The 69,926-nt window shown below is 49.7% G+C and overlaps 2 protein-coding genes across 7 annotated transcripts; one reads left to right on the forward strand and one right to left on the reverse strand.

Moving 5' to 3' along the window:
• Positions 1-6,398: 6,398 nt before the first annotated feature.
• Positions 6,399-14,562, reverse strand: STOML1 (stomatin like 1). 5 transcript variants are annotated; one of them, XM_065871401.1, is made up of 7 exons: positions 14,426-14,562; positions 12,696-12,802; positions 11,482-11,631; positions 10,998-11,201; positions 7,795-7,990; positions 7,121-7,333; positions 6,399-6,592 (listed from the first exon to the last, which is right to left on the reverse strand). In XM_065871401.1, the coding sequence occupies exons 1-7, from the start codon at positions 14,556-14,558 to the stop codon at positions 6,399-6,401; spliced, it is 1,197 nt and encodes a 398-aa protein (XP_065727473.1). In that variant the 5' UTR covers positions 14,559-14,562. The 5 variants fall into 5 exon arrangements, with proteins under 5 accessions (XP_065727473.1, XP_065727474.1, XP_065727476.1 ...); XM_065871402.1 differs by having other exon boundaries at positions 7,121-7,330; positions 14,426-14,558; XM_065871404.1 differs by lacking the exon at positions 11,482-11,631 and having other exon boundaries at positions 7,121-7,330; positions 14,426-14,558.
• Positions 14,563-17,178: 2,616 nt separating this feature from the next.
• On the forward strand, positions 17,179-57,475 carry PML (PML nuclear body scaffold). 2 transcript variants are annotated; one of them, XM_065872859.1, is made up of 9 exons: positions 17,179-17,326; positions 19,054-19,520; positions 37,401-37,981; positions 39,508-39,578; positions 45,699-45,818; positions 46,222-46,480; positions 47,949-48,001; positions 55,305-55,455; positions 56,515-57,475. In XM_065872859.1, the coding sequence occupies exons 1-9, from the start codon at positions 17,198-17,200 to the stop codon at positions 57,267-57,269; spliced, it is 2,586 nt and encodes an 861-aa protein (XP_065728931.1). In that variant the 5' UTR covers positions 17,179-17,197; the 3' UTR covers positions 57,270-57,475. The 2 variants fall into 2 exon arrangements, with proteins under 2 accessions (XP_065728931.1, XP_065728932.1); XM_065872860.1 differs by having other exon boundaries at positions 17,270-17,332; positions 56,515-57,269.
• The last annotated feature ends 12,451 nt before the right edge of the window (positions 57,476-69,926 follow it).

The following is a 69,926-nucleotide window of genomic DNA, read 5'->3' on the forward strand; positions in this document are numbered from 1 at the left end:
GGCTGTGCGTGGGGGGAGGGGTGGGGTTTGCCCCCATCCTTATTTCCTCCCTTCTTTCTCCAGGGTTGAGGGAGGTGTCAGTCTTCGTCCACAAGCTAATCCCTCCATCAGGGGGCTCAGGATACCATTCCCGTCTCTTCCTCTAGAGTCTCCCTTTCTCTCTTCCTACTGGATCTTTCCCCTCAGCATAATACCCTCTCACTTCCACCTTAAAAATACCCACCTCTCTGCTAACCAATGCAATTACCAAGAGAAAGCATTTTAAAGCACTGAAATGAGGTGACGTTTGCAGGTGATTGTATACTGAAGATGAAGTACTATGAATAAAAATACAGCTAGTAAGGTAAGAATTAAGTTAGTACCGTACAGAATTCCTACAGAGCAGTAAATTGCATTCTGATCAGATAATATAATGAAAGGAGAGACCTTATTTATAGTAATAGTATCAGAAAAGGTAAAGTACCTGGGAATAAGCTTGATAAGAAATGTTCAAGACCAATATGAACACTGTAAAACTTCTGAAGAACATTTAAAAAAAGACATAAAAACATGCCAAGTTCACAGATAGGAAGAGTCAGTATCATAAAGATCGCAATTTTCTGAGTTACTTCACACATTTAACATGATCTCAATAAAGATATAAACAATTTATTTTAACTAGACTGGGTAATTCTAAAGTTTATTTTTAAAAAAACAAAAGAAGAACAGGCAGGAAAATTTCTTTTTTCTTTTTCTTCTCTTTTCTTTTTTAATTTGGCCGGGCTGCGCGGCTTGCAGGATCTTACTTCCCCTACCAGGGATTGAACCCACGCACTCTGCAGTGAAAGCGCGGAGTCCTAACCACTGGACCACCAGGGAATTCCCAGGAAGAATTTCTTAAGAAGCATTAAAAAGAATTAATCTTACAGATATTAAACATTTTATGAAGCCTCAATCATTAAAACCATGTGGCCCCAGTGCATGGACAAACATTAGTCCAGTGGAACACAACAGAAAACCCAGATATGGACCCCAAGAAAAACAGAAATACATGGCATTAAAAAAAAATGTGGTTCTATATTTTATGCTCATTTAAATCCTGAGTGGGTCAAACAGCTACATGTAAAAAATAAAATCATGGGAGTACATGGAATTCCTTTATGATCTCAGAATGGAAGTTTTTATGACTTTAAACCTAAAAGCCATAAAATAAAATATATGTCATTTCAAATACATTTGTCAAATTTCATGGAAAAGTATAAGCAAAGTCAAAATACAAACAACAAATTGGGTTAAAAAAATTTTACAACTCATATAAAAAACAGCTAATCTCCCTAGCATTTAAAGAGCTCCCAGGTGTCAAAACAAAACTAGCAACAACCAACACTAAAAAAATGGACAAAGTAGATGAAATAACAGTTCACAAAAAAAGAAACACAATGGCTCTTAAACATATTACAAAATATTCAACTTCACACAAAATAAGAGAAATGAAAAAATTTAAGTTTCAAGGTAATTCAATGGGGAAAATATATCTTTTCAACCAGAAGTGCTAGAATAATTGGATACCCATGGGGGGAGAGGGCGGGGTGGGGAACACCTCAGCCTTTTATCTCATACCATACACAAAAAGTAACTCAAAATGGATCACAAGCCTGAAAGTAATAGCTGAATCTATAAACTTTTAGACTTTAGAAGAAAACATAGGGGAAAATCTTCAAGACCGTGAGCAAAGATGAGCAAAGACATCCAGGAAATGACACAAAACCTCTAACCATTGAAAAGTTATAGGGCTTCCCTGGTGGTGCAGTGGTTAAGAATCCGCCTGCCAATGCAGGGGACACAGGTTCGAGCCCTGCTCCGGGAAGATCCCACATGCCGCAGAGCAACTAAGCCCGTGTGCCACAACTACTGAGCCTGCACTCTAAAGCCTGCAAGCCACAGCTACTGAAGCTTACGCACCTAGAGCCCCGTGCACTGCAACAAGAGAAGCCCCCACTCACCGCAACGAGAGAGAGCCCACGCGCACCAATGAAGACCCAACGCAGCCAAAAATAAATTAAATAAATAAATTTAGGGAAAAAAACTGGATAAAAAAAGTTATAGACTGGACTTTATCAAAATTAAAATCTACTGCTTTTCAAGATAAAGCACTAAGAAGTTAGAAAGGCAAGCTACAGACTGAGAGAAAATATTCCAAGTATGTGCTAAAAAACATGTATCCAGGATTTCCTAGGAAGTCTTAAAGCTAATACGAATCTATACTGATAAGATAAATAAGCCATTTTTTAAAGTGAGAAAAAATATTGGACAGACACTTCACAAAAGAAGACATATGCCCAATAAGCACAAAGGAGGCTCAAAGTCATCAGTCACACCCAGTGAAAAAGACTGACAGCACCAAGTGTTGGCACGACTATCTTGGAATTGGTTTGTTAGTTTCTTGACCCAGAAATTCTACTCCTGAGTATTTACCCAAATGAAAACACATATCCATACGAAGACTTGTACACAGACAGATGTTCAGAGGAGGTCTGATAATCAAAACTGAAGACTACTCAAATGTCCATGAACAGATGAATATATAAATTGTACACATCTATCCATACAACAGAATATCACTAAAAATAAAAAAGAACAAACTACAAATACACATGATAACACAGATGATTCAAAAACACTAAAGGGAAAGAAGCTAGACAGAGAAGGGTACACACGGTATAGTTTCACTTGTATGAAACTCTAGAAAAATGAAATTTAACCGAAGTTACACAAAGCAGACCAGTGGTGACCTGGACCTGGGAGAGCGGGGGCGGGGACAGTGAGGCTTGAATGGGAAGGGACACAAGGGAACTACGTGAGTTGATGGAAATGTTCTATATCTTGATTGCGGTGGCTGGTGGTTACACGGTGTTCACATTCGTCAAAACACATCAAGCACATTTAAAATGGGTGCATTTTTATCATATCATACTTTAAAAAGTAAATGCTGGAGAAAGACAGCAAAAACCCTTTGCTTTTGCTGGGACTGAAAATCCAAGTCTTAAAAAGCAATAAGCAAGGGCTTCCCTGGTGGCACAGTGGTTGAGAGTCTGCCTGCCGATGCTGGGGACATGGGTTCGTGCCCCGGTCTGGGAAGATCTGACATACCGCGGAGCGGCTGAGCCTGCGCGTCCGGAGCCTGTGCTCCGCTCCGCAACAGTGAGAGGCCCGCGTACCGCGAAAAAAAAAAAAAAAAAAAAGCAATAAGCAATAGAACAACTTTTAAAAATTATACTGAGATGCAATTTTTCACTTACTAGACTGTCAAAAAATCCAAAAGTTTAAAAACACATTGTGTTGGCATGGCTATGAGGAAAAACAGACCCTCACTCACTGATAATGGGAGTGTAAATTAGAATAACCCCCAGAGAAGGCATTTGGGCAATATTAAATTAGAAACGCTTTGACCTACCAATTTCCTTCCTAGGACTTTATCCCACAGATGAACTTCAACCACAGGTGAAATAGCGTACGTGAAAGATTATTACTGCAACATTGTTTGAAATAGCAAAACACACACAAAAAATCTGAATGTCCATCAATGCAAACCAGGTTAAATAAACTATGATACGCCCATTCAATGGAATCCTATGTAACTACAAAACTGAATAGGGAAAATCTAGGTGTGCTAATACGGAAAGATCCTCAACTGTAAGGTTAAGTGAACAAATCAACATCGTATTTGCTATGCTGCCATTTCTGTAAAAAAAACAAAAAACAAGCAACCCCCGTCCAGAGAATAATATATTTGGATTTTCTTGTAAATGTATTTTTTTTAAACTTCAACTTCTGGAAGAATAACCAAGAAACTAATACCATGGGATACCTGTTTGAAAATATGTGGATGGAATCAGGAGTGTGAGGGACAATTTTCATAGCATGCCTTTTTAAAATTCTCTATTCAAAATTAAATACTTATTTTAAAATAACATCAGAATAATACATTATATATCAATATAGCATAATAATATAACTCTTTATCACTATTCATCAGGTTATCTTGAGGAAAACAAATATAGGAAGTGCCTAGTGCAGTACAGGGGCGTACTTGGCACAGCGTCAGTTACTACTGTTATCCGCTCCCCCCAAAATCCCTGCATACATCCCCCTTCAGACTTTAGGTTCCAGTTTCCCAAATCGGAGGTGCCCACTACCTCTTCCTGTGCTCTCATAGGGACTTTCCCCTCTACCGAATGTCTTTCCCCCATTTCCTTTCTTCTCTCATCTCCCTGTAGCTGTGAGTCTCAAGCATCATCTCCTCGGGAAGCCTTCTTTGATGGACACCCTTCTCCCTCCCTCCCCACACCCTGGCCCCATTAGGTGCCCCTCGTCCCCCACTGGGGACTACAAAGTCTGCTGGGTCCTCCAAAACTCAGAGGCCTTGAACCTGTGGGCTCCCTTTCCTGGAGTGCTGGCCTCCCCAAGGAATGAGTTCCCCTGGACAGGAGGGTATTAACCACTGGCAGCAGGCTTTGTTCTCCACCCACACAGACATCTAGAAGTTTGCTTCCCCCGTGATGCTGATCCTCCAACAGCCACAAAGAAGATCTGAGTTTTGGTTTCCCTTAAGCTTTCATGAGGAAGACGCGTGGGGTTTCCCCTCTTCCCCCTGGGGCACTGTGTGCAGTAGCAATGGAGGGAACAGCGATGGATGGCTCGGGCATGTAGCTCATGGTCCAGCGATGGCTCGGGCATGTAGCTCATGGTCCAGCAGGGAGGGCAGGCACTTACCCAAGAACAGTGACAGACACAGTGGGGAATAGGCACAACGACAGCGCCAAAGTAGAGGGGGAGCCCAGGCCAAGCAGAGATCATGCCCCACCAGGGCTCACGGGCAGCGGGAGTGTGGCCGGTGGGGATTGGAGGGAAGGCTTTTGAACAGGCAGCCCTGGCTGGGTGGCCTCCAGGAGTGGAGAGAGGGACAGAGCAGGGGCAGCAACCTGGGGCTCTGGTCCTCCAGGAAGGGGCCCTGGGGCTGAAACCTGAACCCAATGGTGGTTTGGTCTACGCTGGGAGGACCTACAGGAGGCCAAGGCGGGCACTGGCAGGAACAAAAGGGCAAACTGGATGGAGCCTGGTGCCAAGGCAGCTGGAGAGGGCCCTGAGGGGGAAGGCCTGGTGCCAGATCACAGCCAGAGGCTGCTCCTCAAAGAGGAGCCTCACATTTCTGTGGTTTTTTTGCTTTTTTTAACAAGTCTCTCCAGGATGTGAGATTCATCATTTCTCAGAACCCGAGATGTCTAAGGCCCCCCTTCTCTGGGGTCCCTGAGGTTTGGGCCAGAACAGTAGGGAAACAGTGACCAGGGGTATAACAGGAGGGGCAGCTGATAGCAGCTCCTACCCCTCTCTTGAATGTGATACGAGCCCCCAGCCCTGCCTTCATTAGGTTAATGTTTGCCAGACCAGCTCTGTCACACCCACACCCCCTCTTTCCTGCCAAACCTCTACCCTGACTATAAAGGGAAACAGAGTGCCCTGCTGCTGCCTGCTTTGAGACCTTTGGCAGGAAGTGGAACTGTGGGTGATTGAAGAGCACTGTTAGGGCTTGTGTCACCCTTCAGGGCCTGGGCCCCGGTCCGGCAGCAGGGGCATCACCTCAGAGACCCTCCGACCCACCTCCATTACCCCTATTTCTCTCCAAATACATTGTAAACATCACATTTATTTGAGGTTTTCAAACCTCCGGAAAGCACAGGAACAGCAGGGCTCTCCTTCATGCTGCCCCGGGCTCCAGTCTGTCAGGCATGCAAGGCCGAGCTGGGAGATGAGTCAAGACAGACGTCTTCAAGAGCAGAGCCGGGGAGCAGCCAGCCCCACTCTTCCCTGTCCCCATCCCCCCAGCCTGGGCCTGGACTGCAATCAGCAGGGCAGATCCAGCCGACCCCCAGATCCCTCCCACTGCAGGGACCTCTTCTGGGTGGCCGCCTTCCCTCTCCCTCCTCCAGCCTCTCTGAGCCCGCTTCTGGAGCTTGGAGCCTGAGCTGCATGCATTGCTCCCTCACACTGGGACCAAGCCAGCTGCTGTCGGGCTGTTTCTGTCAGCCCTGGCTCTCCAGTCAGGTAGGCAGCGGAGCACAGCAGGCCTGGCTCTCCCGTCATCGCGCTGTGTACCCAGCTCAGACCGGGTACTCGGCAGGGGACCAGGATCAGCAAAGGCTTGTCCAGAGAACCACTGTGGGTGAGAAGGGCAGGGCCGCCTGACTCGGCCTTTCCCGGTCTCCAGGGTCTCCCAGCCTCCACTCATTGGCTCTTGCTGGGCCTGAAACTTCTCAGGGCCTCAACAATCCAAGGTGCAGTGTCAATGACTCCTCCTCCAAGATGCCCCCCTGGCTTGGTGCCAGGCTCGGGGCTGGGCTATGGACAGTCAGCCAAACCTGCTACTTCAAGGCCCTGAGGACAGCCTCCAGCTTCATGGCCACGGCCAGGTCGCCCTTCACCTTCAGCCGCCCGCTCATGTAGGCTCCCAGGGGCCGCAGCTCCCTGCACAACAGGGCCTGCAGGTCCTCCTCGGCCATCTCCACCACCACATCAGGGATGGCATCAGGCTCCCCATGCCCCACCCTCCCTTGCCCTGTGGGGAGAAAGAAAACTGAGCGTTAGTAGGGGGACGACTATGCTGCAGGGGGTAGGAGAGGTTAGCATGTCCCACTGGGAGGGGTGGAAATAGTGGTTAAGCGTTCAAATTCTAATACCCTGGGTTCAAGTTCCATTGGCTATGTGACCGCTCAGAGCCTCAGTTTCCAAACTGGTGAAATGGGGATGATGATGATAATCCCTAAATCATATGCTGATGATGAGAAGTAGGTGGGATAACGCACAAAATATGCTCAGCGCTGAGCCCGCCATGAACAGGACCGCAACGTGTGTGGGGCGCTTGGTACAGGAAGCTCGGCCATCTGAGTTGTCCTGCTGACGAGGACAGGGCAGGGAGACCGAGGCCTGGGTACTCACTGTCTGCAAATAGCATCTGAGCCCCTGACTGCTATGGGTTTGCCCTAAACTGGGGGCAGGAGCAGGGCCCAGTCTGAAAAAGGACCGTGGGTGGTCGGGGCTACGAGCAACCCAGGTGGAAGGAAGACAGCAGGGAGGGCAGCTGCACCTGTAGTGAGGTCCAAGAAGTAGATGCTCTGGGTGCCACTGGGCAGGACGACATTGAACTGGTAGCAGGCCCCGACCTGGCTGACCAGGGCCTCAGACAGGAAGGGCTTCAGAGCCGTCAGCAGCCCCTCGGCCACAGGCTGCTTGGGGCTGGACCCGGCACCACCATGAGGGGCAGACGGCTCAACCTCGTTCACCATATCCAAGGTATCTGCTGGGGGCGGCCGAGGGGATTGGGGAGGGAGGCAGAGAGAAGGTCAATGTGCTGCCAAGGTCAACGTGTGGCCTCCGTACCTTCGCGGCAGTTCCGTCTTACACCCTCTTCAGGCCCACGTTCAGTTTCCTCCTCAGTTTCCTAAGAAGCTGCCCTTGAGTTTTTACCATAACCCCAAATGCCATTTCTGAGCTACTCCAGCCTTGAATCCAAAACTCTGCTGGATGCTGTTGCTTCCTCCCATGGAGGCTCCCATAGGCCTCCACACACTCAGACACCTGGACTCTTCTCACTGCCTTAGCTCTGGTCAGCTCTAGAATCGGGGTGGCCTGAACAGCTGGGCGGGGTGTGCACTGCACAAGCTGCTTGGTTAAGGGAACAAGTAGCAAAGTTCAGTCTGTGCTGGACACCAAACTGAGCGCCCTGGGGAGCACCCTCACTCTTTCCCCGAGGCTCCTTACCTGGCTCGGGGAGTGGGGCACCTCCTGCCACCGAAGACATGCCTCCTCCCAGGAAGTGGAGGGCCAGCTGCTGCAGGGTGCTGTCCAGGCTGGGCCCAGCTGGACTGTCCTGGGGCAGCTGGAGCACGGCCTCCACTGCCAGCTCCACGCGGTCCACCTCCAGCCCCCAGGCCCTGGTCACATCGTTGATCTCCAGCTGGAGGATGGTGTGGGGAGAAATGGCACCCATTCAACAAACCTTTCCAGAGCACGTTCTTTAGGCAGGCTGGTATGGCCACGGTGGCACATGAGGCACCAGGCCTGCCCTTGAGAAGTTCCCAGCCTGGGACGGAGGCAGAGGGCAATTACAACCCAGCTGTGGGCAGCTGGTAGTGAGCAATCAGGAGACGGTGTGGGGCAGGGAGGAGGGGGTGATGCCAGGAGGAGGAGGAATCATCCAGGTGAAGGGGCATCAAAGAAGGGCCTTTCCAGGCAATGGGAAGAGCAGGTGCAAAAATGCAGAAAGGAGCACCTCGAATGTTCGGGGAACCGTGAGGAATGACAGTTCCATTTAGCTGGACCCTCAGTTGTGGCCTGGGACACCAGAGACAGCCGAGGGCTCAGAGGAGGTTGCTCCCGCTCACTTGGATTTATTCTGAGGCACAAGGAGTCCCGGAGATGAGTTTAGCAGGCAAGTGACAGGGCAGTCTTGCTTGTTGCAAAGATTCTCTTGGCTGCTATGTGGACACTGGATTGGAGGGGCTGAGGGTAGAGGCATGGAGACCAGGTAGGACATTGTTTCAAACCGCAGGCAAAAGTGATGCAGATGGACTGTCAGGCAGAGAGGCGGCTGTGAGCCGAGACACACCAGGGGAGGGGCACAACTCTGTAAACTCTATTAAGCTACAGAAGGACACTAGAGAAATAGAACCGCTGGACTTATCGGCTGCCCGGATGTGCGAAAACAAGGAGGGCGGTGAGGAGTTGGAGGAGCCACGTTTCTAGTATGGCTGCCTGCACGGATCAGGAACGCGGGCGTTTATCCAGAGAGCATACACAGAGGAAGACACAGATTTGGGGGTGGGTAGGGAAGGAATGGTGACTTTTTAAACACGTTAAGCTTGAGGTGTCTACGGGACGGCCAACCGCAATTGGATAAGTGGGGCCAGGGCGCAGGGCAGAGTGGGACTGGATCGGAGTGTTGAGAATAATTAGTGTCTAGAGTTAGCAGAAAGCCCCAGGTGGGTAAGCTCTCCTGGGAGGTCACAGGTGAGAAGAGACCACTGAGGGAAACCTGGAAACAGAAGGGCAGAAGAACAGGGAGTAACCAGGAGTGTGGAATAATGGAAGCAGAGGATCCAAGAATAACAGAAGGATGGGTCCATGGAGTCAAAGGCTGCCTCCAGGTGAAGTAAGGGAAGGACTGAGAAGTGCCCCTGTGCTAGCAAGAGGGAGGTCACCATGAGGTCGGCAGTGACGTCAGTCTTAGGAGCGTGGGGGGAGCCTAGATTAAGGACAGGAGGGGAGGAAGGAAAGGGGAGAGAGGGGCTAAGAGCTAGAGGGGGTCTGGGACAAAGGGAAAACGTGTGTCCTCGCAAAAAGGCAAGAAGAGGCTGAACTGAGGGAGGGAGCCGAGTCCTGGGCCCAGAGCACTGCCCGGTGCAGAGGAAGCAGATGCTTCCAGTGAGACAGGGAAACAGCACAGATGTAGATGAGTTTGAAGGGGTGATGCTGGAGGAAGCTGAGAGAGTTCTCACCCTAGAGTGTTTTCTCCTGAGGATTAAGAGGCAAGGCCTGTGGCAGAGGGACGGGTGGGGTGGCAATGGGGGAGGCTGGCCTGGAGCAGCTAAGGAGGGCCCAGCAAGTGAGAGGTGGGGAGCGTGCAATCCCTCTAGAGGAAAAGTACGCAGAAGCAGGGGCGCGGTGAGAATGAGAAACGTATGCCTGAAACGGGCCTTAGGGAGGTGTGCTGGATTTCCTGAGATTTCATTTTAGCCAGGCAATGACCCCACTTTACCAGGAGCCAACTCAATCTGGGCAATGGCCCTACATGACTCTAATGTCCTGGTATGGGACTCACTCCCTCAGATGGCCTCTCTTGGCTTTGCTGTACCAAAGCCATGTGCAACAAGGCCGAGAACAATTTTCTCTTCCTGAAGGTAGATCAAAACAGAATGTGGTTTCATGAAAAAAAATTATCAAATTGTGATCTGAGTTGTATAGGACTGAGCACTGGATTGGGGGCTGGGGGGCAGGTGACCTGGCTCTGGTCCAGCTCTGCCCTGACCACAGGTCTTAGGGGCAAGTCAAATAATTTCTGAGCCTTAGTTTCCTTCCTCCAAAATAAAACAATAATACCAGCCTTTGCAGCAAAATGTAAAGCAGAGATACACTGAGCCAGGCAAAATGCTATGCATATGAGAGCTCCTCTTGGGAATTTCACCCAGTTGATTTATTTCCTGAAGGGACTGCGACCTCCAGGACTGGCATTACCCCACTCCCCTTCCTGTCCTCTAACCCTGGGGAAAGCAGATCTTAGGGGAACGAGGGGAAACTTCATCCACGGTCCCCTGCCAGGACATGGGAGGAAGCACAAGGTGAACGTGAGGAGCAGGGGACACGCCTTCAAACATGTATTTCAACCCCATCTTGTCACAGGAGGGATCTGAGGTGAATTCGAGGGTAACTGCTCACACTCAGAGAAGAGGCAGGAAAAAGGCCCAAATGCCCTCATGTCCCTTTGTTCTCTTCAGAACAAAGAACACAAACCCACAAAAATGCACATGCTGCCTCGGGGAGCATGGAATTCCCCTGAAGGTGACTGGGCCAGGAAGGCCCCTGCTCCTTTCACCCACCTGCCTGCCCCATGAGGCGGCTGAGTGCCCCCGAGGCCCAGTGTTGTCATGGCAATGCCTGCAGAGCAGTGAAGAGTAAAACCTCAGGCAGTCGGGGGCAGGACCCAAGAATTTTTGTCAGGCCACTCCCCTGTCCCAGCCCCTTCACCTCTCAGGGATAGCTTTGCCCAAGATTGCTACGGTCTGTGCCATCTTCTGTTCCTCAACTCACAGTCCCACCCAGACCACTGACTCTTCAAAAGTCGTTACACTCTTGGGACATAAGGCAAACTGAGGCCCAGAGCGATCTGGTGCTCTGCTAAAGTGCCCTGGCAGGCAGAGCTGGGCCGAGGTGCCGGCCCCCGAACTCTGCCGTGTGGAGCTGCCTACCAGGAGCTGGTCGCTGATCTTGGGCTTCTCCATCTGGATCTCCCGCAGAGGCCTCTTGAGCAGAGCCTTGGTCATGGCATTCTGGGCCGTCATGCGTGTGGCTGTGTTCAGGTCCTTCACTGTCATCACCGACAGTACCGGGTCCCAGATGCGGAACTGGACGTCAGCCCCCACAGACAGCACAGCCCCATCCTTAGAGGCCAACTGTTGGGGGAGGCCATGAAAGAGGGGCTGGGGGCGCAGGGAGGCCAGGCCCACTGAGACCACCCAACCTGACCCACTCGCCTGGTCACTAGCTCCTCAGGAGCAAAATGGTATCCCCAAGTGCGTGGGCTTAGGTATATGGATCAAGGATGTCCTCCCAGCCCCCTCCCCCCTTTTCTGGTATCTTCCTCATTCCTCACCCCGAATGGCTACTCACAGGCCAATCCACCCAGCATAAGCTCCCACTCCCTCTGTCCACAGGAGCCAAGAAGCCCCTCACCTTGCAAGGAGGGACACTGAAGGCTCGTGTCCGCAGATCCACCCTCTGAAAGGAGTCAATGAAGGGCAGGAGCAGAACCATACCGGGTCCTTGAGGAGTGCGGATCCGGCCCAGTCGAAACACGATCATGCGCTCATAGGTGGGCACGATCTGTCCACAGCAGCAAGGGAAAGGGTTGAGAGCACTGAGCTGCTGCTGGCAATGATGTCTCGCCAGGTCCCTCCCTCACCTCTCTCCCTCTGGCCTTGTTCAGTGTCAGGTATCCTGAGCTCTGTCTTCCGATGAAAACAACAAAGCTCTGAGAGGTTAACTGACGTGCTCAAAAATCACAAAGCCCCCAAGTGAAACACGCAAGATCTGAACACAGTTCTGAATGACTCCAAAAGCCACGCTCTCAACTGCCATACTATATTGACTTGATCCTCCGTGAAACCTTTCAGCTGCGTGATCTGAAGCTAGACATGACTCAAACCAGGAAGCTGTCTGCCCTTGTCTTAGTTAAGGGAAAAGCTGGGCTGCTCTAATAGCAGCCTCGAGCAAAGGGCTTTGCCAACTTCAGGTTCCTGGAATCCTCAAACAAGGAAATATGTCCAAATTGAGAAATGAAGTCTTAGAGAAGCAGTGACTTGCCCAAGGTCACATAATACTTGTTTCAGTGGCAGTTTGGGGACTAGGATTTAGGACCTTCTAAGGACTCCCTTCGAGACCACGCCAAACCCCAAGCTTTCTAGAGACACTGGCTGTTGCCTGGGGCCGCACGAGGGTAGGCTTCCACCTTCACTGCAGCTCTCAGGTGCAATCCTCAACTCTAGTTCATCCTTCCCATCTGCACCATCCCTTGTTGAAAACGAGGCCTGAACTTCCTATTACTCATCACCTGCTGGGCCAGGTTGAGTGTTTTTCATTTCTAATTTAGCCTAACCCAAAGGGAGGAAGATATTTGTGTGCACCTTAAAGCCAGTGTTCAGACCCCCAAACTTGGGAGTTTGGGAAGACTTGTTTCTGCCACTTATTGGCTCCCAGTATGACTTTGGACAAGTCTGAGCTTCAGTTTCCTCATCTGAAAGGTGAGAATGAACAATTATTTTCCAGCCCATTTCACAGAGCTGTGATAATATTTGGGGGAAGGGGGCAGAGGATGGGGAATTCACCCACCAATGCCAAAGCTCTCCACATGGCCCAACCATTCTGGGGGCTGATCCAGCCAGCCTTACCTTCAGGGCAAACCAACCAGAAATGGGGAAGGTGATCAGCAGCAGCAAGAACCCCAGGAAACTGATGAGGCCATGGCAGAGGCAGGAAGGCCAGCTCTGAGGTGCATCTGGGGACAAGAGAGCAGAGGTAGTCAAGGAATGCCGACTGGGTCTGGCAGGACAGCTGCTGGCTGGGTGAACTCAGTCAAGTGTACCTTTTGCCCACCTCCCCTTTCAGTGGCTCCTTCCTTTTCAGGGCTAAGATGTTCTTTCCTAGCTCACAGTTCTTCACTCCACTTTAGTGCCGTGCCCTAAGGACCATCAAATACTCGCCTTGCCTAATACTACTCCCATATCTTTGGGCAGGTGCTAGTTAAGGACTGTTCCTCCCTCCCATACACCAAAACAAATCTGTCCCAAGTCCCACCCTCACAAGGCCTATTCTCTGCGAGACAGTAGTCATTGGAATTGAGAAGCCAATCACACGATGCTCTCCTCACTGGGCTGAGCAGGAGTCAATCCTTTTGTCTGATTTATATTGCCTCCCATAGCTGGCAAAGCCAGGAGTACCTGGGCATCTGTAAGCACATGCTGGGTTGAACTGAATGCTGCTGGCATAACACCTCCTCTACTATCAGCCCCAGAAGTGTGCTTTCAAGGAGTCCTTTTGGAGACAGCCTAAGGCTATCTGGTGAGGGTGGCATCACTGGACCTTAGCTTAAAGGGATAAAGCATCAATTGCTCTTCAACAGATGCCAGAGATGAGGGCAAAGATGTTCTTTCCTAGCTCACAGTTCTTCACCCCCCTTTAATGCCCTCTGGGCCATGCCTCGCTTGAAGCAGCTTCAGGTGAGAGGTGGGGGACAGAGAGCTAGGAAAATGAGATTCATCTGAACCACAGGTCCCTGCCCCCGTGAACCAGAAGCCCAGAATGGGAGTGAAAGCTGAGAAAACCCCAGAATCTGGGAGAGGTTATTTTCTGCTCTCTTTCCTCTCCCAACCCTGAACAGAGAGCAGACGGGAGCCTCGGCTCCACACTTCCAGGAACCCTATACTTCTGGGCTCTCTGAGCCCCAGAATGCTAAATCTCCTTTCCTGCCTCATTCTGACCCATGTGGCCCCTGCAGGAAAGGAACCCTTGGATAGGGGCAGCTGTCATTAGAGGAGGATCACAGAGGGGCCACATCCTCTGGGGTTTTGGTTGTTAGGCTGTGGCATGTGGGATCTGGCCTATGGGCCAAGGGAATTACTCAAGGATTTTGGAGCAAGACAGGGCCTGGAAGACATGACAGGCACCTGAGGGCCTACACATCTCCACCAGGAAACAGGGAGATGCTCAAGCTTAGGGAGTCTAGAGGTGCCCCCTGAGGTGAAGATTCTGCCATTTCTCTGCAGCCAAGTGCCCTTGGCGTGCTGGTGACCTCCTATGCCTAGACCTTAGTTTCTTTCTAGGCAAAATGGAAACCTGAAATCTCTGGGCTGATAAAGCCGAGGAGAAACGAGGTGAGCCAAGGCTTCTTGGAAGATGAGAAACCTCTGGTGCTGCAGCCCCGTGGCCCTAGGAGGGCTGGATTAGCAGTAGCTTCCCAGCGCCTGATGCAAGCCCTTCTCCACATTGTGGAGACCCTCTCTCGGTCCCTCCTCTAAGGATGTGAGCGCGCAAGACCTGCTGACTCCCGAGAGGCAGAGGGTTCGGGCCCAGAGTTGCCAGCCGATCTCTCCCGGGTCCGCTGTGCTGGGCGGCCACTCACCGGCCCCAGGCCCCACGCCGCCCGGCTCCGGGGACAAGCAACCCTTCTGCGAGCCCAGGAAGCCAAAGCTCGACTGCTGGAAACGGTCAAAGTCCCCCAAGGGCAGCGCTCGGTACCCAGACCTGCCGAGCATGACTCCTAACGGGGGTACGCCCCGCGCCCCAGCACTGTACGCAGCCTGACCAGAGGGCCGCTACACCACCCCACCCCTGCTGGTCGCCGTTGCCGGTTTCGCCTGCACGGCCATGGGCGGTGGCCCTGGCGCAGAAGGAGGAGGCAGGACGGGCTCGGCTCTCACCGTCGCACAGCGCCCCCTGCACTGGGAGGACCGAAATGCGGCCGCGGGGCAGGGAGGGAGGGTAGTCTGTGTTCCTGGAAGCCCGCAGGAGTCCGTCCTCCTACACCCTGCTCCCACTAGGCCTTAGAAAAGGAGCAGGAAGAGAAGTTGAGCTTTGTAAGGGGGTTTTCAGGAGCTGAATCTTCTCCAGAAGCAAGGAAATGCTACCAGCCTTCTCAGCACGAACTCAAAAACTAGGGACGGATTTTGGGAAGGTTGCCCTTATATGGAATTAGGTTGTCTCCAAGGCATGATAAACAAATTATTCCTCTTTGTGTCCCCTCAGCCCAGCAAGCTGGGCCTGGCAAAGAGTGGATCTCAGTGCTTATCTGTTGAATGAAGGAGTAGCCAGATCATTGTGGGTCAAGGTGGGGCAGGAGGGCCTGAACGTGGGCACAAAAAGAAAGAAATTTCATGTGCAGACCTCAGGGAGCATGGTAGAGTAAGGAAGGAGGGGACCCAGGGCAGCCCTCCAGAGCATCACAGAGGTGAGATCCTCAGTCTTGCAGTTGCAGAAGCAGCATGCCCCTTGATCCAGGTACCCAGAGGTAACTTGTCTCTCCATGGCTTGAGAAAACCCAAATGCAAATGGTGAATTTACTCTGAGAAGCATTCATTTCCAACAAGGTGTTGGGCAGGCTGTCTTCCAAAGCGGGCAAAGAAATTAATAAAGCTTTCCTTGTCTCACACGTGCCAGCCCTCAGGCCCCTCAGTCCACTTCCAGGTCCCTTCTGCAGATGGCTGCTTACCATCTTTGGCTTTTACTGGTTTGATGGCCTGATTCTAAACCTCTGGGGGCACTGATCAAGCTGCAGGGTAGGGTAGGCTCCTGAGGCTTTGCACTGTCCCTGGGAAGTTAGTTCTCCCCGCATCCCCCCACCCCCACCCCAGACTATAAACTTTACAAGAGATAGGCCCCATCACCATCCCTCTAGTCTGTCCCGGACTGGAACTGAGCACAAAATGGGTACACGGGAGTCAGCACAATGACTGGGATGCTTTGAAGTTTGAAGACAGGGGTATTGGCCCAGTGATGCCACCTGGAGTTGTGCTTTCTCCCCTCACCAGCTTGGAGCTGGGCTTCTCCTTTGGCCAAGAGCTAACTTGCTCTCTCCTCATTTTTTTTTTTTTTTAAATAAATAAATTTATTTATTTATTTTTGGCTGCGTTGGGTCTTTGTTGCTGTGCACGGGCTTTCTCTAGTTGCGGTGAGCGGGGGCTACTCTTCATTGCGGTGCGCCAGCTTCTCATTGCGGTGGCTTCTCTTGTTCCAGAGCACAGGCTCTAGGCGCGGGCTTTAGTAGTTGTGGCACATGGGCTTAGCTGCTCCGTGGCATGTGGGATGTTCCCAGACCAGGGCTCGAACCCCTGTCCCCTGCATTGGCAGGAGGATTCTTAACCACTGCGTCTCTCCTCACTCTTCTCATACCTGCCCACCAGCTCTTCCCATTCCCTCCCCACTCCCTACTGCCTCAGATTCACCAGCCCTTCCAACTGTCACACAAGGCATCGTCTTGTTCCCCTCATCTCCACTCAGTGTCCTCCTAGTGTCTCTGACACTGGTCTCTCCCCACATCCCATGGCCACTATCCTAGACCAGGCCACCTGCCCCTAGGTTGTCAGAATGACTGTCCCAATATACACTACAGATCATGTTGTTCCTCGTTTCCAAACCCTTCACCGACTCTCTATCGCCCACAGTACTTGTCCATCTGCTTAGCTATCACCTTACCCCAGCGCACTCCTGGGTCAACATTACTCATGGGTCCCCTCTTAAACCTGAAAATAACCAAAACTGAAACTGAAAACTAGTTGTTTTTTCTCAAAACTAGTTTCTAAACAACCTCTCCTGTTTCAAACCTCCATGCCTTTGCATGTGCTGTTCTCTCTGCTTAAAGTGTCCCTCCAATTTCTGAATCCCTGGCGAATTCCCACCATTCCTTCATGTCCCAGCTGAGGGATCTCCTTTCCAGCCAGTCTCAATACTGTGTGAAAATCTCCTTTTGGGGGCCTGCTCCTCCATTAGACCTGGGGTTCTTCCAAAGTAGGAGCCACCTGTGGCTCACCTCTGCGTCTCCGGCTCCCAGCTGAGGGCTGGCACAAAGCTGTGCCAGTGTGAGATGAATGAATGTTTCAAAACCGAGGGCGGGGGGCTGCCTCCTTCCTGGTCAGCTCTGACACTGTCCAGCTGTGCGGCTACTCCTCTCCTCCCTCTCCCTCCTCCCTGCTCGAGGCGAGTCTTCAGAACCCACAGTCGACTTCTCCGCCCCTAGAACCGCCCACAGCTAGTGTCTCACTTCCTCTCGGGAGGCGGACGCTTGGGGGCCCCTCCCCTTTTGGACGCTTCGGGAGCTCAGACGTCAGGCGCAAGCCTCTGGTTCAGCTTCTCCCGCCCTTCAGCATCAAAACCGAGAATCGAAACTGCGCTGGATTCCATGCAGCAGGAGGCTAAACCCGCCGGATCTCCGGGGCCCCAGCAGGACCCCGCACCGACCCTCGCCCCCACCATGCCTCCCCCGGAGTCCCTCTCCGAAGGCCACGAGCCCAGCAACAGCCCCACAGAGGTACTAGTACTGCGTTTGGGGAGATGGGGTTCAGGCTTTGTTGATTTTGGTTGGGGGAGATGTGGGGAGGGACAGGGGAACTTGGCCAAGCACCTTAAAGAGTGACATAAAGAAGGAAGACCAGGCATGAGGTCCTGACCTTCTCGGTTTGGGGTAGCGGTCACGGAAAGTAGAAAATGGGACGAGGATAAGTTAGTGGGGGGGGGGGGCCTCTCTGGGCTGCGATTCTCCACGAGCAGGGGGGTAAGATGCTGAGGGTCAGTGGCACCCCGGACCGGACTCTTCCGCCCCCACGCTGGGACCTGCCTCTTATCCCCTGCCTCAGACGAAGGACCACCTGTTAGGGAGAGTAGTAGCCATATTGCACCGGCCTGGGAGCCCCCAACATGTCCCAGGTGTGGAAAAACAAGAACCCTAGTTCCCAGATCAGAAAGTGGGAGAGAGGTGTCTTGCCTTGGCTAAGGCCTCAGAGTTCCCGTGGTCTAACCTTTAGGAAGCTTCTTGGATCCTTTTCTTGGAGCACCCTGCTTCCCTAACCCCCATCCCCAAGGGGTTTATTAGGGGTTTTTTAGTCTCCTGCACAAACTCCCTAGCCACCCCCGACCCCCAAAGGAACTACTTAGATCAGTTGCTCTACGTTCTTCCAGGCCCTTTTTACTGTCCTTCATGAAAGTACAAATAACACCATATTGCAGTAACTTTCATTATTTGCATTTACACCTGAGAATAATATTAACAATACTGGTTAAGATTTATGAATATTTCTCATGGGCCAGGTACTGTATTAAGCACTTTTCTGGTGGTAAAATGTTATCAAATGTATATATTATGTATGTTTTCTCCATTTCTAAGTGTACACAATTCAGTGGCATTAACGACGTTCACAATGTTGTGTAGCCCTCACCGCTGTCTATTTACAGAATTTTTTTATCCAAACAAAGTCTGTACCCTTTAAGCAATAGCTCCTCATTCCCCTCTTCCCCCAGTGGCTGGTAACCTCTAATCTACTTTCTCTGTGAATTTGCCTAGTCTAGATATTTCCTATAAGTGGATCCCTACAATATTTGCCCCTTTGTCTCTGCATGATCTTACTTAGCATAAAGTCTTCAAGGTTCATTCATGTTGTAGCATGTGTCAGAATATCCTTTTTAAGGCTGAATGATATTCCATTGTGTGTATATACCACATTTTGTTTATCCATTCATCTGTTGATGGACACTGGGGTCGTTTCCACCTTTTGGCTATTGTGAATAATGCTGTGTACAGAATAATGAGTGTCCAAGGATCTGGGTACTTATTTCCAGTTCTTTTGGGTATATAGCTAGGTGTGGAATTGCTGGATCATATGGTAGTTCTATGTTTAACTTTCTGAGGAAGTATCAAAGTGTATTAAGTACTTTATGTGCGGTTGTATGATGTACACTTAATGAATCTCATTTTGAAACTTAAGTTCCTTGAAGGCAGGGATTTGTCCTATACATCCTTTTATCTCAGGGCCTAGTACTGTGTCTTAGGAGAAGTAGATGCTCAGTAAATTGTGGAGTGAGAGTGGGAAGGCCTGAGTAAGTGGAGGATTGGGGTACTGATAAGCCTGGGTTTTGCATCATCCAATGACAGCCTGGTATGGCATAGGAAGTCCCACTCTGAGCCTCCAGCCAAAGGGGCGGGTGTCCATTGGGTGGGGACTCCTGGGACTTCAGATCTCACCTCCCTCTCTGATCCCCCAGCAAGCCACAGAGGAAGAGTTCCAGTTCTTGCACTGCCAGGGCTGCCGGGCAGAAGCCAAGTGCCCCAAGCTGCTGCCTTGTCTGCACACGCTGTGTTCAGGATGCCTGGAGGAGCCATGCAGGCAGTGCCCCATCTGCCAGGCGCCCTGGCCCCCAGGCCCTGATGCGCAGGCCTTGGACAACGTCTTCTTCGAAAGCTTGCAGCGGCGCCTGCATGTGTACCGGAAAATCGTGGACGCGCAGGCCTTTTGCACCCGCTGCAAAGAGCCGGCCGACTACTGGTGCTTCGAGTGCGAGCAGCTCCTCTGTGCCAAGTGCACCGAGGCGCACCAGTGGTTCCTCAAGCACGAGGCCCGGCCACTGGCGGAACTCCGCAGCCAGTCGGCGCGGGAGTTTCTGGATGGCACGCGCAAGTCCAACAACATCTTCTGTTCCAACCCTAACCACCGCGACCCTATGCTGACCAGGTAAGCAGGCCTGCCCAGGGTGGGGTGAAGCTTCTAAGAGCGAGGTAGAGGCTGCGGGGAGCAGAGATCCAAAGTCTCACAGCCGGCAACGTGGGTCAAGGAGCTTCTAACGTCTTGCAACTCAAAATAAGGTCCACAGACCAGCAGCATCGATAGCGATGACCGCAATTTATGCTGTCCCGTGCGAATGGATGGATAGCAGTAGTTTCCAATTTCCCCTTATAAGAAATAATGCTGCAGAAACATCTTTTCACCCATATCCAGTCATTTCTTCAGGATAAATTTTTAGAAATGCCATTTCTAGGTGAAGGGTTATGAAAGTTTTACATTTCGATACATGTTGCCAAACTGCCCTTTAGAAAGTCTTATAGTGGAATTTTCCAGAAGCATTGCCATGGAGTCTCAGTATAGCTGGATTCTAGGATGAGATGTGGGTAGTTGGTTTCTGTCTGAAAAGTCAAAACCGGAACAATGCACTTCCTGGGAGTGTCTGTATGAGAAAAAAAAATGTCATGTCCAATATTAATGATTTTTACTAAACAGCACAGGATTTTAATTCAGGATTTTTTGGATAGATAATACATTTATGTGGTGCAAAAAATTACAAACAAAATTTATAGAGAGAACAAAGTCTCCATTCCACTCTGTCCCCCATCTGCCTAATACCCACCACTTCTCCCTCCCCCATCCGCGTTTAACCATGGTTACCAGTTTTGAATGTTTCCAGAGTTTGTGAATATACACACAGGTAGGAGTATATAGTCTTACAGGTCTTATTTTTCCCGCTTTAAGCAAAAAGGTAGCATACCTATGTGAACTTTTAATCCTCCCTCCCCCCGCATAGATAGCTTGTATAAGATTCTTGGGGATCTGCTTGCAAAGTGAAAGTATTCTTTGCCGGTTGGGGGCACACTCAGACAGAGCTCCATTCCTGCTAAACTGACTGTGGCTTGCTTACTTCCTGCTTGGAGATTTACCACCTGTACTACCAGATTCCTCCACAGCGGATACTATTGTTTGAATTTGGATTTCTTTGTTTATTGTTAAGGTTGAGGTCCAGTGGCTTTTCATATGTTTTTTGGCCATTGAGCTTCTTCATTTGTAAATTGCCTCCTGAGGTCCTTTGCTTGTTTGTTTGTTTACTTTTAGGAATTAGTCTTTAATTGTAAGAGCTTGTTATAGTGCAGATATTTTTCCTGTGTTGACCTTTGTCATTCATTCAATATGAGGTGTTGTGTTTTAAGTTTTTAGTTCTATGTAGTCCAATCCCTCAATCTCTTCCTTTATGGTATCTGGCTTTGATCATCCTAGGAAAGATTTTTCCTATGCCAATGTTGAAAATATTTACTTATACTCTATTTTAATAATTTGTTTTTATAGTAAAAATTTTCATTCCCATGGAATTTATTTTTGTGTGTGGTATAAGGTAAGAACCCTTGCTTTGCATTTCTCTCCAAATGGAAAGCCAGTTCTCTCGACAACTTTTATTGAATAATTCACTCTTTTTGTTTTTTTCCCATTTTTTAAAATCGAAGTATAGTTGATGTACAATATTTTGTTACAGGTGTATAATATAGTGATTCATAATTTTTAAAGGTTATACTTCATTTATAGTTATTATAAAATACTGGCTATATTCCCCATGTTGTACAATATATCCTTGTAGCTTATGAATACTCCACTCTTGCTTTGATCTGAAATGCCCTTTTAATCTTGTACTAAATGTCCATGTAGTCATGAATATGTTTGTAAATCTCTGTTCTGCACCAAACTATTCTTATGCTAATCCTTACTACTGTAAGGAGTTCTGTAGCTTTATATTTGATAGGGTGAATTCCCATTCTTTTTCAGAAATAATTTTACTTTCATAATTTGTACAGTTGCTTTTGCTCTTACAATTCATGCAGTTTCAGAAGTTACATATTCATTGAGATTTTGACAGAGATGACATTAAATCTTGGAAGAATTGTCCTCATCTCTGGTTATATCTTTGGGTTTTATAGTTTTATTCACAAACATCTTGAACTTTTAAATTATAGTTAACTCTATAATATGTAATAATATTATAAATGGAATCTTTTTCCATTATACTTTCTAACTGGTTATCATTAACATTCACTACTGCTATTAATTTATGTATATTTATATTACATCTAGCCATCTTATTGGGCTCTTTTATTCTTGTAAGATTTTCAGTTGATGTTTTGGATTTTCTAGGTAAACAGTCGTATCACCTACAAATAATGAAACCTTTTTTCTTTCCAGTATTTATACATGTTACCTCTTTGTAGCTTTGTTTCATTGGATTGGCCAGAACTGCCAGGACAGTATTGAATAATGTGAAGCAGTGGTTAGAAAAGGCAACTTTGTCTTGTAGCTATCTTTCATGAGAAAGTTTCTTATTCAGTATGGTGCTTGTTATTGATTTCCTTAGGTGACTTTTAAAAATCACGTTAAGAAAGTTGCCTCCCACTTCTCGTTTTCTTAGAGTTTTGTTGTTGCTGTTATTTTGTTTTATTTTTAACTCAGGAATAGGTGTTCTTTTGGACCCTGAAGATGTCCTTTCACCTTTCAGTATGATGAATTATATCAATAGGTTTCTTTATGTTGAACCATTCTTTAAGTCCTGGGAGGAAAAAGTCTGTTTGGTCATGATATACTATTATTTTAATTTCTAGCTAGATTCCATTTAGTACTGTTCAGCCTATTATTTAGGCTCTTATCTATTTTTATAAATGTGATCAAATTTTATGAATATGTATGATTTCCTTGTCAAGTTTTCTTATTCATTTGATAAGACAACTCTTTCAATGCGTTTGCAAGCTTTTTTTTTTTTTTTTTTTTTTTTTGCAGTACGTGGGCCTCTCACTGTTGCAGCCTCTCCCATTGCGGAGCACAGGCTCCGGACACACAGGCTCAGCGGCCATGGCTCATGGGCCCAGCCGCTCCGCGGCATGTGGGATCTTCCCAGACTGGGGCACGAACCCACGTCCCCCGCATTGGCAGGCGGACTCTTAACCACTGCGCCACCAGGGAAGCCCTGCAAGCTTTTTTGAACGTGATGATATGTATAAATTACTTAGCATAGTGCCTGGCACCTATTAAATACTCAATAAATGTTAAAATGCTACTCTGAGAATTTCTCTGCTGTAGACTAGTTTAAAGAACATAGCAATTCAAGCTTATAGAAGTTTCTTGAAAAACTATCTGATACAGGTACCTTTTTTGAAGAGTAGGGTTTTTTCCCCTTTTTTTTTTGGATCTTGAATCAGGTTGTTTGGAATGTTTTCTAGTTCATCCTGAGTTATCTTTTATAAATAAAAAATCCCCTCTATACCTGTAATTGTGTCCCCTTTCTTATTTCTAGTGTTGTATATTTGTGGTTATTTTAGTGATCTTTTCAAAGCACTAGCTTTTTGGTCTTTCCTTTTATGGCTTACTGATATTAATGTTTTCCTTTTTTCTAATTAATCATTTTGTTTTTATCATCATTATTTTCTCTCTTCTACTTGTGTCTCATTATTCATCATCTAACTGAACATTTAATTCATTTATTTGTTATCCTTATTGTTTAATACATTCTCCTGTGAGTATGACATTGGCTGCATCCCATAACTTTGATGTAGTGTAATCATAGTCAGTCATTTCTCAAATATCTATAATTTCATTCTTTTCTTAAACATTTTTTCTTTGATAGGAGAGTTTGGGGGAGGGAGTTTTCTAAAATTTTCAGGTGGCTTGTGATGTTTGATTTAAATATTTGATGTTAATTTCTACAGTATGGTCACCTAGTATTTGAGTTATATCTGGGACTACTATACTGATGTTTTCTTTGGGGCCTTGGACCATATTCTGTGGACTAGCATATTCCTAGGATTTTTTTTAAATGTGTATTCTTTGTAGAGATATATCATATCTCTCCTCTTCCTATTCTGGTTTAAATTTTTAACAAACATATTAGAACGTGTGCTCGCGCGCGCGCGCGCGCGCACATGTGTGTGTGTGTCTGTATCTCTCACCATCAAGAGTAGATTACAACTGTTCTTCCAGATAAGATAAAACTTTTAGCATACTTTTTGTTCTCCCCTCTTTCTCTTCCCACATTCAGATATAGTTGAAATAATATGAAATTTTAGTTCTAGATATTACCAAATTTTATGTCTTTTCTATTCTAAGCATCCTTTTTTTAAGCATCCTTTTTTGACAGTTATTAAGTGTCATCATCACATTATAACCCACTTGTTATCTATAATCTTAGATTTTAATTAGTTTCATTGCTCACAGTAATTTTTTCTATAACATATCTTCCTCTTCAATTATTTAATGTTATTAATTTCCCATTTGGCTGGAATACTTCAAGTAATTTTTTTTGGTTGCTTTTCAGAGTTTACTTTCTGGAATCTTGATTGTCTTAACTTGCATGTCCTTCATTTGCTGTCACATTTATTTTTTAATTTATTTTTTATTTTTATTTTTGGCCATGCCACGCAGCTTGTGGGATTTTAGTTCCCTGACTAGGGATCAAACCTGGACCCTCAGCAATGAGAGCGTGGAGTCCTAACCACTGGACCGCCAGGGAGTTCTCTGCTGTCACATTTAAAGGAAAGTTTAGCTAGGTGTAAAAATTCTGAGGTCACAATCACAAATCTTTCATCTTGGAGTATATACACATTGCTTCATAAATTTGTGGCCTCCAGTGCTGCAGATGAGAAATTTAATTATTATCTAATTATTTTGCCCCTGTGGGTAATCTGTTTTTGTTTGCTAAGGATGTTTATATAATTTTTCTTTATTCTTGCAAATGATTGATCAAGCTATAGGTCTTTTCTTTTTTCAGTAATCCTCTCTGACATTGTTGAACTGAAAATTCAAGTCTTTCTTCAGCTCAAAGAAATTCTCTTCTACTTTTTTATATATTGATTTCTGTTCATTTGCTTATTTTTTCTTTTTATAACTATTGTTTTTGTGTGTGTGTGGCTTTTTTTAAATGAACTTTTTATTGGAGTAGAGTTGATTTACAATGTTGTGTTAGTTTCTGCTGTACAGCAAAGCGAATCAGTTATACATATACATATATCCATTCTTTTTTAGATTCTTTTCCCATACAGGTCATTACAGGGTATTGAGTAGTGTTCCCTGTGCTATACAGGAGGTCCTTATTAGTTATCTGTTTTACATAGTGTACTGTGTATATGTCAATCCCAATCTCCCTATTTATCCCTCCTCCCCCACTTTCCCCCATAACCCTTAAGTTTGTGTTTTACATCTGTGACTCTGTTTCTACTTTGTAGATAAGTTCATTTGTATCAATTTTTTTAGATTCCACATATAAGTGAGATCATATGATACTTACCTTTCTCTGCCTGACTTATTTCACTCAGTATGACAGTCTCTAGGTCCATCCGTGAGACCAACTGCAATCATGTTTTTTTAATTGCCAAACAAGGTCAGTGTTCTCAGGATGCTTTTTCTTGTCAGCCTGTTCTTGTTTTCTCAGTGTATGTTCTTAAATCTCCCTGAAAAACAAACTTATAATTTTTAGAAGGTTTATGTTTCCTATATTACCCTTTTTTTCAGTGTGAGCCAGGAATCAGTTTGGTCCCCATTTTGCCTGCTGATTCTCTTTATAGGTCCTGTGGTTCTGTGTTGTCTGCTCACATGTAAATGTGGACATCTAGACTGCACAGTCTTAGTGGCTGATAGGGGCTGGGAGCAACTGTATAAACCACAGTTTACATCTCCTACCCTGCAGTGAGGATGGGGCCTCTCCGAGAGCCCCAGATGGTGGTAGCTTGCAGAGTGCTTCACCTCTAGTGTGGGGGGTGGATTTCTCCACAGTCGGCAAGGTACAAGGGGCAAGGAGGTCCAGCCAGCAAGAGGACAGGATTCTTTTCCCTTGAGCATGGTAGATGGCTTCAAAAACCTGACAGTATTGCTTAAAAATTGTACGCACACAGTCACAATTCACAGTTGTTTCACAATCTACCGGTGGTTATTGGAAAAACTCGTTTCTTCTGCACAAAACCTCAGTGTCATAAATAACCCACAACTTCCTGCAAGTTACAAGTCAGTAATAAACCGTTCCATCCTTTGACATTGAGCTGACTTAGGGCTCACAGTGGGGAGCAGCATCAGAAGTGGCTTTAAACTTTCAAACTCAGCCTGGGAGTGTCCTCCCTGGGGCCATTGGCATTTGATCACCACACCTGTGGAGTCCATTCTTTCAGCCCACATTCCTACTATGTAGCAAGCCCTCTGCTTGGTGCTAGGGTATAAATACAGACAGATACAGCCCTGGCCCTCTGAGGTCACAGTCTGGTGGAGGAACCAGATCTGCAGTTAACAATCAAGGCTGTAAAGTGCTTCAAGGAAGCCTGCTCACCATCGTCACTCTGTGCTGATAGTAGCCCTTAGGACAGTGTGATAAGACACCATCCTCTCCCTCATATTTTCCCTTGCCAGATGGCTGACATCCCATGTGTGCTCAGTTATTTAAGGGCAGAAGGAAGAAGGAAGGCTGGCACCAGGCATGTGATCTCAGAAAAGGCCACCTGCCCAGCCTTGATTGTCTGGGGATGGCAGCTTCCAAGGGGGTGTCACACTTAGCCTGGCCTGTAAGGAAGCAGAAAGGGGAGGGAGCATGTGCAAAGGCAGAGGCACCAGCAAGTCTGCTGCATTTCAGGAACTGCAAGTAAAGGCTGTGCAGGAGGTCAGGGGCTGGAAGGGTGAGCTAGGGTCAAACATGGGAGAGTTGGAGTTTGGACTCTGTCCTACAATTTCCGGGACAAAGAATGTTCTCAGTTTGCTCCGTTTTCCTGCAGTTTACTCTTGTACCAGCGAGTATCCTGTAGAACACGGTGTGAATGGACCTTCGGGGACTCTGTTGGAAACCCACTGGTGGTACTAAGGCAGAGAGTGGGATAATGTTCAGATCCTCTTTCTGCACTCTGGTACTTTGATTGAACTGGGCAAGTTTAGGAGCAAGGAGACCAGGATTTTTTTTCTTTGGCTGCATGCTTATTTACATTTTACCCTATTCCGTAAAGAATTTGAGATTTTACCACCTTACTGTTGGATATATGACCCAAGCGGAACTGAAGCAAAGAATCTGGACCTGGGGAAAGGGAGCCACATTAGGGGTGAGGCCTGCAAGAATGCAGAGGTGGCAGCATGGGGAGAAGGCCAGAGTGTCACACGGCCATGGCCTGCCTGACCTGGAGGTCAAGGTGGCTGCCAGCCTTTTCATCACATGTGCTGGGGAACGCTCGGGAGTGCCTTGCAGCCAAGGGTAATGGGGGTTTAGGACTATTGATGGAGCTGAGACCCATGTTGGGGTGTCAGATCCCAAAGCTTGGCTGGATGGGGTAGGGGAATTAATCCAGGACCATCAAAACTTGTAGCGGTAAGAGCTTTAGTTACACTTGAGTGGGGAAAATGAAAGACCTATTATTCAAGTTTGAGACGTATGATGAGATCATAAACTGGGAAAAGAGATCCCAAGACCAGAAGTTGGAATGATTGGCAACAGGTGGGGAGAGGCATCCTGGGCAGCCCAGGGGAGGGTTCAGGGCAGAGGTGGACATCACGCAGTGGTGGCAGGAACCAGAGTGCAGGGGACAGGCTTGAAACCGGCCTTGAGTGACGCTTCCCGATCCCTTGGTACCTGGGCAGCGCCTTTCAATAGGAAACTGAAACCTTTTCCAATATGGTCAGAGAATGGGCTCTTCTGGTTGGATCTGACCTCTTCTTAACACAATAAAGCACTTTCCTGTCTTTTGAGATGTTTTTTCCTGTGCTATTACCTTACTTCCCAGACCCTCCTATAAGATTATTGAGGAAGAGAGAATTGTTGCAAGAGGCCCAAACATTAATGGGAGCTCATCCCCAAATAGGAGATCTTGTCTGAGCCAGGGCCAGGACAGGACGCAGGATTTCCTGACTGCACTCTGCAGAGTCTGTCCTGGTGCTGCCGGCCTCCACATACAGGTAGTTTTCAACTAACAACCTGGCCGAGTTGCAAAAAAAAGGATTCTACAAGTTACTTGTTTCAAGCTCAGAGTGTATCTTCCCTTACAATTAGCTTATTCAAAGGAAGCATGCTATTTAAGCAATGTTAAATTTAATTTTCCTTGACTTTGATGAAAGAAAAAGATACTAAAGTAAAATTAGACTTGCTAAACTTCAAAGAAATATTTCTTCATCCTAAAACATTTCCTAAAAGACCTCTCTAAGATTAAGCAAAAAAATGACTAAGGCATCAAGAGGCTGGAGTCATTATAGTTTGTTTTTAATGAAATGAATCCATTTTAGACAGTAACAAAGTCTTTGCCGTGAAAGATCAGGATGGTCCACTCCCATGTTTGTAGTCTTGGTTCCATGTCACAATGGCTCTAACGCACAGCACTGGTCCTTTCACTTTAACACCACTTTTCATGGCTTCTTTGTTTTGATTCAGCTCTTGGTTAGAGGGATGCTGTCAATTAGCAGTTTTTCTCAAGAAGGACTTCTGTGTTCTGAATTCCTAGAGTGGTGTTGAGAATGTCTGTCAGTTAGGCTTGCATGACATCTTGGCTGGGTGTAATATACCTGGTCACCGTCTTTCCTTTAGAGCTTTGTAGACTTTGCTGTATTATCTTCCAGCATCAAACGTCTACCAGGAGAGGCCTGAGGCCAAATTTATTTGCTTTTTCTGTCTCAATGCCTAAAGATATTTTTCATTCCTTAAGTTTATCAATTTAACCAAGCTGTCTTGGTGTGGAGCGTATTGTATCAAATTATTCTGAAACCGGGCTTGCTCCTTTAGTTTAAAAATTCTGTTTGTTTCAGTGAAATTTTCTTACATAACCCCTCCTCCTCTTCCTTCCTCTTCCTTTCCTTCTCATTTTCCTCTTGCTCTATTACCATTAGTATTACAGTTTTTAATTTCTGATTTTATTTTTTTTCTTATTAGTAATCTTAAGAGTATCACCACAGTTTGGGGGAAACTTAAATATTTAGTGAGTATTGAATGAGTAACAGAGATCAGAACCACAGTATATTCTCAGAGCTACATAAAATCATTTTATACCTATTTTAATAAAAGTACTTCTGGAGAATATCAAAATTGTTTGTGTCACATAAGGACACAAACTTGTTTCCTATGTCACCAGATTCTATTAACATTTAATGATTAACTTTATAGTCATTGAATTTTGTAACAAATGCCTGCTTTGGCTTTTTATTTTAAAATAAATTTATTTATTTAATTTTTAAATTTTTGGCTGTGTTGGGTCTTCGTTGCTGTGCGTGGGCTTTCTCTAGTTGGCGGCGAGCGGGGGCTACTCTTCGTTGCAGTGCGTGAGCTTCTCGTTGCGGTGGCTTCTCTTGTTGTGGAGCACGGGCTCTAGGCGCACAGGCTTGAGTAGTTGTGGCACGTGGGCTCACTAGTTGTGGCTCACGGGCTCTAGAGCACAGGCTCAGTAGTTGTGGCACATGGGCTTAGTTGCTCCACGACGTGTGGGATCTTCCTGGACCAAGGATCGAACCCGTGTCCCCTGAATTGGCAGGCAGATTCTCAGCCACTGCGCCACCAGGGAAGCCCGCTTTGGCATGTTTTACAGTTTGGATTTGTTCTGCCAAAGCTGTTAGAGTTGGGGAGGTATTTTGAGATAGGTACAACTAAATAGAAGAGCTGTCTGTTTATACCATATGTTATTTAATACAGTATTACGTTAATGTTACCTTAATATCCAATAGCATTTTTCTTATTCATGGCTTTAGTTAATTGATTGTTTCAGCTATTTCCATCTCTTTTGCCGTTTTATTTATTGAAATTAGGTTGGATTTAAATGAAATAGCTTAATCAGATTAATAAGTAATCACTGTATGTAAACTTTGCCTTGTCCTCTTGCAACATTTACTGGCATGTAAATCCAAATTGTGTTCACGTTCACTAATATCCAATACTATATAATTATAGTGCATTATTATAAAACTCAGTGAATTTGCCCAAGTGATCTAACTTTGTTCAAAAATTGAATCGCCTGCATTAACATATTACTTATGTGTTATTTAAGATATTTCTTGCACTTGATTCTCTTCTGACTGTACTTCCAAGGGGCATCATTGCAGTCACCTCAGTGTATGGTGATGATAACTTTTTTTTTTTTTTTTTTGGCTGCTCCACACGGCTTGTAGGATCTCAGTTCCCCGACCAGGGATCAGACCAGGGCCCTTGGCAGTGAAAGCACGGAGTCCTAACCACTGGACCGCCAGGGAATTCCCAGATGATCACATTTTAGAAATACCATGTGGTGGCACTGGGAAAGGTTGATTGGAGAGACTAGAGGCAAGGAGGCCTATTAGGGGACAGTGCTAAAGGAGATAAGCCATAATTGGGGCAAGAACAAAGGCAGTATCAATGGGAACTGATGTGACAGATTTAGGAACCAGAATTCTACCTTAATCATCTCTGCATTCTAGCCCCATACCTGTACCTAGCTGGTACTCAGTAATCTTTTTTAAGTAAATGACGGTAGACCTTAACAAGACTTAATAATGAGTTATTGTTGAAGCAGTCGAAGAGGGGAGGAATCTGGAATTCCCCTTGATCTTTGGCTTGAGTGACCTTTGAACAGTAGTGCCATTCACTGCCATAGAGAGGGCAGGAGAGGCAGGGCACCCATGCAGCAGTGCACCTGCTACCTACTGAATGAGTGACGTGGCCCAGCAGAACACTGTCCACCATGGATGTGCCAGTCTTGAAAGCAGAGACCTACATAGAAAAGAGTGGGGAAGGAAAACTACAAACTTTCTCTTCTTTCTTGGGTGTGGGACCAGCATAAGACCATAGTGTGAAATAGACAAGGCTTCCTGCTTTCCTTTCTTTGCTGCTTCTCTCTTTTTTTTTTTAATTTATTTTATTTATTTACTTTTGTTTGTGTTGGGTCTTTGTTGCTGCTCGTGGGCTTTAGCTGCGGCGAGCGGGGGCTACTCTTCGTTGTGGTGCGCGGGCTTCTCACTGTGGTGGCTTTTCCTGTTGAGGAACACAGCCTCTAGGTGTGCAGGCTTCAGTAGCTGCGGCGCGTGGGCTCAGTAGTTGTGGCTCGTGGTCTCTAGAGTGCAGGCTCAGTAGTTGTGGCGCACGGACTTAGTTGCTCCGCGACATGTGGGATCTTCCTGGACCAGGGCTCGAACCCATGTCCCCTGCATTGGCAGGCGGATTCTTAACCACTGCGCCACCAGAGAAGCCCCTCTTTGCTGCTTCTCTTAACTTCTGTTATCTTCCTCTCTGAGACGGCAGGTTTTCCTATCTCTGTCACCACCTTCTCAATTAATGAATAGTTGGAGGAGGGGAGATCAACAGGAATAATGCTTTCACTCTCTTTGAGCATCCCAGTCTCTACAATTACTCATCTCCTCTCCTGGTTTCAGAAATCTTATTTCCTCAACTGTGTCACCCTGGAGATGGCAGGAAACCAGCCTCATTAAATGCATCCATTACTACTGTGTAAATGACTGACAGGGATCCCTTTAATTACCCTCTAGCTAATTATTTGAATTTCCAAAGGAGGCTACTCCTTTCCATACTCCACCAAAGTGAGAGCTCCCATCAACCCTTGTTGAGATGGGGGCAGTGAAGTGGAGAGTTTTTCCGTCACCATTCAGGCAAGCCAGGCCCTGCCCTGGAGTTTTGCTCTGGGGCCATCTCTCCTCCACTAGTCCTGTTCTCATAGGATTTTTGCTTCCTGCATTCTGAGTTACCCTGTTTCCTAGTACAGCAGAAGTGCCATGCTGCTCTGGTCCTACTGGGAAGTGTGGCTGGTCTAGGGCGGCATGTCCCTACTGGGAAGGGAACAGCCCAGAGACCACACTCAGTGGTGATGTTTCCTTACTGCCTGAGGTTGAGAGGCTCACCCACCAGCAGCAGGGCTCTCCCCTGCCACGTGTACATATGTGGTTAATGCCCCCTCTTCTTTCACAGCTCCAGAATGTACAATGTGTATCTGGCACTGTGCTGGTCACTTCACATACACCAGCCCCTTGTCTTTGTAACAGTCTGTGAGAGAGCATCCTTATGCCCATTGTATAGATGGGGAAATTAAGACTCAGAGAGAGAAAGTAATTTACTCAAGGCCTCATAGCTAGGAATTGTGGAAGAGCTCAGATTCAGGGCTAGGTCGGGCTGCCTCCAGAACCCCATATCCTGTCTGCTGTCACGTGGCCTCTGGGATGGTGGTTTAGACACAGGCAGCTTTTGGATGGGAAGACCGAGAACCCAGGAAACATGTTGGGGTTTCTATTAAAATATTAATCATGCAGTCAATTCGCCGAACAGTCATAAAGGGATAAACAAAACAATATATCACAAGGCAGAAGAGAAAGAGCTTGTTGTAATTCCTAGAGGGGATGTTCTTTTACCGTTCCCCATTGCCTCCTATTTAAAGTCCAAACTCGTTTGTTTAGAATTGATTACGGAAACTTTTGGAAAATCTCAATAAATAAAAAGGGGGAGGGAGGAAGAGAAAGAGGTAAGTAACTACCATCAGTCTAGACTTTTTCCTTTCCTTCCTGCTGTCTCTGTAATCATCTAAAACAATGAACAACACTTAGCGTCACAAAGTGCGCTTTTCTTATAATAGGAGGTCATGAACGTCTTTCCAAAAAATAGTTTTGAATTTTCATGCAGCTGCACCTGTTAATAGTATGATTTCTTCCACGTCTTCAGTGGTTATAAGGTCTTTACCGTCATGAGAGTAAATAGTCAACTATTATATCTCCATGGTGTTATTTTTCATATTTAACTCTGATTCATCAAAAATATATCTTGTTGGCGCTTCCCTGGTGGTGTAGTGGTTGAGAGTCCGCCTGCCGATGCGGGGGACGCGGGTTCGTGCCCCGGTCCGGGAAGATCCCACATGCCGCGGAGCGGCTGGGCCCGTGAGCCACGGCCACTGAGCCTGCGCGTCCGGAGCCTGTGCTCCGCAACGGGAGAGGCCACAACCGTGAGAGGCCCGCGTACCGCAAAAAAAACCCAAAAAACAAAACAAAACAAAAAATATATCTTGGTGTAGTGTATGAAGCAAAGCTCTAACTTGATTTATTTCCCCCCCTGTAGCCAGTTTTCGTGATCTAATTGTTGAAAATCCTTTAATGTCCATTAGTTTGGACATTTCTTTATTATATAAAATATTACATTCTGATAGGTGCCAGGGCCTCTCTCAGGACTATCTGGTCTGTTGTGCTGATTGTTCTCTTGACTATTAGACTAGTATATACACTTTTAATAATGGTAGCTCTATAATGTTGTCAGTGGCAGAGAAAATCCCCTTCCTTACGCTGATTTTTCAAACAATTTCTTCGCTGTTTGATCTGTTTACTCCTTCATGTGAAATTTATTCATATTTCTTTTTTTCTTTTTTTCATCATGTGAAATTTAGAATCAGTTGGTTAAGTTTTAAGATCTCATTCTTAATTTGGCTCAAATTGCTTTAAACCTTTATATTAACTTGAGGAAGATTAATATTATACTATGTAGTCTCTCCAGTCGGGACCTTGATACAATTTTCTGTTTTTAGACTTTCTCTCTTAGTGGGTTTTTGTCATTTACTCCATATAAGTTCTATGTATTTCTTGCTAGGATTATGTCTAGGTTTTTTTTTTTTTTTTTTTTTTTTTTTTTTTTTTTTTAGCATTTTTAAAATTGCTGTTGTGAATGAGAACATGGAAAATTTTTCCATATGTCTTTTCATTTGCTTTGCTGGAATAGAATTAAGCTGTTTTCTTCTCTTAATTCTGGTACAATCCAGCCACTTTGCTGAGCAACTTCTTATTGATTCTGTGGTGTTTTAGTTCATTCTTTCGAGTGTTCCAGAAGCAAATAAGTGCCCTTTTGCTTTCCAGAGCTACACCTCTCTGTCTGTGTTAAGTCTGGGTCCTTGTCATGGAGCTCCTTGTGGGTAGGTGCCCACCTCACCTCTGTCTCCCCGAAAAGTGCCAAGCACACAGTGGGTGCTCAGTAAGTGTCCTTTGAATGAGGGTGAAGGAACCGTAGGCCAAGGAGGTCATCCTTGGTCTTGGGTGCAGGCCCACAATGGGTCATTCTGATTCAGGATTTGCATCTCAGTCTTATCAGAAAGTTGGGGGCTTTGGACCCCAGGGCGTCTGATGCAGGCCCCTCAATAGAGACCTGAAGCCAATTGTCTCCTTCCATCCAGAGGGGCAGGGGTGGCTAGTTTCCCTGGGGAGACCCCATTTGGGGCAGAAGGGGCTTAAGAAGAGGACCCAGCAGAGACTGTGGTCCCCCCAGCAAGTCTTGCTCTCCCTCCAGCCAGGCCACCCTAGGGGTCCCCTTCCCAGGCCTGGAACACTCTTTCTAAGGAAGGGTCACTCACCTCGGTCTCAGCCCCTCTCCCATGGATCCAAAGCTAGGAAAATGACAACTGGTTCTAGTTCTCCCTTTATTTCTATAGCGTATCTAATTGCCCACATCTATTAGAATTCTGTTCTTTAATTAAAAACATAGGTAATATCAATACATTCACAAGGTTCAAACGCGAGAGCAACCTAAAAGGCATACAGTGAAATGCCTCACTCCACCTCTTCCCTGCCCCATCCTGTAAATACTTTTATTAATTTGTATCCTTTCAAGGTTTCTTTATTCAAATGCAATCAAATATGAATATATTCTTATTTTTTTCCATTCTTACACAAAAAGCAGCATCCTATAATGCACTTTTGTGTTGTTTTTTGGCTGCATTGGGTCTTCGTTGCTGCACGCGGGCTTTCTCTAGTTGCGGTGAGCGGGGGCTACTCTTCATTGTGGTGCGCGGGCATCTCATTGCAGTGGCTTCTCTTGTTGCGGGGAATGGGCTCTAGGCACACAGGCTTCAGTAGTTGTGGTGTGTGGGCTCTAGGGCGCACGGGCTTTAGTAGTTGTGGCACGCAGGCTCAGTAGTTGTGGCGCCCAGGCTTAGTTGCTCCACGGCATGTGGGATCTTCCTGGCCCAGGGATCGAACCTGTGTCCTCCCCTGCTTTGGCAGGCAGATTCTTAACCACTGCGCCACCAGGAGAGGTCCCCTATAGTACACTTCTACGCCTTGATTTTTTTACTTAAAATATACATTGTCATAATTGAACACATTATATGGTAGTCACTGTTCTAACCTTTTATATATATGAACTCATCGAATCCTCCTAATACTCCTATTATCATCCTTGTTTTGCCAGAGAGATTCTTCCATATAATGAACTTTCTCAGTTTTTTTCAGCTTCATAGTACTCCATTGTACAGGTGCATTGTCATTTATGTAAGTCATTGCCTAGTGATGGGCACTTAGGTTGTTTCTATTCTTTGCTATTATGGACTGTGTTACGTTGTACAAATGTTATTTTTTATGTATGGAGATAGAGCTGCAGAAAAGATATCCAGAAGGGAGAGTGCTGGGTCAAAGGATAAATACATTTGTAATTTTGATGAATACTGCCAAATTGCCCTCTGTAGAGTTATTCATTTCCTTTCATAATTGCTTCACATTTCTCCTTAGTAGTGTCTAATTAGGGAGCACTAATATTTCAGGCAATTATAATCATAGTCTTCTAAAAAAACATTCATGTAGGGCTTACCTCATTTGATCCTCTCCAGCACTCCCATATGAGGTAGGAATTATCCCTATTTTACAGGTAAGAAAACTGAGGTGCAGAGAGGTTAAATGACCTGCCAAGGAAGGGCACAGAGCTGAGGTCAGATCCACATCTGCCCAGCTTTTTTCTCTGTTCCACCTGCCGCTTACCACAGCCACTGGCCCTGCCTCTGGGTGATGTGGGTCTCTGTTACTTAGATCCGATTTCCTGAGGCTGGAGGAGCTCCAGGCTCATGACCCAGTGGCAACCCCCATCCCACTTTCCACACACTTCTCTGTCTCCAGAAAAGCTTTGCTAGCGTGGCATAAGTCTCCTGTGTTTGAGCAGGAGGGTCAAGCCCTGGGACCTTACCACATTGGGTGACTTGGGAAGGTTGAGAGCTGGCAAAGCTGAGGGACTTAGTACCTGGTTTCAAGATTTTAGAATTGGGTCGGCCAGCAGGCTCTCTGGGACAAGTTGATCTCAGTAATTCAAGCCGAAGTGGCCCCAGCTAAAATCCTTTCTCCTGGCCTCAGGTGGGCTAACTTATTATTTTCATTCCTGGTGAGAGTAAATTACAGCAGTATTTCTAGGGAAGTAACTAATATTTTTCCTGGTAATATTTGAAGAAGCAGCACTGCAGTGTTTCAGAGCATGGACTCTGAGCCAGGCTGCTTGGGTTTTTATATTAGTTCCCTGTTGCTGCTGTAACATTTACCACCAATTTAGGGACCTAAACCATTAGAGATATATCGTTTTGTACCTCTGGAGGTCAGAAGTCTGAAATGGGTCTCACTGAGCTAAAATCAAGACGTCAGTAGGGCTGTGTTCCTTCTGGAGGCTCTTGAGGAGAATCCATTGTCTTGCCTTTTCCAGCTTCTAGAGGCTGCCTGCGTTCTGTATTTCATGATCCCCTTCCGTCTTCAAAGCCAGCTGGGTAGTGTCACTGTGACCTCTACTTCCATCATCACCTCTCCCTTCTCTCACTCTCCTGCCTCCTGCCTCTTTCCTTTATGAGGACTCTTGTGCTTACATTGGGTCTACCCAGATAATCCAGGATAATCTCCCCATCTCAAGATCCTTAATGTAATCACACCTGTCAAGTCTCTTTTATGTAAGGTACCATATTCAGGTTCCAGGAATTAGTACTTGGATGGGGGCCATTATTCTGCCTACTACAATTTGCACCTGGACTCTACCGCTTACTAATTGTGTGACCTTGGACAAGTTATTGTACCTCTTGCTCAGTTTCCCCATCCTTAAAATAGGGATAATAATAATCCCCACTCCATAGGATTGTTAGAAGGATTAAATGAGTTGATATTTGTCAAATGCTCATAATAGGGTCTGACACATAGTAAATGCTATGGAAGTGTCTGCTGGCTAAAATATATTAAATAGATAAAAATATACATACTCTTTGATCTAGCAATCCTATTATTTTGTAATGTATTTCATAGAAACAAAAGGATGCATGCATTAGGCTACAGAAAGCATTGTGCATATTGGGGAGAAATGCACAAACAGGAAATCACTGGAATGTCCATTAACAGGATGAATGAATCAGTGTGGTCCATCTGGAATGTAAAGAAGCTATTAAGGAGAATACATCAGATCCATACTTGTAGACCTAGAGGAGTGTCCTGAACAAAAGTTCAATTAAAGGAGGAAGTTACAAAGGTTTAGCATGCTCATATTTTTGTTTTTAAGAACATCAACCTGCCCAAAAGTGTTGTAGATATTTGAGCCAATTATTTAAACTCTGAATGTCTTGGTTTCTTTATCTGTGGAATGAGGATAACAGTAATTCTCCCTTAAGAAACTCTACGGAGGATTAAGTGGAATGAAATGTATCAAGTCTTTAGAATTCTGCTAGCAGCCCCATAATCTGCATATCTATGTAAAGCTGTTTGAATAGAGAGAGGTGTGAAGGATGCACCCAGGGTGCTCACCTGGTTGCCTCCGAGGTGAGGTGGGGAAAGGAAAGGAAATTCGGAAAGGCTGGGAAGAGATGATTCACTTTCTTGTTGTACGTCTTTGCATTGTTCCACGGATGGAGGCTAGCTATTATTACTTTAGTAACTTTTGATGTTCTAATACGTTTTATTGGTAGTTTGGATACTATCACCATAACCACAAACACTGAATTGAGAAAAGCACGAACGTAGAAACATACCATGATTCAAAGTTTTGTAATTTTTGAAGAGGAATTTAATAACAAATATAAAGAGAAAAAAAGCAGGCGAGCCCTAAATCAGGCCAGCCCTATGTGTCCGCAGCATCTACTGCCGAGGCTGCTCCAAGCCGCTGTGCTGCTCGTGTGCGCTCCTGGATAGGGGCCACAGCGAGCTCAAGTGCGACATCAGGACGGAGATCCAGCAGCGGCAGGAGGAGCTGGACGTCATGACCCAGGACCTGCAGGAGCAGGACCGCGCCTTTGGCGCGGCGCAGGCGCAGATGACCTCGGCCATCAGCCAGCTGGGCCAAGTGCGCGCGGACATCGAGGAGCTGATCCGCGCGCGCGTGCGCCAGGTGGTGGAGCACGTGCTGGAGCTGGAGCGTCAACTGCTGGAGGGGGTGAATGCACGGTACCAGCGTGATTACCAAGAGATAGCAGGCCAACTGGGCCGCCTGGATGCTGTGCTGCAGCGCATCCGTACGGGCAGCATGCTTGTGCAGAGGATGAGGCTCTATGCTTCCGACCAGGAGGTGCTGGACATGCACGGCTTCCTGCGTGAGGCACTCCACCAGCTGCGCCACGAGGAGCCCCAGAGCCTGCAAGCTGCTGTGCGCACGGACAGCTTCGACGAATTCAAGGTGCGCCTGCAGGATCTCGCCTCTTGTATCACCCAGGGCACAGGTAAGCCACCCTCATGGCTGGCCTGTTTATCGTTTAAGGGCTTGGGCCTTGCCACTGTCCCTTGGGAAAGGCGGGGTAGAGAAGATCAGTTCCGTATGACAGGAAAGGAAACTGGGGTTTTTATTGTCTCTTGGGTTTGATCACATCATAGGTTACAGGGTGCAGGATAAATCTGGGGGAGAGGAGGCACTGACGTGAGGCTGAAGCCACCCAGAGGGGTCACGTTTGACTGATTAACAAGGTCCTATGGATTAGCTGCGATCTTGTGACCCTAGAGGAAGTTAAGAAACGACAAAGCTGAGAACCAGACCCTGTATCATTTTAGCCCCAGAGGGACCAACCACTTGAGGAGGTTCTCTTAAGCCACCTGTGTCCAGCAACAGAGAAGTTAACTTGAACATGAGGTATGGGCAGAGGAGCTGAAAACCACTCCCCCTATCCCCTGTGGTTGGGTGCTTACCCAGAACCATGCTGGGGCTCAGCGGAGGAGACCTTTTTCCCCTGGGATGGCCCGCCATCTGGACCAGCTGCCAACCTTTATGGGCCCTGCCTTGTACTGGGCACTTGGGAAGTATGGAGACAGCACACCAGTTCCTGACCTGGAGTTGTCCAGTCCAACTGGGAGACAAGGTTGGGTGGGGCACATTACATAGCTGAGGAATGAGACAGTGCTTGGCTCTGTAATACAAATCCAGGAGTTGCAGCACCTTTATAGGAGCTGGAGATATCAGGGGGGTTCCAAGAGACAGGGGGTACACTAGAGGGTCTCCAGGGTGGGGAGGCTTTAATGGCTCTTTGACAAAATCTCTAGGCTGGACTCTGAGGTCTGGTCAGCTGGTGTGAGGATGCCCTTACTGGGTAAGGGGAGGGAGGCTGCAGAATCTGAGAGTTCTCAGGTAGGTGCCAGTGATGGAGACCTTGCTCACTCCTGCCCTTGGAGACAGTGGACGTGGGCTTATAAAAGTGCAGTACTAGAGTGAGCATGGACTTATGCCTTCTCCACCTAGGTGGTGACTGTTACCCCATGTACAGGAAATGACCTGCATAGAGTTTAAACAGCTTGCCTTGGGTGTTGTAACCGGGAAGTGGCAGAGAAAGGAGTTATTTTATTCTGAAGCATGAGAGATTTAGATTTAATAAAAACAGGGTGCAGGTCAGAAGAGTATCACGGAGCTCTCACTATGCAGAGAAATCAGTGAGCAGCAAACGGTGTTAGGATTGTCCATGCTTTGCCTTGGTGGTAGCCCCAAGATGGAGAGAGCTGTGCTTGGGGCTTGGAGCCAAAGGCAAGCACTCTCTAGTGCTACCTTTCTCTTCCTTCTGGCTGAGTTCATGCCCATTATAGTCAGGGAGCTTTCTTTCCAGTTACAGCCCCTCCATGGAGCTTCCTCAGTGCTGCCAGAGGCCCTGGAGAATGGGTCTCCAGGAAAAGCAACGGGAATGTTTCCTTTGTCACTGTCCTGAGACAGGATGCTTCTCACCAGGGATGTCTCTGACCTGCCTGTGACCTTCTCTGTGTTCTCCAGATGCAGCTGTTAACAGGAGAGCCAGCCCAGAAGCTGCCCGCACTCCCAGAGACACTTCTGACGTTCCCCTGGTGAGATGGGCTTGAGGTCTGAAGGGGAGGTGGTATGTCCTGCCGGTCAGGTGGGTTGGGAGTTCCCCTGTGTAAGGAAGGAAACTGAGTCTTGCTCTCCCTGTGTCTGCAGGCAGTAGAGGAGAGAGAGCACCTGAGAGAGGGACAGCAAGGACCTGGACTGGAGCCTTCAGTGGGAGGGAACAAAGGAAGGGCTGGCTGGCTGGCTCTGGGCTCCTAAATGCCAAAGTAGCTCTTGATGGGTTCAGGAGGGGTTAGGCCCAGGGATGGACAGGAGATAAAGGAGGTGGTCGCTGGTAGGCAGGCCCTTGATAGATGCGGCAGATGACCCTCCCCTCCGTGTGCCCCACCCCAGGTATGTGGACCTTCCCCTCGTCTCCCCCCACACATGGATCTTGGAGACAAATGGAGAATGGGGCCAGGAGTCAGACAGTGATCACAGCAGCCTGGGTTCTATCGGTGTGATTTCAGGGCCAGCATAGTTCCAAGGACCATAGTTTTCAGGGTTTGGAAGTGCCCACACTCCCTCTAATGTTGGCATTACCTCTGCAGCACCCCTGACCTGTGGCTGTCCAGCTATCATGCACACCCTCCAGGGACAGGAAGCTCACTCATTGTTGAGGCAGCCACTCCCATCGCTGGACTGCTCTGACTTAGAGTGCGTCCCTGGGTGGAAATGCAACGGCATCCCTTTAGCCTGTCCTCTTGGGTGCTTGCATGCATGGCTCCTCTCTGCCAGGATAAGCTTCTTCAGTTTCTTCTTGGACCGGGCATCTGGTCTGCTCCCCATCCTGGTCATGCAGGTGTACGTGCCTATCGAGGATCTGGGCCCAGGACTGACTGGTCCTCCGTGGAAAGCAAGTCTTATGGTGAGGGTGTTCAGCCTTTCTAGCTTTGCCATGGCATGGCCTATAGGAGAGAGAGATTGCTGTACGCTGAGGCAATCAGGAGAGGCTTCCTGTTAGGAGGCAGAACTTAGGATCTGAGAGTTTCAAAGCTAGGAGGTATCTTGGATTCTGACCTTCTCTTGTACAGAGAATGAAGCTAAGGCTCCCAGAGAGGGTGTGACTTAACCTGAGGCCACACAGCAAGCTAGGGGCAGGACTTGAAGCCACTTCCTAACTGCCTTGGGTACTGCATTCCCATATACCCATATACAAAAGTAAAAAACACCAGGGGGGAACCTCCCTGGTGGTCCAGTGGTAAAGACTCCACACTTCCACTACAGGGGGTGCAAGTTCGATCCCTAGTTGGGGAACTAAGATTGCATGTACCTCGCAGCACACCCTAAAAAAATAAATAAATAAAAATAAAATAAGATGGTGCATTAAAAAAAAAAATAAAACAACGATAAAAATAAATAAATAAATAAAATAAAACAAAAACCATTAAAAAAATAAATAAAACAAAAAAACACCAGGGGAGTTCTCTGGTGATCTAGTGGTTAGGATTCCAGGCTTTCACTGCCGTGACCTGGGTTCAACATCCCGCAAGCCACATGGTACAGCCAAAAAAAAAAAAGTTAAAAAAGGACATTTTAGCCCATTTTTTTTAACATGAAAAAACACATTTTATTGCACTTAAGTTATAAGAAAATAAAATTTCTAAGTGAACCAAACCATAGACACAATCCCTTTAAAGGTTGTTTTCCTCCATCATGTCAGGTTGTTACATAACTAAAATTAACCAACTTGAATCTGATTGTTTTAAATCAGACTATAAATAAAACAAAAAAATAAACCAGAAGAGGGAAAAAAAAGATCACCTAGGATAGTGTTAAACCACTTTCACAGTTCAGCTTGAGTTGTGGCTCTTGGAGAATGAGGCAAACCATTTGACTTTTTCATTCATTTTGCTTGTTTGCGTGTGACGCCTTTGCTACAAAAACTGGGTAGTTTCTGCTTTGTCAGTTACTCAGAGCAATAAAACTGTAACAGTTGTTTTCCCAAACACTGTAAAACACTAAGACTGACCAGCAACTTAACTTTGTTTTATATACTTTTAAAATATTTTGTGAGTTTTATTATGTATGTTCATCCATTCACCACAGCCCTCAAAAAGAAAAGTTTCTCTGCAGAACAGGCGGCAACAGCTCTGTTCCAAGGAATGTGTTTTAATTTTTGCCCAGATAAAAGAAAGTAAGCTTTGCACACACACTCAGTTCTTTACTTGCAGGCATACTTCACTCCTTATTTTCTGAAACTCTCCCATTCTCAGCCTCTTAGAGGCACAGATGGTTCAAGTTTCAGTTAGCCCATTTTCTGGATAAGCAATACAATCACATGGTCAGAAACAAAAACCTAAAAGTAATAATGTCTCTCTCCCACCTTGTCCCCTGTCTGTCCAGTTCTTATACCCATATTCCTATCTTTATTAATTTTTACATATCCTTCCAAAATTTCTTTATGTAATTACAAGCAAATATGACTATATATATTTGCTTTCCTTTTTTTTTTTTAATCCAAAAGTAGCACAGTACCACATATACATAGTATTGTGCCCTAGGCATAATAGTATTTGGGAATTCTTTGTTTTTTTTAATTTAATTTAATTTAATTTTATTTTTTTGGCTGCGTTGGGTCTTCATTGCTGCGTGTGGGCTTTTCTCTGGTTGCGGCGAGCGGGGGCTACTCTTCGTTGCAGTGCACGGGCTTCTCATTGCAGTGGCTTCTCCTGTTGCGGAGCACGGGCTCTAGGGCGCGGGCTTCAGTAGTTGTGGCGCACGGGCTTAGTTGCTCCGCGGCATGTGGGATCTTCCCGAACCAGGGCTCAAACCCGTGTCCCCTGCATTGGCAGGCGGATTCTTAACCACTGTGCCATCAGGGAAGCCCCAGTATTTGGGAATTCTTACCTTATCAGTAGACAGGGAGCTTCCTGATGCCTTTTTGCATCTGTACAGTGGTCCATTAGGTGGATGTAGCATGGTTTATTTTTAGCTGACTCCTTGGCTATTTAGGTTGTTTTGGCATTACAAACAGTGCTAGAATGAAAAATGTCCCCAAAGAAATCATATGAATGATAGTTGAAAGTGCCCTGGGTCCACAGAGTGCACTGTCTTCCAGGTGCCAGTCGCTGGTTAATGAACAGCAAGAGAGCCCGTACTCTTGTGTGAATAAGGTCTAGGCGTTTTGCCAGGTCTTGTCTTGTGACCTCTCACTACCACCTACTAAGCAGTTTGAACTTGGAGCCTCAGAAGAATCCTCTTCCTGAAAAGTCTCTTGCTTTCACTTTGGTAATAGGCTTGGGGGTGAGGGTGGATAGAGCTGGGGAATGGAAGTGGGTCACGTGCCACGCGTGCAAAGGACAGGTGTGGCCGCTTGAGGGTGGCAGGCATGGTCTGGTTGTGCCAGAAGAAAGGCAACTCTTGGACCCACATTCCTGCCTTAGGAGGCAGGAACTGGGCTCCTAGGGCCAACACTCATCCCTCTTGAAACTGCTGGTGTACTTTCATCGCCACCCTGTGCCTGTAGGCAGAGAGGATGAAAAACACCAACAGGCTTAACTAGGAGCACGTGGGTGGGACAGTGGCTCGGACATTTTCCCTCCTCTATTTCTCACAGGCTCTTTTTGCAGTGACGTCACAATACAATGGAAAAAAATAAATTGTTTTAAAACTGTAAAACAACTATAAATCAGGCATCATGATTTTTTTTCTTTACTGAGCCCCCATGTGTGTCCCCTGCTTCATTAACATTGCAGGGGGTGTCAGGGAGGATGGGACAGAGGTGGAGAGGAGCCCAGCCCTGTCTTGGGGGAGTTCACGGCCCAGGTGGAAAGAGGTTCTCTTACATGCCAGCAGTTTGCGGAGACACACACGAAGGACAGACCAGGACCTTTTCAACTCTTTCATTTTTAATGGTGATCAAATACATACAACATAAAATTTGCCTAGAAGTGGAATTGCTGGATCATATACTAATTCTGTTTTTAATTTTTGAGGAACCACCATACGGTTTTCCTTAGTGGCTGCGTCATATTCTGCGTGACCACCGACAGTGCACAGCGGTTCCAACTTCTCTACATTTCTCATTCACACTGTTTTTTTAATAGTGGCCGTCTTAATGAATGTGAAGAGTGGTTTAAACTTTTTTGACCACCACCCACTGTAAAAAATATAGTTTACATCTAACCTACAGGGTATATACATGCACATACCTGTAGCTGAAACAGAAGTTTTGCAAAACAAATTACGCTTATAAACATGGGAGGTACTCTAATTTTCTGTTCTGTACTAGTCTATGTAATACAAAAAAATGCTAGTCATGACATTGCTTTCATGATCCACTCATGGGTCACAACTGTAGCTCGCAGAACACTGGCACAGGGAGTGCTGTGGAGATTGTGTACTTTCCCTAGAGGCCTGGGAGAATATGACCTGGGAGATCATCCCCTCGCCCCTTCCCACACACAGGTGCGCTCTCTGATCCGGCTCTCCTCCCTTTCTGTAAAGATGTTGAGAAAAAGAAACCCGGGAAACAAGGAGGAGGGAAGGAAATCAGTCCATTATAGCCAATGATTTGGGAGCCCACATTTCACATGAAAGCACTCGACACCAAGAAGAGCCCCACCTCAGGGTCCCGGTCCCCAGCACATGGCCTGTCGTGCGGGGCTTTCCCTGCCTTCCCCAGCCTGGGCTCGGCCAGGTAATCCCTGCTGTTCGCCCCGTGAGGGTGGGCCTGACCATGTCGCCCACCACATGGGAGGCACAGAGCTTGTCCCGAGGAAGGCACATCCCTGGCCTCATCCTCTTACAGCCCAGTGCCTGGCTTTTCTCTGCTCAACCCAGAGCCCCCTCCAGCTGTGTGGGAATCCCCTTCCTTCACTGGGTGGGCCGACCGCAGGCTACTGATGGATGGTCATCCACTGAGCGCACAGGGCCTGTGAGGTGCCAAGGGGTCAGGATTGCAGGCAGGAGTGGCAGGCCAGGGCCCCTGGATTGAGCCCCGGAGGCCGGGCCTCCCCTTTCGGAGGGACACTCGCCACGTCACCCACTTGGTTCCAGCAAAAGGTCCGGCTTATTCTTCAGTGTCACACGGTAGAGAAAGATGGTACAGAGGGATGTTAAAGGATACAGTGGGTGCAGGAAGGGAACTTGCATTTCAAAAACACGATTCAAGCCCTGGTCCAGGCCCTTATTAGGTATGTGACCTTAGGAAATCACTTCACCTCTTTGTGCCTCGGTTTCCTTCTCTGTAGATAGGCAATAATCGTAATATAGTACCATCCTCTTTTTCTAACGATAATTTTATTGTAAAATTCACATAAGAAAATTCACCGTTTTAACTATTTTAAAGTGTACAATCCAGTGACATTTAGTACACTCACAGTCTGGTACAACCATCCGACCTCTAGTTCCAGAGTACTTTCATTACCACAAAAGGAAACCCAGTACCCATGAAGCAGTCACTCCTCACTTCCCCTCCCCCAGCCCCTGGCAACCACCAATCTGCTGTCTCCGTGCATTGGCACCTCTGAATATTTCATATAAATGGAATCATACAGTATGTATTCTTCTGTGGCTGGCTTTTCACTCAGCCTGATGTGTTCAAGGTTCATCCACGTTGTGTGTGTCAGAACTTTATTCCTTTTTGTGGCTGGATAATATTCCCCTGAATGGCTATCCCACATTTTGTTTATCCATTCATCAGCTGATGGACATTTGGGTTGTTTCCACCTTTTGGCTATTGTGAACAGGTGACAGGGAGGCCAGTGTCAGCTCAGTGGAAGGATTTCCTCCCTGTTATGACTTTGCAGCTGGAGACGAACTGCTTCCATTAGTAGTGAGCACTTTGTCTCTGGAGTTGTCTAGGCTGGGCCTGTTGTCACACGAGCCTTGAGTTGTTGGGCAGTGTGATCCCTGAGGTCATCTTTCAGCCCCGTTAGGATGTGCAGGCATTGAAGTGGTCCCTGGATGCCAGCATCTCAGGGTCACAAGGGAGTGAAGTCATGGAGGCTGTGGGGAGGATTTCTGGTGCCCAATAGGCTCTGGGCTTTGGACTGGGCAGCCTGCACCTGTTTCTGGGTGAGGCCTTGGGGACTGGGCTGACCCCAGGCCTGGGAACCTGGCCCTTGTCCTGCTGCCTGGTCATTTCTGACTACCCTCATTTCCTGACTTTGCAGCCAGAGGAGGCGCAGAAGGCCCAGGTGCAGGCCCCAGGATTGAGTGTGGTACAGCCGGTGCCAGGGGCACACCCTGTGCCAGTGTACGCCTACTCCATCAAAGACCCCTCCTGCAGAGAGGTAAGGTTCTCCCCCGCCCTCCCCTCCCCTCCCGAGGGCCCAGGTCCTCCTGGGCGGTAAGAGGTGGAGCTGAAGTGAGAATCCAGACCTCAATAGGCACCTACTCTACATTCTCCCTGCTCTTGGTTGCCCTGTCAGGAAGCTCCTCTCCAAGCATGAGCCCCTCCCAGGGCAGTCAGAGGCCAGCAGAGGTCGGTGGTCAGTGGTCACCAGCAGGGCCAGTGTGCATGCTGACCTGGGAGGGCATCCTTTATAGAGAGGCGTGATCTGAGTGGCAGATAGCAGAGAGAAGAGCAGGAGCAAAGGGCACGGGGGGCACATGTTCCTGCCACCCAGGTTTCGTCTCTGCCCGCTGCCCCAGTGGGAGGCTCCTGACCCTACCCTGTGACTCCCCACTGCACAGGAGGTCTCCAACACAGCCACACCACAGAAGAGGAAGTCCTGCCAGACCGAGTGCCCCAGGAAGGTCATCAAGATGGAGTCTGAGGAGGAGAAAGAGTCAAGGTTGGCTCGGAGCTCCCCTGAGCAGCCCAGGCCCAGCACCTCCAAGGCAGTCTCGCCACCCCACCTGGACAGGTCCCCCAGCCCCAAGACCCCCGTCATAGGAAATGAGACCTTCCTGCCCGACAGCAACCATGCGACCAACGACCCTGGGGAGGCAGGTAGGGAGGTGGGTGGGCAGCAGAGGCTGAGGCCTGCACGCTGTCCTCCAGGGGCTGGGTGGGACCCCTCTTCTGCATCCTGACCCTACCCACGGAGCCCAAAGCCAACAGCATTCCCTGTGTGTCCTGCCCTCAGCTGCCACCAAACGGGGAAGGGAAAGCCCAGGGTTTGTCTGGGGGATGAGAGTAGATAGTTTAGCTAGCCTGTGTTTTGCTGGGATGCCAGTGAGACGAGCGTGACGGGCCAAAGACCACATCTCCTTCGTTCCTTCCCCTAACACAGTCTTCGCACTCTTACAGAACCCAGCACTGTGCCTCTGCATGGGGTGGGTCTCCCCAAGCAATGTTTGTTGGTGGGTGCCTGGTATGTACCCAGAGAGGACTTGGGTAAAGTCCACACCCATCAGTTCCCAAATTTTTCTGCCACCTGCCTAAGGTACCTCGTTTGTCCTAGGTACCTTTTACGGCCCCTGCCAGAGAGGGAGTCCTTTCATGTGAGTTGAGGTCAACTCACAGAATTCTGGAATGTTCAAGACAGTTCTTCCTGGATCTGTTTTACCCAGAGTCCAGCTTTATTTTCATTCTAGGTCCCACACTGACCCCTGTTCCTGGTCACACTGAACCCCGACCCTGGTCACACACTCAGCCCTGACTGTTAATCCTTGCTCACAAATACTATTGGTAATCAGAAGGTTTTGATTAACCTAGATAAAGTATCTTTTTTAAAAACTAATTAAGTTGTTTCTTTATTTATTGGCTGCGTTGGGTCTTTGTCGCTGCACACAGGCTTTCTCTAGTTGTGGCGAGCGGGGGCTACTCTTCGTTCTGGTGCGCGGGCTTCTCATTGCGGTGGCTTCTCTTATTGCGGAGCACGGGCTCTCGGTGCGCAGGCTTCAGTAGTTGTGGCACGCGGGCTCAGTAGCTGTGGCTCGTGGGCTCTAGAGCGCAGGCTCAGTAGTTGTGGTGCACGGGCTTAGTTGCTCCGGGGCATGTGGGATCTTCCCGGACCAGGGCTCCAAACCTGTATCCCCTGCCTTGGCAGGCAGATTCTTAACCACTGTGCCACCAGGGAAGCCCGATAAAGTATCTTTTAACTCAAACATCTTGTGGCTTACGGAGCTGAGAAGTGAACGAACCAGTGTGCCGCTTTAGGACGGCAAAAGGTTCCAAACCAGGTGGTGCTTGTCACGCCCCCTCCACAGGTAGTAAATTCTGAATCACTCCAGGGCCAACAGCTGAGTTCACAGGCAAGGCACAGTACGCAGTGATGGAAAGCCACCTTGAATAACCCCTCTGCACAAGCAGAGCCACACTGGCACACACGCTGAACGTTCACATCCCCCGTTGCAGGGCACACGTCACCCACCCAGTTCACTGGCCTGCAAGGATTCCCACGGGAGAACACCCTGGGCCCCATCCACGGGCATCCCTGGCAGGCCCTAACATTGTCTCCCCTACCCCGTTTCAGAGGAGCGTGTCGTGGTGATCAGCAGCTCGGAAGACTCAGATGCCGAAAACTCGGTGAGTGGCTCAGAAGTTCGGCCTAGGACTCCTGCCTCCCCCCATTCCAGGTCCCAGGGGGCGCAGCCACAGCAGGTGACTCTCAGACTCGCGTTGCGCCTGGGGAATTTACCAGCAAGGCAGTGAGTCCTGAGCTGTCCAGAGGATAGTCTCCAAATGCCAGCTGTGGTCTGGATCACTCTGACCCTCCCTCCATACCAGGGCAGGAGCCTTCAGTAATCACATGTACTCTTCTGAAAAGCTGGGAGAGGGCTTCCTTCCAGGGCTCTGTCTCATTTCTGGACTAGCCAATGCCTGTGTCTGGAGCTTCCTTATGCATTTTCTGCGCTCTTAAGTCCTCGGTGAGGAGGGCGGACAAGCGTTCATTCCCTGGTTAATGGCAGCTGTTGAGGGCTCTCTGGGGGTGTGAGGGCACAGGGCAGCCCCATGCAGGGCCCAAACAAGCACGTGGTGACTCCATGTAAGAAGAACTTCTTTAAAGCCATCCCACAATGGAACAAGTGACCTTACGGGTTGTGACCCTTCTGTCCCTGGAGGTTTGTTAATGGAGGCTGGGCTGTCACCTGTCCAGGGGCAAAAGGGATCGGAATAGAGTGGAAGGTTGGACTGGGTGGCCCCTGAGGTCCCTTCCAGCCCTCAGTCTGAGGTTCTGTGTTGGAAAGCGTATGGAGCCCACGGAGACCGTCGCACCTCCCTCCTCGCCAGCCCAGCCTACGCCGAGAGCTCACCGAGCGTCCCGCCCCTGCTGGGCCTCTCATCTGCCCCGTGGCACATGCCGACCCCCCGCTTGGCCTCCCCATCATCCTGCAGAGCAAGCTGCCGTCCCTGATGCTGAGTGTCCCGGACAGCCTGCCGCTCACCAGGAGCAAGCTGCCGTCCACCGTGGGATCAACTTCCTATCACGCAGAGCACAAAGAAACCCGCGCCTTCGCCATATCTTCCGCCTGCCCCTCAGAGTGTATTGTGCCCCCATGTGGACTTGTTCTCCCTCCCAAGGGCCGGTCCAGGCCACCACCCCGGCCACCACCGGGACTCCCAGCCAACCTGCGGGTCCCCAGGAGTGTCCCGCCCGCCTCACAACGGCCAACAGCCAACCCCGCCGGGCGGGACGGGCAGCACGATCCCGCGGCCGCTCCCTCCGGGGCGCCCCGCGTGTGGCCCAGTGGCTCAACAACTTCTTTGCCCTTCCGCTCTCCTCTGTGTCTTCCCAACTTGATGCCTCTCTCAGGGGGGGGCTCGGGAGAGGCAGAGCACCCCAGACTCTTGGAGCAGGAGTCTCTCCTGGGGACTCTGGCAGAGCCCCCATGGAGAATCCTCAAGTCCAAGTCCCACTGGAAGTCCCTCCAAATGCATTCCCACCACCCCACCCTCCAAATAGGCCTCCCACAAGCACGGGCCCCTCGCAGACAAGCCTCTGAGAGCCCAAGTGCCTCCCTCCTCTGCAGCCCTGACCCTGGTCACCTTCCTCTTGTAACCATGTGGCCAACACACCCCCCTCTGCTCCCCAAGCCCCTCCACCCTGCTACCCAGCCCAGCCCACGCACCTAAAGGCCCTACACACAGTAGGCATCCAATACATCATCAGAGAGTGAACAAGGGAATGAATGGCTCCATGGACCTCTGGGTAAAGAGACAAGTCCTCCCCAGCCAGGGGGTTGTGACTGAGATTCAGGCCCTTGTTTCTCACATCCTCAGGCCTCTTTGCCCAAGACAAGGAAGCTTCTCTCACGCTTTGCACCTCCCACTGCCCCATCCCCCCACCCCAAGCCTTCCCACTGGGCCTCTGCCAGGATGTAAGCCCACTGAGGGCAGGGACTGTGTCGCTCCCAGGCCCTGGCAGGTACGGCTGCTCAATAAATACTTGTTGAACGATCACCCTTGCAAACCCTTCTTCCATGACCATCACATTCCCTGCTGGGCTTAGCCCTTCCCTGCAGGTGTTTTTTGTCTCCTCCCTGCACTGACGCTTGGTTCACCTGTGGGGCTGCTATGTCCCTCTTTCCCCCACACCCTGGGAGCATCAGAGGTGGGAGGTAGGTTCCAGGCCCTCTGTGCCTCCTGTTTGGGTCCCACCGTCTGGCAAGATCCCCTGTGCCTTTGAGGCTTGGGCTCTCCAGGTGAACCCCACTTGCCCCAGCTCATATCAGACATCCTCCTGCCTTCCCCCACGTAGGAAGACTGCCTCCTAGGTTTCCTCTCCCCACGCAGGTCCAGCCTTCCTGGGTGACTTCAACATCCGCCACCCTGGTCTCTCCTCACCTTGAGCTTTCAGGGATCTTTGCCCCATTCCCCTGCAGCTGCCAATCCCATCCCCCATGCCCCCTCCCACCAGACCTCGCCATCACTGAGAACTTTCCATCTCTAAACTGTCCCACGCAGACTCTGACCACAGCCTCCTGCTTGAGCTCTCAACCCGTTCCTTCCAGGACCTCTGCCCTCTCCCTCCCAGCTCCTTCTGCCTCTGCCTCCTGCCCACCAACCGGCAAGGTCCCCCATTTCAGCCAACCTTTCACCAGGATCTCAGTGCCCTGCCTCCCCCACCCGCCGGCGTCCTGGTAGCCTGCCCTCCAAAGACAACCCTGGAAGGATTTGGTAGCGTTCCCCTGCTCCACGCCGCCACCAGGAGGCCGACTTGTGTTGGAGAAAAGTCAAGGCGAGGAAAGCTACAAATGATTGTCTCCTGGGCTCCCTGGCTTCCTGCCTCAGCACGCCCCTCTGCTCTCCAAGGCCCCTCGCCGCACCTCCACTGCCCTAGCTCTGGTCCCTCATCCCCGCCCCGCTTGCTCTTGCCAGGTGGCTGCACCTTCTGCCCTCGGAGGTTGACAGGTGGCATGGGAGCAGCCCCCGTCTCGCTCTCTGATGACAGGTTGACCCGACCTGGTTACATCCTTCCCCCGTTCCTTCTGTTAGGGTGGTGGGGATGGCCACCTCCCTGTAGGACTCTCTCCGCCCTCCTGTCTCCTTGGGAGCCTACTGCATCTCCCCATGCTCATTTGTGTCTTCAAACACTTTCTATGGGCTACAGCTAGGCACCCTGAAGAAAGTCTTTCCTATCTCGGCAACCCCCACCCCAGACGTTCACCCCCTTGGTGCTCCTTCCTCACTCCACTCCCCTGCCCTTCCCCACCATGCCAGTGAGCCCTGCCACCAGCGCCAAGATAACCTCCACACCTCCTAGTCCAGTGGTCGCCTTCAGTCCTAACTCCCCGAAAGCCTCTGCTTCCCTTGGGTTCAGGACACTTCCTCCTGCAGCTCTGGCTGCTCCTCCCTACTCCCCCTTCAGGTCTCCGTGTTCTTTTAACTGTTGTTCTCTGGCTTAGGTCTGGGCCTTCTTCTCTTTCCAGTCTGTGTACTCCCCCCCCCCACCACCACCACTCCCCGTGATCTCAGCCACACCCACGTCTTCACTATAGGCTCATGCCCGCAGGACCAACAGAGCCAATGGCGTCCTGACAGCTCCACTCAGATGCCCCACAGAAGCCTCGAACTCGCCTCTCCTCCTCTCCTCTCAGTAAATTGTGCCATCTGCCTAGTTACAGAAGCCAAGACCCCAGAGCTGCCCAGGACTCCCCCTGTGCTTTTTATTATTCCTCACAGCCAATCACTTTTTGAGTCTGTCCATGTTCTAAATTCCTCTGAAATCCGGACACTTCTTTCTATTCCATAATCTTGATAAAATAAGACTGACCTTGGGTAGAGACAGAAGCCTGGGAAGGAAAGAGCGAGAAAAGGATTGGAACGCCCTTAGTCCTGCCAGACGTCATGAGTGCCAGGTGGAGGCACTGAAACCAGCAATATTTTGGGGGTGGGGTGGACAGGGGTGGTTAGTCTAGTGCTCAGCTGTCAGCAAGGAGCCACTGGATGCTATCTGAGGTTGATCAACTCAGGAAGGAGAAGCACATTTCAGGTTAGGAAGAATTAGACGATTAGAAGCAGCTGCTCACCTTTGGAGAGCCAGTCGGGAGGCAAGAGAGCCAGAGGATCACTGCCTTGTGTAGGGCTTCTTCAGACAAGTTTTTCAAATCAACCATTACACGAGTCCAAAACTTGTTGGGGAAAAAAAAAATTAAAAAGAACACAAATTAGATCCCCCTAAGTAGGTGCATCTTTCACCCACCTTCCATACCCCCTTCCAGATCCCTGGTGCTCCCAGAGTTCTTTGGAGGAAGGGAGAAGGGCAACATTTGCAGGGTGCTCCAGACTCCCCTGTCCTCCCCTCCCTGCAGCCTTTATCTAACCTGCCAGTGTGTGAGAGCTGTAGAAAACTGGTCTGCTAAGATAGTGTGTTTCCAAGTGTACCAGGGTGTGTAGGCCCCCTGCTCGGGCTGCAGCTGTGTCAGTGGCTGGAATCGAGACGCGGGGGGCAGGTCGGTTCTGGCACAGACCTGGCGTGGTGGGCAGGGCTGGGGAGAGGCTGCCTGGGCAGCAGGGGTGCTCTGTAGGAGACCTCGCCCCTGCTGGGAGAGGCAGTGGGGCTGTAGTCTTGGGGTGGAGGGGCGAGACACAGGTCTGATGCTGGAGACCTGGAGTGAGGACTGTGCTTAAAAATGAGGTGGGTCAGACACATGTCTGCTGCGGGCCCTGTGTTAACGGATCCGAAGCAGAAAAAGATAGATGCTCTCATCCACTCTTCGGACGGAAGACTCACCCCAGTGCCCGATAGCAGCAGGACCAAGTGGAATCAGCAGGAGGCCTAGCCGAGGGGGCAGCCCCTGGCAGAAGTGGCAGTGGTGACCGGCGGTGGAAGGGAGGCCTGTGGGGAGCACCTGATCCAGGTGAGGGACCGTGATGCTGGTGAATGAGTGTATCAGAAAAGTAAACAGGTGCTCAGCTGCGACGATGGGAGCCGTGTCCTCCAATGGGCACCAGCAGCCTGCAGAGCAGTGGGCAGAGGGCAGTAGGGGCCACCGACTGGCTAATGGGATCATTTAGGTTAACAGATAACATGTGAAGTATCTCTGGGGCCTTCAGGCTTTGCAAGAGCTGTGGTTTTGTGTCTGCAGAATACACCAGTGTGTGTCTTGCCACACTGATCCCAGCTGTTGCTTAAGCTCGGGTGCTAAGAAAGTTCCTCAGGAGCTGCGGACTCTTGATTAGTATTAATGTCAGATACTAGATAGGTATCTTCAGGTGAGGATGTTAAATATCAAAGAGTTTGGCTCCTGTCTGATTTGCTGATGCCGAACGTGGAATAAATCGGTCATTAGGACAGTGGTTGCCAATCCTGGCTGCACACTGGTGTCACTTGGGGGGTTTTACCCAGGACAGATTCCTGGGTCCCACCCCCGAGAGATTCTAACTGACTTGGTCTGTACCAAGAAGACAGTACCAGAAGACAGATGGAAGCACCCTGGGCCACTGCAAGGACTTCTGCAGTTTAGAGCAAAGAGAAGAAGGAAGAAGGGAAAGCCCAGCGTACTGTGTCAGTGGGTGGCAGAGAGGACTTGGCCAAGGGGACAGCTCTTCAGCCGAAGCCCAGGGGAGGCCATAGCAAGGGGAGTCCAGCTCTTTCCACCAGCCCAAGTGTGAGAGCACCCCAGCCTTGTGATCAGAACAGGCACTGGAAGATTGGAGATAGAAAACAACTTGATTCTCCCATGGGGGAAGAAGGCGGCGTCTCCTGTCTACAGGCTAGCAACTTGAAGGAAGACTCCTGGAGAAGGTTCCTCATAGGGAGGCAAGGGAGCCGTGACAGCGAGACAGAGACTCAGAGCAAGACAGGCCAAGTGGATGTATGGTCAAATCGAGAATACAGATATGCAAGGCATATCTTTTGTCAAATTAGGGCCTCAGGTATAAAGTCCCAGAACTCACAGGCTGCTGTAAGAAACACCAGCTCTAGACGGACTCGTAGTGAATGTCTGTTTCTATCAGTGACTAGGAGGAAGTTGGTGAGCCTGGGGTAGGGCTGTGAAAGGCAAATACAGATCAGCCCCTCTCAGGAAGCACATTTTAATTGTGATTAGTAAAGACTTTGCCCTTGGCTGAAGTTTTGGTAAAACAAATGTTTCACCTGGAGGGTGGAAGGGCCTAAGAAAGTATGCTAATTCTGCCCCAGACCAGGGACGTTAGCCAGAGGCCGGAGTTCAGGGAGGCCTCAGATGGCCCCACGTGAGGCTGACTCCATCAGCCACCAGGGACAGTCCCTAAGGGGGAACGATGGAGGCTTTCTCTGGACTCTGTCCCAGCAGTGCCCCCAGCTGGCCCTGTGACATTGGCCATGTCCCTCCCAGTGTCTGGTTAGTGTCCACAGGTGGCATTCACAGGAGGTTCTGAGCAGGCCACCAAAGACTGAACGTCTGGCTTTGGCAGGTGTGCAAATGATAAGCGATTAACTCTACATTATGAAAGACTCCACCTCTCTCTTTAGTTCCAGCCCCGGGGTTTAAACTCTTATAGCCAGAGCTCTTCCCCAGCCCCAAGGCCTTTCAACAGTGTTCTTGCCTTGGCGCGGGAGAGAACAGACCCTCAGGTGCCAGCCTGGAGGAGGCCTGGCCTCCGGCTTCCCTAAGCACCATCTCCTGGACGCCAAACCTGGGGAGTCTTCTCTCGACTGTTCTCACAGCCAGGCTCTGTGTGTCCCCCTAGATGTGGCTGGCGTCCCAGAGGCCCAGCAGCCCTCCCCTCTCCTTTGTGCAGGACACTGGGACCTCAGCTCGCTTGGGGGACAGGAAAAGCCAGGTACCTTGCCCCTTCCAGGGAAACACCTGAGGTTCGAGATGAGCCTCCTTCCCCCTGTCCCAGGTTTATGATGTTTGCTCTGAGTCTGCTCAGAGAGACGACGTCAGGAGCAGACACGTCGGGCCCTGCCAGCCTCGGCCCTGGCACCTCCCCTAATCCTCCACACCCAGCCCTGCTCGCACATGCACTCACCCACAAAGTATCACACTTTCACACACACTTGTGTCAACACAGGTCCACAGCCCCACACCCCTCGTGCACACCCAGACGCACACACACACGATATTTGCATTCATTCCCACACATTTTTCACGCACACTCACGCGATCTCATCCTACTCACGCACTAACGCACATGTCCTGGTTCCCGAGCACAGCCCTCACACGTGCGCGTTCACATCCTTTCACGCGCTCACCTGGAGACCCATCTTCCCTTTCCCAGTACCATGCCCTCCCTCAGGTGCACACAGATGCCCCCACCATACCCATGTGCTTGAGTCCCCCCTGCCACACTCATGCACGCACAAGCATGCACACCTGCTCACGGGCGCAGGCTCACATCGTCACTGCACTCCCTCTCGCCCCCCGCAGACCCCTGACCTGTTGGTTTTTCTGTGTTGCAGTCCTCCCGAGAGCTGGCCGACAGCAGCAGCGAGTCCAGTGACCTCCAGCTGGAGGGCCCCACATCCCTTGGGGTCCTGGACAAGAGCCTTGAGGACTCCCGAGCAGAAGACAGGCCCCTGGTTTTCTTTGACCTCAAGATTGACAATGAAAGTGGGTTCTCCAATGACCACCCCCCACCCCTTTCTAGCTTAGTCCCTGAGTTCCCGGGATAAGTGCAGACAGAGCCATCTGCGAGTCCGGGAGAGCCCCGAGCTCTGGCCGATGGCTGCAGCCAGAGAGTGGGCAGAGCACTGGGCCTCCCAGGTATTTGAACTTGGTTCTTTGAATAAGGACATCGGCTTTGACCAGTGCCTAAAGGCTTAAGGCAAGAGCCTCCAGGGGTTCCCGCCCACCCCACCCCCATCTTAGGGAGCCTTGGGAACACGCTTCTAAACAGAAGCACGATGTGAAAGTCGCTGCTGCTGTGAGACCAGCAGTCCAAGCAGAGCCTCAGGCCATGACTGTACATTTCTGAATACAGGGCCCATTCGTTCCACGGTAGCTGCATGGGGAGGCCAGCAGAGCCAAGGTCCCAGAGAAGTATGACCCCTTCTCCCTCAACTCCACAATGCTTGCCCTGGCCCTGCAGAAGGCCAGGCCCTGTCCTGCGGCCTGGACTCAATGTCGTGCCAGCCCAGGCAGACGGAAGCAGCAGGTGTTTCCATAGGACGGAGAAGCAGTTTGCAGACCTCACTGGAAGATTCTGGGCCATGCTTTGCATGGAGTGGACTGGGCAGGTGTGCTGTCTGACCCAGTGCTCTGACAGCCGAGGGCCTTAGCTATGTGACTGATGGGATTGGAGGCCAGGGGAAAGGGAGTGGAGGGCTAGGCAGAGGCAGCGATGGGTCTCGAGTGCAGGTGGGGGGAGGCTGGCAGAAGACAGACAGGAGGGGCCCGGAGTGAAAGCGTTTGGTGAGCTCGGGAAGGTGGCAGGGCAGGAGGGAGCTGGACTCCCAGCAGGGGAGCAAGGGGGCAGGGCGTGGAGTGCAGCCCCACCTCCCCTTCTGAGCCAGGGTCAGAGCCGCACGTGAGGCTGATGTTTGCTTCCTGCCAGCAGGCCCCAAGGTGGGGTCTCTGGATGGGGGGATCGGCAGCCCTAGAGGACCCCCTGCTCCCGGTGGTACCTCGCGGTGCCCTTGGGGCCTCACGCTGCCCTTTTCTCCTGCCCAGCCCAGAAGATTAGCCAGCTGGCAGCCGTGAACCAGGAAAGCCAGTTCCGCGTGATCATCAAGCCCAAGGCCTTCAACATCTACTCCAAGGCCGTCTCCCTGGAGGTGGGGCTGCAGCACTTCCTGTGCTTCCTGGGCAGCATGCGCCGGCCCATCCTGGCCTGCTATAGGCTGTGGGGGCCCGGCCTCCCCAACTTCTTCCAGGCCCTGGAGAACATGAACAAGCTGGGGGAGTTCCAGAGCGCCATCTCAGGCTTCCTGGCCACCCTGCCCCTCATCCGGGAGTGCGTGCCCGGGGCCAGCAGCTTCAAACTCAAGAGTCTGGCCAAGACCTACCTGGCGAGAAACATGAGCGAACGCAGCGCCCTGGCAGCCGTGCTGACCATGCGCGACCTGTGCCGCCTCCTCGAGGTGTCCCCGGGCCCCCAGCTGGCCCCGCACGTCCACTCCTTCAGCAGCCTGCAGTGCTTTGCGTCCCTGCAGCCCCTGGTGCGGGCGGCTGTCCTGCCCCGGGCTGAGGCCCGCCTGCTGGCCCTCCACCTGGTCAGCTTCAAGGAGCTGCTGACCGCACACCGCCATGACCCGCAGGGGGGCCTGAAGAAGTACAACCGCTTCCTGAGCCTACAGACCCACTCGTTGCCCGCAAGCCAGCCTGCACTCAACCTGCAGGCTCTGGGCACCTACTTCGAAGGTCTGCTGGAAGGGCCGGCCTCAGCGGGGGCAGAAGGCATTGCTACCCCCTCTGGCTGGCCATAGCTTGGCAGAAAGGGCTTCCCAGCAGAGCTGAGAGGAAGGGATGACTGGCTCAGACCCTTCTGGGGACAGAGAGGGATGGCGTCCCTGAGCCAGGCCCTGCCCATCACAGCATTCCCAGGTCCTGGTCCCCAGTTCTCCTTTGTCATTTGGTCCAGAATCAGTTTCCTTCTCTGGGACCAAATTCCTCTTCTCTAAAAATCCCACAGAGAAGGTTCCAAGGCCAAGCAGCCACCTGCCAAGCAGCCACCGCACGGATCCCTGTGCGGCCCTGGGAGCACGGGAAAGTTAGCTCACCAGACCCCTGGCCCCTCTCCTCCAGGTGCCAGAACCAGGGAGGTCCCTGGTGAAGAAGGCCTGGCCGCTGGGCTCTCGAAGTGGCCCCCGTATTGCCCCAGCCACCCGATTCCCACTCCCAAGGGTGTCCTTGCCGCTCCTCCCTGACCCCTGGCCGTGGCCCCAGGGGGGACCTTCTGACAGCACCCACAGACACTGCCTGCAACACCAGTGGTTCCACGGGTACATAAGTGCCTTTCAAACCAAACCACCCCTTAGGGATTTGGGTTCTCCTAGCTTTTGCCTGCCCGGAGGACAGCTCTGTTCACCTCCCCTCTGGAGTATTTTCACCCACAAAGGGCCTCCTATCAGCAGAGACAGGGGCTGCTGCTCCATGCCTGTCCGTGCTTCCAGACTGTGACCCTTCCAAGCCTGCTTCCCTCCTCCTGCCCACACAGATGCCTCCCCTTAGTCGAGGCTTTGCCCTTCACGTTCTCTGCACTGTCCCCGGCCCCCAGCCCTCCTGAGGTGTGTCCTCCAACCCAGCGCCGCTTTCAGTGGACTCCAGGGACCCACAGCATTGGAATCTCCCAGCAAGCTGCTTTAGTGCATTCTCCAGACAATTCTGATGCCTGCCAAGTTTCAGAACCATTGCTCTGATAGACTGCTCCTCCAGGGAGAAGCAGAGAAGGTCCTGGCCCTGGCCCTGACTGTGTGCATTGAGTGGAACCCAGGGAAGGGCCCCTTCCTGAGCCCGCACATCCCCACCTATAAAAAGGGCTGGTTAGCCAGCATGGTCCTAGAGCTCGCATCCAGCTCTGCCATTCTGGGGTTTTAGGAATGGACAGCAGGCCTCTGAGGCAATGGTCAAGGAGGTTTTCATTCTTGAACCCTTGGTCCCAGCCCTAAGCTAAGGTCCCCAACCTTGTGGTCACACTAGAGGTCAGCAGCAGAACACAGGCAGGTCAGGCCAGTCTCGTCTGACTAGCAGAACCACTGTTCCTTCCCCTCTGCCCCTCTCCCATCCCTCTTCCTTGGCCCCCTGATCCTGGAATGCCTCCATGGCTTCAGCTTTCACGTGGGTGAAGGCTTTGCACCCACACCCCTGCCCCCATCCAGCGGGGGGCCCCTGAAGACCCACTGAGGGATCACACAGGAACGTGCCGCCACGTTGAGAGTGCTGGCTCTAACAGTGAACTCTGATGCATTTCAAATAAGATTCCGATTTAAAGTAGGCGCTGGCTCTGAAGCTCAGTAAAACAGGCTGGTGGGTGAGGGGAGGAGGGGGCTGGAGCCTCAGTCTGGCTGTGATGACCATCTTGGCAACAGCAAGGCAGCGCTTGGACCACCCCTCACAGCATCTTCCCCTCAGCCCCACCTCGGGACTGAGCCTGCCAAGCCCAGCCTCACAATGCTTTCTACCTTCAGATGGAGTTGCTCACAGGTTTTACAGCAAAGGGCTGTTCTGCCCTCTCTCCACTGTCACGGCCTCTAATTAAGATGTGAATCGTCAAAGCCTGATGCACCAATCACAAACTCTGCTCAACCCACCCCAGGAGCCACTGAGCAGCCTCTTGCCTGGCGAAGGGGGCACTTGCTGGCATAGCTGTTCTTTGTGGGGTGTCTTTCAGGACTTAGCAGAGCTGAGAGGCCCTTGTTGCTCAGGTATGGGCCTCAAGGATAAGAAACCCCATTCCAAGTGGGCAGACCAGGGTGGGCCTGTCTGGGATCATGTCCAAAGCGGGGAGCCACCTGGAGGGAAAGAAGCACCAACTTCAAGAATTACCCCCTAGAGGGAGTCAGGGACCAGAGACCAGGGTCTGTAGGAACTTTACTTCTGCTGGAAAATCCTGTACCCTGGTTGTCACAGATGGAGTTCTCATTAGTGCCTGCAGGGATTCCCCTGGCACAGGCAGTGTAGGAATTAGCAACCCCCCTGGACTGGGTGACGAGCCAGGTAATGTGATTTGAGCAGTGCCACTGCCCTTAGCCCCACCTACCTGTCCCAGGTGCCCAAATTCCAGTGCTGGAGTTTTAGCGTCTAATTGCAAATCCAAATATGTCTCTTGTGCTTCATCTTTGAATTCTATCTCAGGTTTATCCATGTCAACTAACCACAAGCTTGCTGGGCTAGAAGTCAGGACGCTGAGTTTCAATCCTCACTTAGTTGCCTCTGACTCTAGTCTGGTGCATCAAACTCGTCGATGCTTAGGCTCTGACTCTGTAAAATGGTATATAATATGGGTTGTTTTTACCTCATAGGATCTTGTGTGAACCAATGAGAAAATGTTTCTGAAAGTAGCCTTTTAATGTGTGAAGAACGACACAAATGTAAGATCTTATTTTACTGACAACAAAGATGACAGTGTTATTGCTTTATAAGTTATAGAAAAATAAACAGATATTGGATCTTAGCAAACAGAGGACTTCGGCTTGTCTTCAGGGGAATAAAGAACAAGATCTGGCATGCAGCAGACAACTTAGTGGGGCTGGAGGGTCCTGGGTCCCAGGGAGCCAGGAAGGAGAGCAGGGGAGTCTGCCTTGGAGTGGTTGAGCAGTAGGTGGCTTTGTGTCCCAAAAATACCCAGATGGGAGGTTTCGGCCACGCAGACCTGGAGCAGACAACAGCTTTCCTGTGGCAGCCCAGCTCAGCCCTTCCCAGCCCTCCCCTACTCTCAGGCCCCTTATTGAGGCCCAAGAGCTCAGTGACACCCCCAGGAAGGCCGCTTGAAAATCTGCTTTAACTTCAACCGTGCTCTTCCTTTTAACTGCACAAAACTCAGCCCCTGCTCCAGTGCTTGGCCCTGCTGTGCCCCCACCCTGCACCCTCCCCTCATCCAGCCCTGGCCGGCCCCACCTCCACCCTTATTCCTACCCTAGACTCACTCTGACCCCTAGTCCCAACCTTGACAATTCTCCATAATTCAGAGTTGACCCTTCACCCTACACCTCCCGCAGGCCCCGCCCGCCCCCCCCCCCCCCGCTCCCCCCTCCACCTCCTCTGACCCTAGGCTTGTCTCCACCTCACACCCCGGCTGCCCTATGCCTAGAGGAAGGGGTCCTTTCTCACCTCTCTTCAGTCCTCACAATTAAGGGAACTACACAGCTAGTGACGTGAAATGTCAAGTCAGAGAGAGTCCTCCCTTGCGGATCCTGCCCAGATGGAAGGGGAGCTGAGCTAGAGCAGCTCCCAGACTTACCAGCAGAGGGCGCTGCAGCCCCACAGGACCTGGTGTCGAGGCTGCTGTTCCCCGCGGAGGGCGAGGGGTGTGATGTCAGATAAAGGCTCTGGGTAGCAGCAGTCTTTTTCAAAGTGCCACGCATACTTCCGGTGGTGTGGGAGATATCTTTAGGTAGATGGTGCATGGAGAAACTTTTTTTTTTTTTTTTTTTTGCAGTACGCGGGCCTCTCATTGTTGTGGCCTCTCCCGTTGCGGGGCACAGGCTCCGGACGCGCAGGCTCAGCGGCCATGGCTCACGGACCCAGCCGCTCCGCGGCATATGGGATCTTCCCGGACCGGGGCACGAACCCGTGTCCCCTGCATCGGCAGGCGGACTCTCAACCACTGCGCCACCAGGGAAGCCCTGGAGAAACATTCTTAACGTATATTTGTATTTATTTTATTTATATTTATGATATAAATATATTTGTATTTATTTTAACATCTATTAGATGTATTTATTATTTGTATTTATTTTAACATCTATTAGAAAAAATAGAGCCAGCCTATCAACACCGTGATTTCTGGAACGTGGTTGCTCAGAATGACGCTAAAATGGGATTCTTTACAGGTCTAATTCAAAGACAAATATGAAGTAACTAGAAGCTCAGAAGGAGCACAGGTATAGCAAAACTTGTGACTGTGGAAGTGCGGGACTTAATTTTGGGACATACTGGGTTACCAGGGGCATTCGAGTGAGAATTAGAGCTAAGGTTAGGGCCCACATTAGAACCGGAATAGGATGGGGTGGGGTTAGGAGTTGGGGTGAGGCCTAAGGTTAAGATTTGGGGTTATATCAAATTTAGGGTCATATTTGGTCATTAAGGTTACGAACTGAGTTAGGAATTTAATTAGGAATGGAGTTAGATAGGGAGTTCCCTGGTGGCCTAATGGTTAGGATTCGGTGCCATCACTGCTGTGGCCTGGGTTCAATCCCTGGTCGGGGAACTAACTGAGATCCTGCAAGCTTCGTGGCATGGCCAAAATATATATTTAAAAAAAAAAAAGGAACGGAGTTAGAGTCACTCTTCAAGTGTCACTTTAGGAACAGAAAAGTCCATGAAACTGTGGACAGATGGGCAGGAGCTTCTGAGGAGGACCCCTAATACAGAGCCTCAAGCGTAGTCAGACTCCCTCCCTATCCTCTTCTAGAAGCATCCAGCAGGGGTTCCACCTGAGCTCACTGAACCCTGGAGAGAGCACAATGACCCATCCCATCCAGGTGTGAAAGCCTCCTGGACAACCAGGTGAATAAAGCTCCCAGCTAACACGACTGAGAGATAACTACGTGCTGGGCACTCTTCTCATTTAGCACAGCTAACCTCATTTAGTCTCCCCAGACACCCTATGCGGTTACATCGTCATCCTCGTTCTGTCCAGGACATGGGATGGGGGTTAGGGCAGGAAGGTGGAGTACCTTGCTCTAGGTCATTCAGCTTGAATGTGGCAGAGTTGGGATTTGCCCCACAGGGAGACTGTGCCTACATTGGAGCCCTCTGTGGGCCACACTGCCCGATGAGTTGCCATGCATTTGGGAGTGGTGGGTTTCCACCCTCTCCTTCCCGTGCCCTCCTGGTCTGTTGATCTCACATGATGCAGGGCCCAGCAAACTCACACCCCAACCTTCTGGTCCCAGTGTCCCAGAATTTGAACTTATCCTAATTCTATTTTTTTCTTTAAGGACTGTGCTTCTCCAACTTTTTTGCCCATTACTGCCCCCCCTGAGGAGCCTTTTTAGACAAATTTTTTCCTAGTCATGACTCTCCCAATGAAATTTTAGTACTGTGATTCCTTAGGATTTTCTATATACAAGATTAGGTCATCTGCAAATAGAGATCATTTTGCTTCTTCCTTACACAGATGTACTGTATATCTGTTTATGTTCTGTGGTCCTTTGGAGGGTCAGAAACCACTGGACTATCTAAGGTTGTTAGTGCCCTCTCCACCCTGGACCAATTTTCATCCTCTCTGGGGCAATGTCCCCGTTGAGAATGCATGATTTAGGGTAAAAGCCTATCCCCAGTTATGATGCAAGTAAGAAGTGTCATGGTAGGTGTTAGCCCCTCCACGTGGCTCAGTTCACAGGTCGCGGTGAGGTGAGAGTAGGCTACAGGGAGCTGGGAGGGAACGTGGGCAAAGGTCTCTGAAGACATGCTTCCCCGGGGTGGCCTTGGTCCTGGACTCAGTCTCAGGCCCAGGTCCAGGATGAGCCTGGGGACAGGGAGGGACGGGGTCAGCACCATCACTTATTTTTGTCTCGGAAACCAGGTGTCAGCTCCAAACCTTTTGGACCTGAATAAAGCAAATGCCTGTGGGGACTCTACTGAGAGAAGGATCAAGAATTTCAACTGACTCCCCCTCTCGAGAAACAAAACAAAAAGTTTGAAAATCTCTACCCACTCCTACAAAATGCATTTGCTGCCAACACAGGGAAAAATTCCTTCATTCTTGGCTCAAGGAACTTCCTTAAACTCAGCCCAGAAGAATTCTTTAAAGACCAGCTGCCTGGACTTTGCTAAAGTCAGTTTATAAATATTATAAATATCCCAAACTTGATAGCCAAGCAGATTACAAAAGCTAGCTAGCAAACCACAGAAAATTTCCAGAAAGTTATCCAGCCAAACCAGTGTGATGGGAAATATTGTGAAATCCTGTGTCGCTTGTCTGATTGTCTAAAACTGAGTTCTTTGTGCGGACCAAATTCAGAGGGCCCGGGGGTAGAATTTACCAGAGGGCTGACGCTCTCCTGGAGTTCTACAGCCATAAAGCCCTGGCTTGACACCACAGTGGACTGATTCTAGAGTAAATCAGACCAACCAAAGAGGAGGCAGTGGGTAGGTGAGGCTGGGCCCACGGTGGTGGTGCCCTCGTTGAGTCTGCTTGGGGTGGGCAAGGATGCCGAGTAGTAGTTAGGACGTGGGCTTTGGAGGGACCTGGTTCAAATCCCAGCTCTGCTGTGTGACCTTGAACAAACTACTTAGCCTCTGTGGTCTCATAGGCAAACTGGGGGTGACAATACCCCCAACTTAGAAAATTGTGAAGATTAAATGAGATACATAAAGCACCAAAATTTGTGAATTGGCAATCCTCAATAAAAAAAAATAACTCTATACATCCAACGCCACAGAGGAGAAGGCATTTGCTGACTCCCGGAAAGCACTGCAGGCTTCTCCCCTCTTCTCCTCCCTCCCCTCCCTCCCTTCTGGTTCCAGTCCATTTAGGATTTGGGCAACTCTGTCCCTAAATCCTTCTCCTGGTGCCTCTGTCCCCATCTCTCCAAACCTCCTCCACTGTCTCCTCTACCCCGACGGGGTCACCCTACAGGCTGGAGGGATTTACGGTCCCCTCTCTCCTCAGCCCCGACCTGGGTACCAGACACAGCCATCTACAAGCAGGTCACTTTCTGACAGCACCAACAAAGATGTGGGTTGAACAGAGGAGGTCCTGGGAGAAGCAAATAAACACATCAAGTTTCCAGCTGGGTCTGGAGATAAGGGCTGGGGGGCGGTGGGGATGGGGAGACAGGCTGAGGTATCTCAGGCACTGCACCGGTTCGCCCTTCCCAGCCTGTCCATGCTGGTTTTGCAGGCGGCAGGAAAGCCTATCGGGGGAACTTCAAAGAGGACATTGCAGAGAACTGCGGGGAGGCTGTCCCTCCTGGGGATGAATTTGGGTAGGGTTAGGCCTGATGAGGGAGAATGTGACAGATCTGAGCTACTGTCCCAGCTGACCAGTGGGGAGGGATTGTTAGCGCCAAGGCACAGAAGAGGAAACTGGAACCAAGAAGGGAGAGAAGCTTTTCCAAAAGTCTCACAGGAAGTCAGTGGAAAAGCCCCCAACCCCTGATCTCCTGCTCTGGATCCCCTTACACTGAACTCTGCCTGGTTGTTACCAAGATGTGGCCATTAGAACTGGATTTGCCCGGGTGCAGATTGAAGGCACGTCTGCATCGGGCCAAGACCCACCCTAGGCGGGGCTCTCCTTCCTCCAAACCTCTGCCCCAGCTGGCGGCCTGGCTGGGGAGCAGCGTGCTGCGATTAGGGCTGCTCCAATCCAGGGCACAACCTCGTCCCTCCCAGACATGTGCATGGCTCTGCTTCTGGTGCCCATGAGCCCTGGAGGAGGACTGCAGCGGGCTAATACAAGAGACCTGAAGTAGGGGCACCCGTCCCACTCCAGAAACAGCTGCCCTCTGCCATTGGAGAGGCCACATCTCCAGAGAGTCTCAAGGGCTTCCTAACCAGCAAGGTCAGCGATGGCCACTGAGGTCAGCTTGCCTTTGACCAGACTGCCCTGGGGAGGGCATCTCAGAGAAGCTGAGTGCTGGGGGCATTTCCTGGCCCTACCTGCTCTGTGACCTCCCTCTTGGCCTGTCTTCTCTCCAATAAAGCGGAGGGGTAGGGAGAGAAGACCTCCAGGCCCTGAGCTCTGATGTTCTGCAACTCTGGACAACTCCCTGTCTGTCCTTTGTCTAAGACAAGTGTAGGTTTCAGAGAGTCCTTCCGGCTTTGGCCCCAGGTGACCTGATGGAGGAGATGGAGCCTGTCCAAGGGACGCTAGCCTTTCAGAAGCCCCAAGGTTCACGCACACAGCATGTCTGAACATGTTGGGAGATGCGGGAGCCTGTAAGCTCTCTTAGGGCAGAGACATTCTCTGCCTGGTTCACAGCGGCACCCAGGCCAATCAGGGCACCTGGTAACATGGGTTGGGGGGGTTGGGGGGTGGTACTGAATTACTATTTGTGGAATGAATGGCGTAGCAGACCTGTTTCTGCATGCCCATCCCTCTGCTTCTGTGTGCTTTACTTCTGACAGCTCATACCTGTGAGTTTCTTCCGAGGCCTGTCCTTCAGCTACTGGAACTGATTGCCTACAGGCACAGAGAGAGGGAAATGCCTGGAAGTTTCCATCCCCGAGGGCAGCCCCTAGCGAATGTCCGGTTGCTGTGCGTCTGTGGAAGCCAAGCTTCCCTACCTAAATCAGGGCAAACTGAGGTGTGATTATGCCTAGAGCTTCCTGGGGTCAGGCTGAGACTGCCTGAAATCACACCCTGGCTTGGCTTCCTCCCCTTCCGTGGCTTCCCTTTTCCCTTGCTGGTTTCTGCTAAAGCATTTCCTTAATAGATCACTGGTGGGTGAATCCTTGTCTCAGCTCTGCTTCTGGGAAACCACATCCAAAAACAAATGAAAAGCCTGGTGACAGCAAGAGACTGAAGATATCCAGGAGGAAATTCAATTTAGTCCATGCCGCCATGTGCCCCCATGGGCTTTGATGGGGACGGTGGATGCAGAGACCTTGGGTGACCCTCCAAGAGCTCTGAGTCTGAGGGATGGAGGAAGAGATTCCCTGGGCCCTGCCCTTGTGGGCTCTGCTGGGGACCACACTGGGTTGCGGGGAGGGAGTCTCTGACTACATATTTATTATGACCTCTCTCCATGTCCTCTGATGGCACCAGGCAATGGACAGTCGAGGGCCCCAGAACAGAGAGGAGTGGCCTCAGCTTCTGGAAGAGTTGTGTCTCCCTTCTGCATCACGCCCCCCCATACCCCACCCCAGCAGCCAGGGAGCTCCTGGCAGCTTTGGCCTTTCTTCCTGGGCCTACACACCAGGCTCCTGAAACATTCATTGGTCAGATTTAATCTCTAATCACATCACCTGCTCTGCGCCCCCCCCCCCCCACTCCTACTATGTGAAGGAAGTGTTTTGTAGCAGGACTCCCCCTACCCACAGAGTTGTGCGTAGCAGTTTGGGGAAGGGGGCGGTTAGCTCCTGGGCCCAGGTGTGCTGATGGTCTCAAGAGATGAGGCAGGCTGCAGTGTGGTGGGGAAAACAAAGAAACCGCCCAGGGGCATGAGGAGGAGGGTAAGCGGTGATCCGCAGACTTTCTGAAGACCTCCTCCTGCAGGAAGCCCTGGCAGACGCTCCCTAGAGGCCCCAATTCAACCTGCAAACCTGCTTCTCAAGCCACAGCACCCCAGGACAGCAGCCCTGGAAGGGCCCCAGAGCACATCTAGCCCATTCTTCTACCTTCGCGATGGTAGAGACTTAGAATGAGAGAGGCCAAGGGGTTGCTTAAGATCACTCAGCAAATTTGTGAAGCTGGCACCTTTGTGCTGTCTCTGCATTCTTCATAAGACCAGTAGAATTCTTCCTCCTGTTTTCCACCTCGACAGTAACGTGCCTCTCTCCTCTGCCATGGGACCCGGTGACATGTTCAGGATGTGAAGTCATGTAGGAACATCTCTGAATTCAGAAAAGTCTCCTGTTCATAAATATCCAACTAACGACTGAAACTTCCACTGCTCCCAAAATAGCTTTGGATCCCAACACAGGCATTTCCAAGAACAGATTTTTATCCTTTCAAGAATTCTATGAAAGCAGAGAATCGTTTGTATGTCTACCCAAAAGAGCTCCCTGATCCTGGTCACACACTGAGCCCTGACCCTCGTCACGGACTGTGGCCGTAGACTGGTCTAACTTCCAGGTAAGGGGGTATCTACTACAGTTCATTATAATTATGTCACTCTCAACTCATTTTGATACAACGTTAGATTACTCTGATCCTGCAATTCCCCAACCTCTATTTCAAGGGGATTTCTTTCTTGTAGTGAATCTGGGGATTGACTCCTCAACATCCATTTCAGGGCTAGATGATTACTCTAAGCCAATCAATTCCATCCCCTTTGCCCGTGATTGGCTCAGAGATGGGGAGTCCTAAGCCAGTATGTATCAAGAAGACCTCAGGAGAGGTGATGGCTTCTGGAAAGGGAATCGAGTCTCTCTCTTCCACTAATCTGCTACTCCAGCTGCTGCTGAAGCCCTCCAATGACACTGAGGGACATGAGTCTCAAGTTGAAGCCCTGTTAAAGGAGAGGAGAGGGACAGAAAGAACCCGAGCCTGCCGATGTCATTGAGCTACTGAATCAACCAGCCCTGAAGCCGCCAGCCTGGCTTCCTGCTTGTGAGATGATACACTTAATAGTTTAAAACACTGAGATAGGAATTTTGTTATCTGCAGATGGAAGCATCGTAAATAATTCCCTGACCTCCCTTCCCCTGCTTCCCCCTGCCACGGAGGGGCTGGCTGCCCAGGACTCCCACTCTGGGGGAACCAGTCCTGCCTGGGCTGGGTAGAATAGCTAAGCACGTTGCCCAGGCAGGAGTGTTGCCTCTTCCAGGCAGGAGTTCCCCATCTTTGGTGAGACAAGCACAGAGCCAGATAATTACATGAGATGCCACTGGAAGAGCTGTCTTTAATTTTGATGGCAATAAAGAGCCTTGCCAGAAAGTTAAGCTAATTTCATGAAAGCACTGGGAGGAAGGTCATGATCTGGATGCCAGCTTATTAATAATGTGGAGCTTCATTTGAACCATTCAGGAAATTCCTCCCAGTTGCCTCCAGCAAACTGCCACAGGTTGCTACTCTCCTCAGAAATCAACAGTCTTCCCATATGCAGATGTGGAGTTTTCTGTTTTTCCCTAGAAAATAATTAAAGTTACAGAGCCCAATAAATACTCAAACAGATTGCGGTTTTAATTAAAAACCTTTCTCCAAGCCCCCAGCTGCAGGTCTCTCTTCCCAAAGAGGCACACTGGTGACAGCTGCAAACGTCAGAATCTGGGTTTAAGTATCTGAGACTAGAGATCTTTACAAATAATAATAGTAATTCTGATTTTTACCTATGCCATGGTGTGTGGGAGGTGTAGGGGGGCGTGAAGAGAGATATTTGGGGGAAGGGCCAAGGTCTTTCCCCCTACTGGGGAAGAAGGACACAAGCATGTAGGAGCAGGTTCAGCAGAACATCTCATCATACCTGTACCCAATGCTGCAAGGTAATAATGATGGCTAATTCTAGCTATTGTTGAAAAAAAAAAAAAAGCTCATTTCTGAGCACTACCTAAGCACCAGGTACTAGGTGCTTTGCATGCATTGACTCATTTAATCCTCAAGCAACCCAATAAAATGGGTATTCTTATTTATACCCCTTCCCCACCCCCAGGCACAGAGAGGTTAAGTAACTTGGCCAAGGTCACACAGTGAGTACACGGTGGAGCCTCATGCTAGAACCTTCCCTCTTAACCACTATGTAGCATGTGTATGAGGGAAAGGAGAGATGGAAGTTGGCAGGGGTGGGGGGCGGTATTTATAAACGGGGACTTCAGAAGCTGAAAGGTGGCAAGCTGTGTGTTTAGGAGATTCTGGCTGGAGGGCAGGTGGGAAGGGTCTGCTGAGTAGGCTGCTATGCTGGGGATCTGTGACGCCCTTCTGGGTCCTGGCTTCCTTACTCTCAGGGGCTCTCCCTCATTGATTAAATCACCCACCTGGCACGTTAAATACAAGGGCACGTACAGCTCTGAGCACAGGTGCAACTGAATTGTCTGCACAGTGTTACGTGTCCTAAACCTTTAATCAAACATCTATTACTTCCAACTTTGCAGTTTTCTATTCCCCTCTTAGAGACTGAAAAAGATTTTCCTTTTCGGATCTCGGGCATTTTATAAGTCCCTGGCAAAGTCAGAAGACTTAAGGACTGCCTTCTAGGCCTGGGTACTGGACTCAAAGAGAAAGCGCTCACGCCGCACAGGGAAGGTTGGGGAGGAGTACAGGACGGTTTCGTCCCAGGAGAACTAAACTTACCGGCTTTGCTCAACGAGCATCCAGAGGGTGCCTCCTGTGCCCTGGGCGTTGAAAACACAATGGGGTGTGAAGCCGGGGCTGTGCCTGTGTTGGGCAGGGGTGAGGAGGCTGCAGATTCCTGGGACACACTCTGGGTGGGCATGGGAAGGAAAGCTTCGGTGCCTTGGTTTAGCGTCTCCCACTTCGGAACTTTGCGTCACAGGATGCAGAGCCGGGAGCAGTGCACGCCTGGGTCCCGGGCTCAAGCCGCCCATCCTCGGGGCCCAGGGTACCCCAGCCATTGCCCCGCGCCTCTGAGCCCGGCAGGCGGTTTCCAGCAGGGGGAGCGCGCGAACCAGGCCTGGGCCCGAGACTTTGAATAGACAGAACCCGGGTAGCTGGTGCCGGGATCCGGGGGTTTTAACCCGCCCTACTCTCGGGACCGTGCGGGTCGGCAAGGTCGAAGTTAGAGGTCCACAAAAAGCTGCCCAGAGCTCCAGCTCTCCGCCCTGGGTGTATCTAGGGTCGGCACCCCAGCCTGGTCAAA

This window comes from Phocoena phocoena, chromosome 2 (assembly GCF_963924675.1).
Source record: "Phocoena phocoena chromosome 2, mPhoPho1.1, whole genome shotgun sequence".
Lineage (NCBI taxonomy): Eukaryota > Metazoa > Chordata > Mammalia > Artiodactyla > Phocoenidae > Phocoena > Phocoena phocoena.

Bases quoted from the DNA above. Each gene is read 5' to 3' on its own strand.
- STOML1 (XM_065871401.1), bottom strand. From the start codon at position 14,558: ATGCTCGGCAGGTCTGGGTACCGAGCGCTGCCCTTGGGGGACTTTGAC. The intron at 7,334-7,794 runs GTAAGGAGCCTC...GGCCGCCCCCAG, and splicing joins TGCCCCACTCCCCGAGCCAG to CAGATACCTTGGATATGGTG. The intron at 6,593-7,120 runs GTGCAGCTGCCC...TTCTCCCCACAG, and splicing joins CTTCTTGGACCTCACTACAG to GGCAAGGGAGGGTGGGGCAT.
- PML (XM_065872859.1), top strand. From the start codon at position 17,198: ATGCAGCAGGAGGCTAAACCCGCCGGATCTCCGGGGCCCCAGCAGGAC. The intron at 39,579-45,698 runs GTGAGATGGGCT...CTGACTTTGCAG, and splicing joins ACACTTCTGACGTTCCCCTG to CCAGAGGAGGCGCAGAAGGC. The intron at 55,456-56,514 runs GTGGGTTCTCCA...TCTCCTGCCCAG, and splicing joins CCTCAAGATTGACAATGAAA to CCCAGAAGATTAGCCAGCTG.